Source organism: Rutidosis leptorrhynchoides, chromosome 11 (assembly GCF_046630445.1).
Source record: "Rutidosis leptorrhynchoides isolate AG116_Rl617_1_P2 chromosome 11, CSIRO_AGI_Rlap_v1, whole genome shotgun sequence".
In the NCBI taxonomy this organism is placed as follows: domain Eukaryota; kingdom Viridiplantae; phylum Streptophyta; class Magnoliopsida; order Asterales; family Asteraceae; genus Rutidosis; species Rutidosis leptorrhynchoides.
The window spans coordinates 644,950-717,038 of record NC_092343.1 but is presented as its reverse complement, the minus strand read 5'-3'; the positions used below and the strand labels follow the sequence as shown (position 1 = coordinate 717,038).

The 72,089-nt window shown below is 34.3% G+C and overlaps 2 protein-coding genes across 3 annotated transcripts; both read left to right on the top strand.

The window, feature by feature from the left end:
* Positions 1–40,219: 40,219 nt before the first annotated feature.
* LOC139877397 (reticulon-like protein B12) lies at positions 40,220–42,479 on the top strand. Of its 2 annotated transcripts, none has more exons than XM_071864817.1 (5): positions 40,220–40,343; positions 40,432–40,508; positions 41,223–41,400; positions 41,704–41,915; positions 42,307–42,479. In XM_071864817.1, exons 2-5 carry the CDS (start codon positions 40,439–40,441, stop codon positions 42,477–42,479), a joined length of 633 nt encoding a protein of 210 aa, XP_071720918.1. In that variant the 5' UTR covers positions 40,220–40,343; positions 40,432–40,438. The 2 variants fall into 2 exon arrangements, with proteins under 2 accessions (XP_071720918.1, XP_071720917.1); XM_071864816.1 differs by having other exon boundaries at positions 41,220–41,400.
* A 1,203-nt stretch (positions 42,480–43,682) lies between these two features.
* LOC139876752 (mitochondrial uncoupling protein 1) lies at positions 43,683–55,597 on the top strand. The gene is made up of 9 exons (XM_071864129.1): positions 43,683–43,862; positions 50,951–51,163; positions 51,341–51,419; positions 51,592–51,725; positions 51,831–51,929; positions 52,082–52,186; positions 52,572–52,646; positions 54,349–54,435; positions 55,208–55,597. Exons 1-9 carry the CDS (start codon positions 43,782–43,784, stop codon positions 55,241–55,243), a joined length of 909 nt encoding a protein of 302 aa, XP_071720230.1. The 5' UTR covers positions 43,683–43,781; the 3' UTR covers positions 55,244–55,597.
* The last annotated feature ends 16,492 nt before the right edge of the window (positions 55,598–72,089 follow it).

Here is a 72,089-nt window from a genome sequence, read left to right as displayed (position 1 = left end):
CTCGCGATGTAACCAACTATTGTGAATCATTTGTAATCGATGTGGACTTTGTCCGGATGGATTAGGACGGGTCTCTACACCATCCAAGGATCCTTTGAAGCTAGATCCATTTTTCTCGTTTCCAGTAGTTTTATCCAGAAAATTTGAGGTAGTGATGATGTTCATAACATCATTCGATTCATACATATAAAGCTATCTTATTCGATGGTTTAAACTTGTAATCACTAGAACATAGTTTAGTTAATTCTAAACTTGTTCGCAAACAAAAGTTAATCCTTTTAACTTGACTTTTAAAATCAACTAAGCACATGTTCTATATCTATATGATATGCTAACTTAATGATTTAAAACCTGGAAACACGATGAACACCATAAAATCGGAAATACGCCGTCGTAGTGAAACCTGGGCCTGTTTTGGTTTGGATAATTAAAAACTATGATAAACATTGATTTAAAAGTTGTTCTTCTGGAAAAATGATTTTTCATATGAACATGAAACTATATCCAAAACTCTTGGTTAAACTCAAAGTGAAAGTATGTTTTTCAAAATGGTCATCAAGATGTCGTTCTTTCTATGGAAATGACTACCTCTTTAGTAATTGACATGTAACTTAAATTTCCGACTATAAACCTATACTTTTTCTGTTTGGATTCTTAAATTAGAGTTCAATATGAAACCATAGCAATTTGATTCACTCAAAACGGATTTAAAATGAAGAAGTTATGGGTAAAACAAGATTGGATATTTTTGATCTTTTTAGCTACGGGAAATGTTTAACAAATCTATACAAATCATATCCTAGCTAACTTATATTGTATATACATGTATTCTAATATATTATGTAATCTTGGGATACCATAGACACGTATGCAAATGTTTTGACATATCATATCGACCCATGTATATATATTATTTGGAACAACCATAGACACTCTATATGCAGTAATGTTGGAGTTAGCTATACAGGGTTGAGGTTGATTCCAAAAATATATATACTTTGAGTTGTGATCTAGCCTAAGACGTGTATACACTGGGTCGTAGATTGATTCAAGATAATATATATCAATTCGTTTCTATACATCTAAATGTGGACAACTAGTTGTAGGTTATTAACGAGGACAGCTGACTTAATACACTCAAATCTTTAAAACATAATAAAAATGGTTGTAATTATATTTTGATAAAAATTTAACAAGATGCATATAAGAATATCCCCTATCATTCCGGGAAATCCTTCGGACATGATAAAAACAACATCGAAGTACTAAAGCATCCGGTACTTTGGATGGGGTTCTTTAGGCCCAATAGATCTATCTTTAGGATTCGCGTCAATTAGTAGATCGGTTTACTAATTCTTAGGCTACCAAGCAAAAGGGGCATATTCGGCTTCGATCATTCACCCATATAATGTAGTTTCAATTACTTATGTTTATTTCATAAAACATTTATAAAACTACATGTATTCTCATCCCAAAATATTAGATTTTAAAAGTGGGACTATAACTCACTTTCACAGATTTTTACTTCTTCGAGAAGTAAGACTTGGCCACTGATCGATTCACGAACCTATAACAAATATGTACATATATATCAAAGTATGTTCAAAATATATTTACAATATTTTTAATACGTTTTAATGTTTTAAGTTTATTAAGTCAGCTGTCCTCGTTAGTAACCTACAACTAGTTGTCCACAATTAGATGTACAAAATTAAATCGATATATATATTATCTTGAATCAATCTATGACCCAGTGTATACACGTCTCAGGCTAGATCACAACTCAAAGTATATATATTTTTGGAATCAACCTCAACCCTGTATAGCTAACTCCAACATTACTACATATAGAGTGTCTATGGTTGTTCCAAATAATATATATACATGGGTCGATATGATATGTCAAAACATTTGCATACGTGTCTATGGTATCCCAAGATTACATAATATATTAGAATACATGTATAATACAATATAAGTTAGCTAGGATATGATTTGTATAGAATTGTTACAATATTTCCCGTAGCTACAACAATAAAAAAATATCCAATCTTGTTTTACCCATAACTTCTTCGTTTTAGATCCGTTTTGAGTGAATCAAATTGCTATGGTTTCATATTGAACTCTATTTTATGAATCTAAAAATAAAAAGTATAGTTTTATAGTCAGAAATATAAGTTACAAGTCGTTTTTGTAAGAGGTAGTCATTTCTGTAACGACCCTGGTTTTTCCAACGTTATTTATTGATAATTATTATTATTAATACGCTTGATTAAACGAATGTATGTTATTACATTTACATGTTGCTTTAATTGCCCGTACTTGAACTTTAAATGCCCGAAACGTCTTTGTGACACCCGGAACTTACACGAATAATATTTTCAAGTATTATTTACATTCATGATTGATTTATTAATCATTTTAATTAACTATGGCGATTAGTTAGTTACTTGGGCTTTAATTGGACTTTTATTGGATTACTTGTTAATTACTTACAAACTTGGGCTTTATTTTTGTACATGGACTTGATTAGCCCACCCTACATTATTAATGGACTTATTAGCCCAACACTACTTGTAAGTATCAAGTTAAATGGAAACTAGTTAGTTTTGAGACTTGGAATCTTGTTACATGATACTTACAACACCTTCCCATGCATACACCCCTTATTAACCAACTTTTGAACTTTAACATGCATGTAACCATAAAACAAAGCTCTCCCCCCTTTTTTTTGCTGCAGAAGTCGTGGGGTTTGAGGGCTCAAAGGAGTCCACACTTCATCATTTCTTCATTACTTGTTCACTTGAAATCTCCCACTCAAACACACACACACATTACTTGCATACTTTTCTCTCTTTTCTCTCTCATTTTTCTCTAAAGATTGTAAGTATTATGAGCAACTTTTCTTCTCTTTTCTTTGTCCCAAAACTGAATTTAAACATCACATAAACATCATCATCAATTGTTGTTTGTTTACTTGTTCTTACTTAATGTTTGAATACATGTAGTTACTAGTTATATGTTACTTACTTTCTAACTTTCAAGAACAAACTTACTAGTTTGATTTCTTCATCTTTATCTTGTTATAACAAGAACATTCAAGAACATAATCTATCTAGTTATGTTCTACATATTTTGTTTCAAAAGATTAAACTTCATAGTTGTATAAACTCATTACTTGTAGTTCTTGAAGTAACTTTGAAGTTACTTCACTTAAAGATCAACTTGGTTGAATCTTTAAAAGTATGAGCAACTATGAATCATCTTCTTGTTTAGATTAGCTTTCTACTTTATTTATTTCAAAGATTCAAAGTTTATAATCTTTAATTTTTGTTACTTGTGTTCTTGTTGTTGTATGTTACTAGAATACCACCTTCATGGTTGGTTTAGGTTTATCATTCATTTTCTTTATTTCTCATTGTTAGTTGCTTACTACACATTTGAACAAGGACATGAAACCAACAAGAGCTTACACTTTGGTGCAAGTATCATGGATCCAACACTTGGTTGTGATCTTTCTTAGTGTTCATGAACTTGTTCATAAACTTACATGGAACCTTGGTTCATCAAACACTTACAACACTTGCACTTGGGTTATGATGGACAAACCTTGGTCAAAATGATGTTAACACATCAACGAGTTGTACACTTGAAGCTATACGCATCAAGGATGAGAACCGTGATGAACATCAAGCACCGAGACAACCGGAACTCTCCAAAACCCACTGTTCTGTCCAAGACCTACTGACCTGATGCTTCTGGAACAGACCAGTAGACCTGGGCTGTTCTAACCTTGATTTTTAGATAGAACTTTTCGAGTAGATAACTTTTCATATAGGACTCGTCTTAATCCGAGTTACGGTTTAGGATTTACGGCCCTCCGATCGTTACCATGTCCTTTAACGTTGTGCAGAAATTTCTGACCTACTCGCACTTAGACCGTCACCACGGTCAAACCAAGACGAGTTTGCTTCTGTAAATTTTACCACACTTAAGGGACTCATAGACGGAGCCATGACCACTGGTCTCACCTTAATTCAGTAAGGGTGGAGGCCGTGGTGACTGACCGAAGTCAGCCTTTGTTTTAAACGACTTTCATAAACGAGTCTTACTTGTTACCTTTTGTTTAATGATGATTGATGATGACCCTTATGACCTTAATTACGTACTTGTAAACCTTTTGAGACGACTTATTGACTTAGTGCTATTTGACTTAGGTTGAGGACGTTTGGACCGTTACTTGCACACCACTTTCCGACTACTACCTTACCATTACTACTAATCATTGTGAGTTATAGCATTCCCTTTTTACTTTAACTTATTTTGGGAACTGAGAATACATGCGGATTTTATGTTTTACATACTAGGCACGAGTACTTAAACTTTATATATGTGTGGGTTATATAACGGCAGAAACATTCCCTTTAGCTCGGTAACGTTTAATCATTGGTTTTTGAACCGTGAACGCGAATCTTAGATATGGATCCATAGGGTTTGACATCCCCACTCGGGCTAGTAGCGCTAGCATTTAACGAGTGTTTAATACTTCGAGGTTATACGCACTTGCCAAGTGCACTTTAAGGGGGTACTTTAAACGTTAAGTTAGTTACCGGGTGCCCACGGTTAAGCATATACTTTTACATACTTTTGAAACGCTCGTTGTAGCACTGAAATCTCGTGGCCTACTTACATTACTGTTATACTTAAACTATAGCTCACCAACCTTTGTGTTGACCTTTTTAAGCATGTATTTTCTCAGGTGCTTGAAGTCGCTTCCGCTATCTTACTAGTCGTGCTGTAGAACCCGCTGCCTAGAGTTGTTATCGCATGACTACTTATGTTGCATTCAAACTTTTTACTTATGAACTTATGTTATGTAACGACCATTATGGTCACGTACACTTAGTTAATGCTTCTACTTAGTGAAGCATACTTTGATTTGTAAAACAATTGACGTATGTTATGACGTCACTTTTATTTATAAATGTAAACTCTGTTTTGAAAACGCATATAGTACTTAACCTTGTAATGATCCTGTTGTTGATGGTCCGTACATGATGATTTAGTACGGGGCGTCACATTTGGTATCAGAGCATTGGTTGTAGGGAATTAGGATGCATTAGTGAGTCTAAGACCGACCCGAGTAGGATTCACTAATAGGGCTAATCTACAACTTGTTAGTTTACTTGTTTCCGCTGAACTTACTGCATGCTGCTGCTTACTGTTACTGCTATATGCCGTATGCTACTACGTGATTTCACTACTGCATGCTATTACTTGCCTTCGATTGCATGCTAGTTTCATACGATTACTGATATTGCCATGCTACTTATTGTTATACATGATATAAACTGTTGGCCTATTATTTGCTTGCTTTATGACATACTGACATGGAAAATTTATTTTTCCTTGTTCAGATGTCGGACGTTCCACCTACTGACATCCCGAGCGGCTCAGGCCCCGTTGTTCCTCCCACTGCTGCACCTGTTGCTGCTACTGCTGCTGCTGACATTCCGGCCCCGACACCCACTGGCGACCCCGGCGCCTCTAGTTCTGGAGCTAGCTCTAGTGTGCCTATCCCGGCGTCTTCTTCCAGACCCCTGAGGCAACTGGCTCGCATTGGTGGCATGGAGATCCCCGCGGAGTTCGGGGAAGGACCCTTCCGTAATCACTGGCGCACACCTTGCCGACGCACTGCCGACGGCCGCTTAGCCGTGATTACGCCAGGCCGACACCGACAGATGTTGGCCGCTTTCGGATATGTTGAGCCACCCGCGCCACCACCGCATGATTCAGACGACGGTTCTTCCACCGATGCTTCTTCAGACGACACCTCATCTGACGACTCCAGTGATGAGGAGGATCCCGCTGACCGACCGATTCAGGCACCTTCTACCCCGCCGAAGAAGCGGTATCGCTTCGCTGGCATAATTCCTGGTCGTACTGTCACTGACGCTTATGGTCGGCGTCGTAGGATCACTGCTCGTAAACGGCTGGTGCCGTACCCCGCCGACCCACTGATATTACCGTCTCCACCCAGAGCCGGACCATCCACTTCAGCACCACCGGCTCCACCTGCACCGCCAGCACCACCTGCCCCACCATCTTCCTCTAATGAGGAAATGAGGCGGGAGATTGAGATTCTCCAGACTCGAGTTACTGAGCTCGAGGAGCAGATGACTCATGTTTTGGACATCTTGTACCCACCATCGCCGTAGGACTTTGTACTAGATTCTGTATTGTAATCTCTTTTGTAATTTCATATTTCACTTATGTAATGTACGAACTTATTGTAATGTATGAACTTATTATCATTAATGAATGAAATTTGTGTTGCTTACTTCTTGCGCAAGTGTTCTATTTACATTATCATATCATGGTTTTGTGGTACTTATATATGCTTGCATTACTTAATCAACATGTGTTGTGCTGCTTTCATGTTGGTTGTTATATACTATATTATTATTATTATTTGCATAATGGATTTTGACTTGAGTCAAAATGTTTGTATAGAACATCATGGCCAACGGGAGATCTATCCCCACCGCGGCACAAATTGAGGAAATGATTAACGAGCGAGTCGCTGCTGCACTAGCTGAAAGACAACCCCAAGTTCCACCACCACCGCCTGTCAATCCACCTGTCGTCCGAGATGGGTGTACTTACAAGGAATTCCAAAACTGCAAGCCACACTACTTCAGTGGCACTGAGGGACCCGTCGGTCTCACCAGATGGTTCGAAAAGTTGGAATCGGTATTCAGGGTTAGCAATTGTTCAGAGGCTAACAAAACGAAATTTGCATCTTGCACACTTTCTGATGGCGCGCTCACATGGTGGAATACCATGGCCCAAGCGAAAGGAATTGATGAGGCGTATGCTACGCCTTGGGAAGAATTTAAATGTGCTATGATCGAGGAATACTGTCCGAGAACCGAGATTCAAAAGATGGAAATCGAATTTATGCAATTGAAAACCGTAGGGAACGACCTTAACAGCTACAACCGTAGGTTTTTGGAATTGGCTCTTATGTGTCCAACCATGGTCACCCCCGAATTTAAGCGTTTGGAGAAATACTTCTCGGGACTTCCTAAGTCCATCAAGGGTAATGTTACCTCATCCAAGCCGCCAAGCGTTCCCGAAGCAATGCGCATGGCGCATACTCTCTTGAATCAAATCATCCTTGACGAGCCGGAGAAGGCTAAGTTTGAAACTGTTAGTGGTGAAAAGAGGAAATGGGACAACAACCACAACAACAACAGGGGTAGGAACTATGATCAAAACCCGGCAAAACGACATGAAGGGTTCAGGCAAAACAACAACATGCACAACAACAACACCAACCCCAACAACAACAACCGCACCAATCCGAACTACAAAGGAACCTTACCACAATGCAATAGGTGCTACAAGCACCACACTGGGTATTGCAATGTTATCTGTGAGAAGTGCCAACGATCTGGACATGTTGGCAAGGATTGCAAGGTTACCACTTTGAATGTGAAGCCAAACCACAACAACAATGGGCCTAAGAAGTGTTATGAATGTGGAAAGACGGGCCATTTCAGAAACGAGTGCCCTAACAAGCGTAAGGATGGCGGACCACCGCGTGCTAGAGCCTTCAATGTTAATGCAAGGGACGCTCGCGACAACCCCGACTTGGTGACAGGTATATTCAAGATCAACAATCTTTTAGCTTCTGTCCTATTTGATACTGGTGCCGATAGGAGCTATGTGTGTAGACATTTTTGTGATAAGTTAGATTGGTCGTTAGTTCCTTTGAAGGAAAGTATGCTTGTCGAGGTCGCCAATGGAAAACTTGAAAAGGTTGACCATATTAGTCGTGGAGCTATTATCAACATAGCTGGTGCAGATTTCGAAATTGATTTGATACCTATCAAACTGGGAAGTTTTGACGCGATCGTCGGTATGGATTGGTTGAGCAAGATAAAGGCCGATGTTATCTGTGGAGATAAAGCACTTCGCATACCACAAGGAGATGGCGAACCACTGGTTATCTATGGAGAGAGATGTACCTCGAAGTTGAACCTCATTAGTTGCGTGAAAGCGCAAAAGATTATGAAGAAGGGACGCTTTGCTGTCCTAGCACATGTGAAAGCGGTAGAAACTGAGGTGAAGAACGTGAACGACGTACGAATTGTGAACGAATTTTCTGATGTCTTCCCAGAGGAATTGCCTGGATTACCGCCGCAGAGAGCAGTAGAGTTTCAGATTGACTTAGTGCCAGGAGCTGCACCTGTAGCTCGCGCACCTTATAGACTCGCACCTTCCGAGATGCAAGAATTACAGAGTCAACTACAAGAGCTATTAGATCGAGGGTTTATCCAACCAAGCTTCTCGCCTTGGGGCGCACCTGTGTTGTTTGTAAAGAAGAAGGATGGATCCTTCCGTATGTGTATCGACTACCGTGAACTCAACAAATTGACTATCAAGAATCGATATCCTCTTCCACGAATTGACGATCTTTTTGATCAACTACAAGGATCGAGCGTTTATTCAAAGATCGATTTGCGATCCGGATATCACCAGCTGAGGGTGAAGGAAAGTGACGTGATGAAAACTGCATTCAGGACCCGTTATGGTCATTATGAGTTCCTCGTGATGCCATTCGGTTTGACAAATGCACCTGCCGTGTTCATGGACCTCATGAATCGTGTCTGCAAGCCTTACTTGGATAAGTTTGTTATCGTCTTCATAGATGATATCCTCATCTACTCTAAGAGCGAAGAAGAACATGAGCAACACCTTCGACTAGTGCTTGAACTCTTAAGACAAGAGCAACTTTATGCCAAATTCTCCAAGTGCGAATTTTGGTTGAAGGAAGTACAGTTTTTGGGTCATGTTGTGAGCGACCAGGGCATCAAAGTTGATCCCGCCAAGATTGAAGCCATCAGCAAGTGGGAGACCCCCACTACTCCAACGCATATTCGCCAATTTCTAGGTCTCGCCGGTTATTATCGAAGGTTTATCGAAGGATTTTCTCTGATTGCGCGTCCTTTGACCGCACTGACTCACAAGGGCAAGAAGTTCATTTGGGAACCCACACACGAATCAGCATTCCAAACTTTGAAGAAGAAGTTAACCTCTGCACCTATCCTATCACTTCCTGAAGGCAGCGACGACTTTGTTGTTTATTGCGATGCATCGAAGAGTGGTTTTGGTTGTGTACTGATGCAACGATCAAAGGTTATTGCCTATGCCTCCCGCCAATTGAAGATTCACGAGCGGAACTACACTACACATGATCTTGAACTTGGAGCCGTTGTCTTTGCACTCAAATTGTGGAGACATTATTTGTATGGAACTAAGAGCACTATCTTCACCGATCACAAGAGTCTCCAGCACATCTTTGATCAGAAGCAATTGAATATGAGACAGCGTCGATGGATCGAGACGCTCAACGACTACGATTGTGAACTCCGTTATCACCCTGGCAAGGCCAATGTTGTAGCTGACGCTTTAAGCCGAAAGGAGAGGACGGCACCTCTCCGTGTTAGGGCTCTGAACATCACCATCCACTCGAACCTCAACAACCAGATCAGAGTAGCCCAAGTTGAGGCTCTCAAGGAGGAGAACATATCTCACGAGCATTTGAACATACTTGTCTCTCGATTCGAGGTTAGAGAGTCTGGACTCCGATGTTATGCCGGAAGAATTTGGGTACCTTACTATGGAGATCTACGAAGCCTGATACTTGATGAAGCACACAAATCGAGATATTCGATTCACCCCGGTGCAGGTAAGATGTACCACGACCTTAAGGAACAGTATTGGTGGCCGAATCTTAAGAAGGACGTTGCGACTTATGTTGGTAAGTGTTTGACTTGCTCGAAGGTTAAAGCCGAACATCAGAGACCTTCTGGATTACTTCAACAGCCGGAAATCCCACAATGGAAGTGGGAAAGGATCACAATGGATTTCATTACTAAGCTGCCGAAGACGGTGGGCGGATGCGATACTATTTGGGTTATTGTTGACCGCCTCACCAAATCTGCACACTTCCTAGCGATGAAGGAAACTGATACAATGGAAAGACTTGCTCAGCTGTACATCAAAGAGGTTGTATCTCGTCATGGTGTACCTTTATCAATCATCTCCGATCGCGATCCCCGTTTTGCTTCCAGATTTTGGCGTTCTTTGCAAGAAGCCATGGGGACTCGTCTTGACATGAGTACTGCTTATCATCCTCAGACTGACGGGCAAAGTGAACGAACGATTCAGACCTTGGAGGACATGCTGCGTGCATGTGTCATTGATTTTGGAAAGGCCTGGGAAAGGCATTTGCCACTCGCCGAATTCTCGTACAACAACAGTTACCACTCAAGCATTAATGCTGCACCTTTTGAAGCATTGTATGGTCGTAAGTGCCGATCTCCTATTTGTTGGGCCGAAGTAGGCGAAAAGCAAATCACCGGACCCGAGGTAGTTCACGAAACCACGGAGAAGATTGCTCAGATCCAAGCTAGACTTAAGACTGCCCGTGATCGCCAAAAGAGCTATGCCGATCTTAAACGGAAAGACTTTGAATTTAATGTTGGTGATCGTGTAATGTTGAAGGTTGCACCTTGGAAAGGTGTGATCCGTTTTGGAAAACGTGGAAAGTTGAACCCACGATACATTGGTCCTTTCGAGATCTTGGAACGTGTTGGACCAGTTGCATACCGTTTGGATCTACCAGCACAATTGAGCTCAGTTCATCCTACCTTCCATGTGTCAAACTTGAAGAAGTGTCTTGCTGCACCCGAACTCATCATACCATTGGAAGAACTTACTATTGATGACAAACTCCACTTTGTGGAGGAACCTGTTGAGATTATGGATCGTGAGATCAAAACTTTGAAACGCAACAAGATTCCGATTGTACGAGTACGATGGAATGCCAAACGAGGACCTGAGTTTACTTGGGAACGAGAGGATCAAATGATGCGGAAATATCCTCATCTTTTCCCGACTCCTCCACCTACTTCAGCTTAAATTTCGGGACGAAATTTTCTTTAACAGGTGGGTAATGTAACGACCCTGGTTTTTCCAACGTTATTTATTGATAATTATTATTATTAATACGCTTGATTAAACGAATGTATGTTATTACATTTACATGTTGCTTTAATTGCCCGTACTTGAACTTTAAATGCCCGAAACGTCTTTGTGACACCCGGAACTTACACGAATAATATTTTCAAGTATTATTTACATTCATGATTGATTTATTAATCATTTTAATTAACTATGGCGATTAGTTAGTTACTTGGGCTTTAATTGGACTTTTATTGGATTACTTGTTAATTACTTACAAACTTGGGCTTTATTTTTGTACATGGACTTGATTAGCCCACCCTACATTATTAATGGACTTATTAGCCCAACACTACTTGTAAGTATCAAGTTAAATGGAAACTAGTTAGTTTTGAGACTTGGAATCTTGTTACATGATACTTACAACACCTTCCCATGCATACACCCCTTATTAACCAACTTTTGAACTTTAACATGCATGTAACCATAAAACAAAGCTCTCCCCCCTTTTTTTTGCTGCAGAAGTCGTGGGGTTTGAGGGCTCAAAGGAGTCCACACTTCATCATTTCTTCATTACTTGTTCACTTGAAATCTCCCACTCAAACACACACACACATTACTTGCATACTTTTCTCTCTTTTCTCTCTCATTTTTCTCTAAAGATTGTAAGTATTATGAGCAACTTTTCTTCTCTTTTCTTTGTCCCAAAACTGAATTTAAACATCACATAAACATCATCATCAATTGTTGTTTGTTTACTTGTTCTTACTTAATGTTTGAGTACATGTAGTTACTAGTTATATGTTACTTACTTTCTAACTTTCAAGAACAAACTTACTAGTTTGATTTCTTCATCTTTATCTTGTTATAACAAGAACATTCAAGAACATAATCTATCTAGTTATGTTCTACATATTTTGTTTCAAAAGATTAAACTTCATAGTTGTATAAACTCATTACTTGTAGTTCTTGAAGTAACTTTGAAGTTACTTCACTTAAAGATCAACTTGGTTGAATCTTTAAAAGTATGAGCAACTATGAATCATCTTCTTGTTTAGATTAGCTTTCTACTTTATTTATTTCAAAGATTCAAAGTTTATAATCTTTAATTTTTGTTACTTGTGTTCTTGTTGTTGTATGTTACTAGAATACCACCTTCATGGTTGGTTTAGGTTTATCATTCATTTTCTTTATTTCTCATTGTTAGTTGCTTACTACACATTTGAACAAGGACATGAAACCAACAAGAGCTTACACTTTGGTGCAAGTATCATGGATCCAACACTTGGTTGTGATCTTTCTTAGTGTTCATGAACTTGTTCATAAACTTACATGGAACCTTGGTTCATCAAACACTTACAACACTTGCACTTGGGTTATGATGGACAAACCTTGGTCAAAATGATGTTAACACATCAACGAGTTGTACACTTGAAGCTATACGCATCAAGGATGAGAACCGTGATGAACATCAAGCACCGAGACAACCGGAACTCTCCAAAACCCACTGTTCTGTCCAAGACCTACTGACCTGATGCTTCTGGAACAGACCAGTAGACCTGGGCTGTTCTAACCTTGATTTTTAGATAGAACTTTTCGAGTAGATAACTTTTCATATAGGACTCGTCTTAATCCGAGTTACGGTTTAGGATTTACGGCCCTCCGATCGTTACCATGTCCTTTAACGTTGTGCAGAAATTTCTGACCTACTCGCACTTAGACCGTCACCACGGTCAAACCAAGACGAGTTTGCTTCTGTAAATTTTACCACACTTAAGGGACTCATAGACGGAGCCATGACCACTGGTCTCACCTTAATTCAGTAAGGGTGGAGGCCGTGGTGACTGACCGAAGTCAGCCTTTGTTTTAAACGACTTTCATAAACGAGTCTTACTTGTTACCTTTTGTTTAATGATGATTGATGATGACCCTTATGACCTTAATTACGTACTTGTAAACCTTTTGAGACGACTTATTGACTTAGTGCTATTTGACTTAGGTTGAGGACGTTTGGACCGTTACTTGCACACCACTTTCCGACTACTACCTTACCATTACTACTAATCATTGTGAGTTATAGCATTCCCTTTTTACTTTAACTTATTTTGGGAACTGAGAATACATGCGGATTTTATGTTTTACATACTAGGCACGAGTACTTAAACTTTATATATGTGTGGGTTATATAACGGCAGAAACATTCCCTTTAGCTCGGTAACGTTTAATCATTGGTTTTTGAACCGTGAACGCGAATCTTAGATATGGATCCATAGGGTTTGACATCCCCACTCGGGCTAGTAGCGCTAGCATTTAACGAGTGTTTAATACTTCGAGGTTATACGCACTTGCCAAGTGCACTTTAAGGGGGTACTTTAAACGTTAAGTTAGTTACCGGGTGCCCACGGTTAAGCATATACTTTTACATACTTTTGAAACGCTCGTTGTAGCACTGAAATCTCGTGGCCTACTTACATTACTGTTATACTTAAACTATAGCTCACCAACCTTTGTGTTGACCTTTTTAAGCATGTATTTTCTCAGGTGCTTGAAGTCGCTTCCGCTATCTTACTAGTCGTGCTGTAGAACCCGCTGCCTAGAGTTGTTATCGCATGACTACTTATGTTGCATTCAAACTTTTTACTTATGAACTTATGTTATGTAACGACCATTATGGTCACGTACACTTAGTTAATGCTTCTACTTAGTGAAGCATACTTTGATTTGTAAAACAATTGACGTATGTTATGACGTCACTTTTATTTATAAATGTAAACTCTGTTTTGAAAACGCATATAGTACTTAACCTTGTAATGATCCTGTTGTTGATGGTCCGTACATGATGATTTAGTACGGGGCGTCACAATTTCAGTCGAAAGAACGACGTCTTGATGACCATTTTGAAAAACATACTTCCACTTTGAGTTTAACCATGATTTTTGGATATAGTTTCATGTTCATAAGAAAAATCATTTTCCTAGAAGAACAACTTTTAAATCAAAGTTTATCATAGTTTTTAATTATCAAACCCAAAACAGCCAGCTGTGTTACTACGACGGCGTATGTCCGGTTTTACGGTGTTTTCCGTGTTTTCAGGTTTTAAATCATTAAGTTAGCATATCATATAGATATATAACATGTGTTTATTTGATTTTAAAATTCAATTTAGAAGGATTAACTTTTGTTTACGAAAAAGTTTAGAATTAACTAAACTTTGTTCTAGTGATTTCAAGTTTAAACCTTCGAATAAGATAGCTTTATATGTATGAATCGAATGATGTTATGAACATCATTACTACCTCAAGTTTTGTGGATAAACCTACTGGAAAAGAGACAAATGGATCTAGCTTCAAAGGATCCTTGGATGGCTTGAAAGTTCTTGAAGCAGAATCATGACACGAAAACAAGTTCAAGTAAGATCATCACTCGAAATAAGATTGTTATAGTTATAGAAATTGAACCAAAGTTTGAATATGAGTATTACCTTGTATTAGAAAGATATCTTACTGTAAATAAGAAAGATTTCTTGAGGTTGGATGATCACTTTATAAGATTGGAAGTAAGCTAGCAAACTTGGAAGTATTCTTGATTTTATGAAACTAGAACTTATAGAATTTATGAAGAACACTTAGAACTTGAAGATAGAACTTGAGAGAGATCAATTAGATGAAGAAAATTGAAGAATGAAAGTTTTTGTAGGTGTTTTTGGTCGTTGGTATATGGATTAGATATAAAGGATGTGTAATTTTGTTTACATGTAAATAAGTCATGAATGATTACTAATATTTTTGTAATTTTATGAGATATTTCATGCTAGTTGCCAAATGATGGTTCCCACATGTGTTAGGTGACTCACATGGGCTAATAAGAGCTGATCATTAGAGTGTATATACCAATAGTACATACATCTAAAAGCTGTGTATTGTACGAGTACGAATACGGGTGCATACGAGTAGAATTGTTGATGAAACTGAACGAGGATGTAATTGTAAGCATTTTTGTTAAGTAGAAGTATTTTGATAAGTGTATTAAAGTCTTTCAAAAGTGTATGAATACATATTAAAACACTACATGTATATACATTTTAACTGAGTCGTTAAGTCACGGTTAGTCGTTACATGTAAATGTTGTTTTGAAACCTTTAAGTTAATGATCATGTTAAATGTTGTTAACCCAATGTTTATTATATCTAATGAGATGTTAAATTATTACATTATCATGATATTATTATATATTAATATATCATAGTATGATATATATACAGTTAAATGTTGTTACAACGATAATCGCTACATATATGTCTCGTTTCGAAATCATTAAGTTAGTAGTCTTGTTTTTACATATGTAGTTCATTGTTAATACACTTAATGACATGTTTACTTATCATTTATCATGATTAAACATAGTGTATTAATATCTTAATATGATTCATATGTATTTAGTAAGACGTTGTTATAACGATAATCGTTATATATATCGTTTCGAGTTTCTTAATTCAATAAACTCAATTTTATGTATATAACTCATTGTTAAAATACCTAATGAGATACTTACTTATCATAATATCATGTTAACTATATATATAATCATATATATGTTATCATATTGTTTTTACAAGTTTTAACGTTCGTGAATCACCGGTCAACTTGGGTGGTCAATTGTCTATATGAAACCTATTTCAATTAATCAAGTCTTAACAAGTTTGATTGCTTAACATGTTGGAGACACTTAATCATGTAAATAACAATTTCATTTAATATATATAATCATGTAAAAGTTCGGGTCACTCCATTCCGCGGCCCTGCCCATTAGTATCCCTTGTTTCGGGCAATTTCTAATAATGTGGCCTGGATTTCCACATTTATAACAAACAGCGTTGGTATTACTTGCTCTGACACTATTCGTTCCGGCATTACTTGTTCCGAAACTATTTGTTCCTTTAGTTCTGTAAAATCTTGGTCCGTAAACCTCACACTTTGTCGCGCTATGACCATTTCTTTTACACCTGTTGCAAAATGTCGTGCAAAACCCCGGGTGATTTTCTTCACACCTATGACATGGATGATTTTGGTTTTTGTTGCCGTTGTTGTTATTGAGGTTGTTGTTGGGATTGTTATTGTTGTTGAAACGCTTGTTGTAGTTGTTGTTGTTGTTGGGACGTTTATTGTAGTTATTGTTAGGATTGCGGTTATTGTTGCGATTGTTGTTGCGGTTGTTGGGATAGTTGTTGCGATTGTGGTTGTAATTGTTATTGTTGTTGTACTGGTGACTCTTGTCACCGTTTTCCTCCCACTTCCTCTTGAGTTATTTTGTGTTGGCTTCTTCGGCCGCCTGCTCTTTAATTCTTCCCTCAATCTGATTTATGAGTTTATGAGCCATTCGACTTGCCTTTTGTATGGAAGCGAGCTCATGTGAACTCACATCTTCTTGAATCCTTACTGGTAACCTTTTATAAACGCATCGATCTTCTCTTCTTCATCTTCGAACATTCCCAAACATAATAGGCACAACTCTGTGAATCGTCGTTCATATGTGGTAATGTCTAACCCTTGTGTTCGTAACTCTCTAAGTTCTACCTTGAGCTTATTGACTTCGTTTCTAGGACGGTACTGTTCGTTCATCAATTGCTTGAATGTCGACCACGGTAGTGCGTAAGCAGCATTTTGTCCTACCTATTCAAGATAGGTGTTCCACCACGTTAACGCAGTACCTGTGAAGGTATGTGTAGCGTACTTAACTTTGTCCTCTTCAGTACACTTACTTATGACAAATACCGATTCGACCTTCTCGGTCTACCGTTTTAATCCAATTGGTCCTTCGGTTCCATCAAATTCCAAAGGTTTGCAGGCAGTGAATTCTTTGTAGGAGCATCCTACACGATTTCTTGTGGAATTTGTTCCACTGCTAGATCCAGAGTTATTGTTATTTTGCATCGTAGCCTGTACTGCGGCTATGTTTGCTGCAAGGAAAACACAGAGGTCTTCCTCGCTCATGTTCAAATTCTGACGAGTCGTCGGTGCCATTTCCTTCAAAAATAGCCCAAAAGAATTAAGTTAATCATATAGAATTTTAAGAGTAGTCAATAGTATTTCGTAGCATAGTATGAACTCATTTATAAAAGCTTTTTCTTCATATTAGCGTTTTATAGTTTTAATTCGGGTAGTACCTACCGGTTAAGTTCATACTTAGTAGCTAATATACAATTCAACTACTACAATTCTATATGAAAAAACTGATTATAATAATATTTCACGTTCAAATTTTATACAATATTTTACAAACTTACAGAGGAAGCAACAAAATTGTAGATGGTCTAAATGGCCAAAAGTTTGATAATAAAGAATGGAATGTTGGGAACGCTCGATATAAAAATTTAGTACTGAAAAACAGATTGAGCTAACCCTGAAGGAGATCAAGGACAACTACAAGGACCAATTGAGCTAACCCTGAAGGAGATCAAGGACAACTACAAGGACCAAACCCTATATTCAACGAATCCAGGTAATTCTAGATCCGATGAAATCTTTAGAAAATATCTTGTTCCGAAGTCATGCTAAAATCTTGCGGAAATTTTTTTTCTTCATCAACTTTCGTTCTTAGAAATTTCAAAATATCATCATAAATATCTTCGATATTTCTGAGGATATTTTCATAACTCTTCTTGTCCAAAATTAGTTATCTCTTTGTGCTATCCGTATTACATCACAAAAGAAACTGTTTTAGTTTCTCTATTCTGTAAAAAAAAAATTCAAGTTTTAAAATTATGAATGATTTGTGGAGAAGTGTCATAAATTTAAGCATAAGTTAGTATAATATAATGCGCTTGGCCAACGTGATTATAATACAGTAAGTCATGTTGAGTTTCTAATGAAACGTGATGATGATTCACAGTAGATCATACCATCATCATATGTCATGTTACATAATTCTTTCATTCTACTTAACCTCTGAACATATCAAGAAAATATATTCCTAATAGTTCTATCTTCCGTGATTCTGGTAATTTGAAAATCAAATCGTGCTATTACCTTTCCTTTCTGCTTAGAATCTTAGTTATGTTCTTTCGAACTTCATACCTAGAAACCAAAACGTCCTGATCGCTTTACTTAAGGTCAAGAACCAGAGTTGGATTAAGCATATTCACAATCATTGAAAGTATGGATCGAGAAAGAAAGTATTGGAGTGGTGAAAATAATGGAACGGAAGAAATTCATTTATAGTGAAAATACCAGACAAAGCAATCGAGATAGATAATCGCATTTAATTATAGAGATCTTAATTTCCATAAATCCCGTAGAATCAGATCTTATAGATTTCCAAGATTTTCTTTAAATTCCTTGAATTCCGGAAACCCACCGTGACTACATCAAAAGTTAAATCTCTATCTCAATCTTTTGTGACAGCTTCACTCGTACGCGTCACATCATCGAATCGTTTTATCTATATTAATCCATAATGATAAAACTCTAGTTATCAACTCATATTCGTCATGAAAATATTTTTATTGTTAGTCATGACGACCTCACTCAAATTTAGGGACGAAATTTCTTTAACGGGTAGGTAATGTGACGACCCGGGAATTTTAGACTAATTTTAAACCAAACTTTCGATACGATTTAATATATTTTTGACACGATAAACAAAGTCTGTTAAACCGAGTCTTAAAATTTTTGAACTATTTTCACATACGCAATTACCATTCGACTGTTTCCAACGATTCACGAACAATTATTTGTAAATATGTATATATATATATACGTAAACGTAAAGATATATGATAATTGGAAATAATAAAATATAATTTAAAATAAATATTTAAAACAAGAATACAAAATAATTATGTTGTGATCTATATATCAATAGATATAATTTCTATGTATAATTATTATTAAATGAATATTGTAATATATATAAAGTAAAATGTATAGATAATAAACATTCAATAAAAATTATTATATAATATATTATATGATTATTAACATATTTAATTATTATTATTATTTATTAGAAAATAATACATTTTATTAATATAAACATTAATAATATTATAATCATCTTTATTATTAATAGTATCATTATTATTTATTATTATTAATATAATTATTATTATTACTAATATATTTAATAATTATTAGTATTAAATATATAAACCATAAAATTAATAAATTCGTACGATCTTGTTACAAGTATCAATCAAACTGTATTAAATTGTTAATTATGTCTCTAATTTGATTTACCTAACAAGAAGTAATTCAACAAGCAAACAAAATCAGTTGCACTAACTATCTGTTTTATATTTTATATACATAATGCATGTACTTCCTATATGCTAGTATCTGAGTCCATCTAATGCATTAAACAGAACAATCCAAGAATCCGTTAGCTATCAGTTTCATCCTTCTATTTCTTTCCTGTTCTTGATTGAATTGAATCTGACAGCATCAATCAACCCTTGTTAACTGAATTCATTGTATACTCATTTTATATAAGTTAACCACTGCAATTCAAGAAAGAGAAACCAAAAGAATCAGAAAAAGGATCAATTCTGTTTCACGTTCCAATCAAGCTTTATATATTTTGTCTCAATTTTGTTACACGTCCAAATCAATTTACAATGCAAACAATCAAGTTTACTGTATCAAATATTCGATTACTATCATTGAAATTAAGAACAGAAAAGCACATAAACGACTCACCACCCTTGCACCCTTTTAAATTATTCTCTGCTTCTTTTTTTTATTGTCCGAGAACCACTCATTGACACCATAAAACCATCACCCAAAATAAACGACATCGATCACCTTGGCTAATACAGTTTCTTTCTTCAACAAGAGACCACCACCCTTTTCTTGTTCCTTTCTCTTCGTTGATCACATCATCCTTCATTCCATTGCCATCGAACAAACCCGCATAAAATCACAATTGAACATAATCGCTTACATGTTTATCATACAAACCGAGATCACCTAAAATCCACCCCACAGCCACCCACTTTGAGTTACTACAGCTGCAAGGCTTTTCCTTCTGTTAACCAAGACACGACACCACCATCTTCCCATGTATTTTATCTCCAACGAAAACTGCTGCTCGTTTGAGGGATTGGTATTACTATATATATATTTATTTTTTTTACGATCACCAACCCACTCACACACTTGATTAGTTTAAAGAACTAGATAATGATAGATGATAATGCAATGCTATGGTAAGCATGCATACAAATATAATGGAGAATGTGGGTCAAGGGACCATTCAAATCTTCACGTACATCTTTTTCTTGATTGACTAACATTTGCAATTGTCTACACCAAGTAATGGAACGGTTTGTTTTCCTTTATTCATGTATCCAATGAAAATTAAGATTTGAGATAGTGAGATATAGAGTAGGTCCAAGGAGAGGCCCATATGGATTAAATAAAACAAGGAGAGAGTGGAATGATCATGTTGTCACGATGGAAAGGAAAAGTATACGCATTCATTTTTTTTACTGCTACGGGACCCTCATATTTGTGGATTTTTTTTTGTGATTAGTCACAAAAAATGATATTAATACTAGGTGACATCACGATATTAGTTTTTGTTGATGTATGATAATGATGTTTCACGAAGTAGTGATGGTGGTAAGTTGTTAAGATAAACACGATACTTGATGATGATTAGATGTTAAATATGGTGGGGTCTTTATGAAGAAAACGATTGATTAGTGATGATTAATATATCGTGATTTTATGTTAAAATTAGATGAAGAAAAGATGAATCATGATTAGGCGATGATGATTATGGTATTAAGATGAATCACGGTGATGATTATTAAATGGGGTTTTAGTTTTGATGAAGGCATCATATAGTCAGGGTTTAAAACAATTTGAGGTGTTAATCAAATAAGAAATTCTAGTTGATAGTTCAATGGTTGCGTGTGTGGTTTGACAAATGAGTGGTCCTGAGTTCGAATCTTGGTGTCCACGGTTTAAATTTTTTTTTTTTATCAACAAGTAACTGCACAAGATATTGGGTCACTTAAACCTTCAATGGTTGTAACTTGGGTTTCATGACAACATAAATGGGTTTCATGAGCAGAGCAGTGGTTAGGGACATGTGTGTTTAATGGGAGGTCGCGGGTTCGAACCCGGGCTGGGGCATTTCTTTTTGGAAACTTGTTACTTTAAGGTAGCATTCATATCTTTATTATTATTGTTATCATTGTTATTATTATTATAATTGTTATTACTCCAAATATTTAAAAGTATCATTATCATTAATCAAATTTTATCATAAAACAAATTAAGAGTATTATTATTAATATTATCATCAGTATTATTATAAGTATTACTAAAAACATAATTTTTACCATTTTAGTATTTTTATCAAAATTATGATTATGATAATTATCAATATGAAAATAATGCATATAATTATTATTTTCGTAAATATTATTATTAGTACTTTTTTATAAATAATAGAATTGTTAATATTAACATAAGTATTACTATTATTATTATCACGAGTATTATTATTATGTAATTACTAAAATCAATATCATAAATATCATTAACAGTAAAATTAATATTTTTACAAGTATTATTATTAATATCATTGTTATTATCATTAATAGAGTTATTATTAACATAAATATATATTATTAATGTTATTATCATTATTTTTACTAATATTAACTTAGTATAATTTGAACTACTGTTTTGATAAACGAATGAAATACATAAATATATATATTTAACACATATAACATAACACAATATTTTATTATATAAAAGGAATATATGAAATATAAATATATTATTAATATAAAAATAATATCATTAATAGGTTATATATATACACTTATTCGACTACGATTATGTGTATTAATATATATAGACAAATGATATAGGTTCGTGAATCCAAGGTCAACCCTACACTTGTTCTATGTCGTCATATGTATTTTTACTACAAAATACAGTATGGTAAGTTTCATTTGCCTTTTTACCCTTTATATTTTTGGGCTGAGAATACATGCGCAATTTTTATAATTGTTTTACGAAATAGACACAAGTAATCGAAACTACATTATATGGTTGAATGATCGAAGCCGAATATGCCCCTTTTTGCTTGGTAGCCTAAGAATTAGGGAACATCACTAATTTTGAGAATTAGTGCACGCCTAATTGACGCGAATCCTAAAGATAGATCTATTGGGCCTAATGAACCCCATTCAAAGTACCGGATGCTTTAGTACTTCGATGTTGTTTTTATCATGTCCAAAGGATTTTCCGGAATGATAGGGGATATTCTTATATGCATCTTGTTAATGTCGGTTACCAGGTGTTCAATCCATATGAATGATTATTTTTGTCTCTATGCATGGAACGTATATTTATGAGAAATGAAAATCTTGTGGTCTATTAAAATGATGGAAATGATTATATATGTTAAACTAATGAACTCACCAACCTTTTGGTTGACACTTGAAAGCATGTTTATTCTCAGGTACGAAAGAAATCTTCCGCTGTGCATTGCTCATTTTAGAGATATTACTTGGAGTCATTCATGGCATATTTCAAAAGACGTTGCATTCGAGTCATAGAGTTCATCAAGATTATTATTAAGTCAATTATAGTTGGATATATATTTGAAATGGTATGCATGCCGTCGACTTTCGATGTAAAGAAAGGTTGTCTTTTAAAAACGAATGCAATGTTTGTAAAATGTATCATATAGAGGTCAAGTACCTCGCGATGAAATCAACTATTGTGAATCGTTTATAATCGGTATGAACGGGTCCTTTCACATAACATGCTTCTTTATGTTGCATGTTAGAAGCTCTTTCTAACTCACGAAATCCTATGTTGGGATATGTTGAGTCAAAATAGGTTCTTAACCCGTAGCGTAAAATTGCATTTGGGTTCCCCGTATTTAACGCTTTAAAGAAAACACGGCGTAACTTACGGTCTCCCCAATGTGATATACCCCACCTATCAAAGGAAAGCCTTTTATAAACTAAGGCATTTCTGGAAAGTCTTTCAAATGTTTGACAAGTTAATTTCGCCATAACTAATTTGTGCTGATGAATTCTGAACGACTCTAGACAAGATTTCATCAATCATATCCTCTGGTAGGTCTTCTAAAATATTCGGTTGTCTACCCTTAACGTCCATTTTGTGTTTTTATATTGTAAAATAGACAAGGATTTGATTAGTAAAAGATAATTAACAAACAATACAAGCAATTTTTACATAGAACATAAAAGTACAAGCACACTACAATACATATAATACACAACATGATTACAACTCTCTAATCTAAATCACTGGTTTCTTCTTCTTCGGACTTGGTTCGTTTTCCTAATTTTCTAGGGATATATGGTGTTCCTATAATACGAGCCGTCGTTTTCCACAATGGTTTAGAAAAACCTGGTGGTTTAGAGGTTCCCGGGTTATTGTTACATTTTAGGAAATACGGATGTTGCCGATACATATAAAGTTCATCGGGGTTGGAATCATGTTTCTCTATTTTTATACCTTTTCCCTTATTATTTTCCTTTGCTTTATTAAATTGGGTCGAGGTAATTTCTATAACATCATCGAAATCCTCATCGGGATCCGATTCATCGGAAAATTGGTAATCTTCCCAATATTTTGCTTCCTCGGCGGAAACACCATTGACCATTATTGACTTTGGTCCGTTGGATGAGGATTTTCTTTTATTTAATCAATTTACTGTAGGTATCAATATTTCTTCCTCCGGAACCTCTTCTTCTTCCGGTTCCTCTTCTTCCGGTTCCTCCTCTTCCGGTTCTTCTTCGGAAATTTGTGAATCTTCCCAAAATATATTCGACTCTTCATTATTATTAGGTGAGTCAATGGAATTTGTACTAGTGGTAGACATCTATCACACAATATCAAACACATTAAGAGGTTAATATATCACATAATATTTACATGTTAATAATATATAGTTTCCAACAAAAGTGTTAAGCAATCGTTTTTAAAGAAAACACGGTCGAAGTCCAGACTCACTAATGTATCCTAACAAACTCGATAAGACACACTAATGCAAATTTATGGTTCTCTAAGATCAACGCTCGGATACCAACTGAAATGTCCCGTTCATATCGATTATAAACGTTTCATATTAATTGATCTCTTTGTGAGGTTTTGACCTCTATATGAGACATTTTTCAAAGACTGCATTCGTTTTTAAAACAAACCATAACCTTTATTTTATCGACAAGGTTAAAAAGACACCACCTAGATTATCAAGAAATGATAATCTAAAAATATCACACTTACACACTACCAATACATATTGGTTTACAATAATAATATGTTACAACAAAGTAAATCTCGAATGCAGTTTTAAACAATATTATACAATCATGCTGACACCGAATCTTGTCCATATTTTAGCATGCAACAACGGAAGCTCTTAATAATCACCTGAGAATAAACATGCTTTAAACGTCAACAAAAATGTTGGTGAGTTATAGGTTTAACCTATATATTTATCAAATCGTAATAATAGACCACAAGATTTCATATTTCAATATACATCCCATACATAGAGATAAAAATCATTCATATGGTGAACACCTGGTAACCGACATTAACAAAATGCATATAAGAATATCCCCTATCATTCCGAGAAATCCTTCGGACATGATAAAAACGAATTCGAAGTACTAAAGCATCCGGTACTTTGGATGGGGTTCGTTAGGCCCAATAGATCTATCTTTAGGATTCTCGTCAATTAGTAGACCGGTTTACTAATTCTTAGGCTACCAAGCAAAAGGGGCATATTCGGCTTCGATCATTCACTCATATAATGTAGTTTCAATTACTTGTGTCTATTTCGTAAAATATTTATAAAACTGCATGTATTCTCATCCCAAAAATATTAGATTTTAAAAGTGGGACTATAACTCACTTTCACAGATTTTTACTTCATCGGGAAGTAAGACTTGACCACTGGTCGATTCACGAACCTATAACAAATATGTACATATATATCAAAGTATGTTCAAAATATATTTACAACATTTTTATTACGTTTTAATGATTTGAGTTTATTAAGTCAGCTGTCCTCGTTAGTAACCTACAACTAGTTGTCCACAGTTAGATGTACAGAAATAAATCGATATATATTATCTTGAATCAATCCACAACCCAGTGTATACACGTCTCAGGCTAGATCACAACTCAAAGTATATATATTTTTGGAATCAACCTCAACCATGTATAGCTAACTCAAACATTACTGCATATAGAGTGTCTATGGTTGTTCCAAATAATATATATACATGGGTCGATATGATATGTCAAAACATTTGTATACGTGTCTATGGTATCCCAAGATTACATAATATATTAGAATATATGTATTATACAATATAAGTTAGCTAGGATATGATTAATATAGATTTGTTACCAATTTTCACGTAGCTACAACAAGCAAAATTATCCAATCTTGTTTTACCCATAACTTCTTCGTTTTAAATCCGTTTTGAGTGATTCAAGTTGCTATGGTTTCATATTGAACTTAAGTTTATGAATCTAAATAGAAAAAGTATAAGTTTATAGTCAAAAATACAGATTACAAGTTATTTTTGTAAAGGTAGTCATTTCAGTCGAAAGAATGACGTCTAGATGACCATTTTGGAAAACATACTTCCACTTTGAGTTTAACCATGATTTTTGGATATAGTTTCATGTTCATAATAAAAATCATTTTCCCAGAAGAACAACTTTTAAATCAAAGTTTATCATAGTTTTTAATTAACTAACCCAAAACAGCCCGCGGTGTTACTACGAGTACATACATTTAGAAGCTGTGTTACTACCAATAGTAAATACATTTAGAAGCTGTGTATTGTACGAGTACAAATACGAGTGCATACGAGTAGAATTGTTGATGAAAATGAATGAGGATGTAATTGTAAGCATTTTTGTTAAGTAGAAGTACTTTGATAAGTGTCTTGAAGTCTTTCAAAAGTGTATGAGTACATATTAAAACACTACATGTATATACATTTTAACTGAGTCGTTAAGTCATCGTTAGTCGTTACATGTAAGTGTTGTTTTGAAACCTTTAGGTTTACGATCTTGTTAAATATTGTTAACCCATTGTTTATTATATCTAAAGAGATGTTAAATTATTACATTATCATGATATTATGATATATTAATATATCTTAGTATGATATATATATAGTTAAATGTTGTTACAACGATAATCGTTACATATATGTCTCGTTTCGAAATCATTAAGTTAGTAGTCTTGTTTTTACATATGTAGTTCATTGTTAATACACTTAATAACATGTTTACTTATCATTTATCATGATTAAATATAGTGTATTAATATCTTAATATGATTCATATGTATTTAGTAAGACGTTGTTATAACGATAATCGTTATATATATCGTTTTCGAGTTTCTTAATTCAATAGTCTCATTTTTATGTATATAACTCATTGTTAAAATACCTAATGAGATACTTAATTATCATAATATCATGTTAACTATATATATATATATATATATATATATATATATATATATATATATATATATATATCCATATATATGTCATCATATAGTTTTTACAAGTTTTAACGTTCGTGAATCACCGGTCAACTTGGGTGGTCAATTGTCTATATGAAACCTATTTCATTTAAACAAGTCTTTACAAGTTTGATTGCTTAACATGTTGGAAACACTTAATCATGTAAATAACAATTTCATTTAATATATATAAACATGGAAAAGTTCGGGTCACTACAGTTTCCATATGAAGGTCACATTTGGACGTAAGAACATCAGTCATTAAATCAATACCCGAATATTGGTCATGATAAACAGCCGGTCACTGCCCCTGAATCGCCGGTTGTTGTTTTTATCAATTGAAAAAGTGGAGGAAGATATGTGCCTGAAGTTAAAGCTAGGTTGCAAGATTTAATGGGTGAAGAACAGGTTATAAAGATTCCCCTTTTTTATTACTTTTTAGAAATTATTAAACAGTTTCTTCAGTTCTTAGGAATATACTGTAGTGACCCGAACTTTTCCATGTTTATATATATTAATTGAGATTGATATTTACATGATTAAATATTTCCAACATGTTAAGCAATCAAACTTTTTAAGACTTGATTAATTGAAATATGTTTCATATAGACAATTGACCACCCAAGTTGACTGGTGATTCACGAACGTTAAAACTTGTAAAAACTATATGATGACATATATATGGATATATATATAGTTAACATGATACTATGATAAGTAAACATATCATTAAGTATATTAACAATTAACTACATATGTAAAAACAAGACTACTAACTTAATGATTTTTAAACGAGACATATATGTAACGATTATCGTTGTAAAGACATTTAATGTATATATATATCATATTAAGAGATATTCATACATGATAATATCATGATAATATAATAATTTAAAATCTCATTTGATATTATAAACATTGGGTTAACAACATTTAACAAGATCGTTAACCTAAAGGTTTCAAAACAACACTTACATGTAACGGCTAACGATGACTTAACGACTCAGTTAAAATGTATATACATGTAGTGTTTTAATATGTATTTATACACTTTTGAAAGACTTCAATACACTTATAAAAATACTTCTACTTAACAAAAATACTTACAATTACATCATCGTTCAGTTTCATCAACAATTCTACTCGTATGCACCCGTATTCGTACTCGTACAATACACAGCTTTTAGATGTATGTACTATTGGTATATACACTCCAATGATAAGCTCTTAGCAGCCCATGTGAGTCACCTAACACATGTAGGAACCATCATTTGGCAACTAGCATGAAATATCTCATAAAATTACAAAAATATGAGTAATCATTCATGACTTATTTACATGAAAACAAAATTACATATCCTTTATATCTAATCCACACACCAACGACCAAAAACACCTACAAACACTTTCATTCTTCAATTTTCTTCATCTAATTGATCTCTCTCAAGTTCTATCTTCAAGTTCTAAGTGTTCTTCGTATATTCTACAAGTTCTAGTTACATAAAATCAAGAATACTTTCAAGTTTGCTAGCTCACTTCCAATCTTGTAAGGTGATCATCCAACCTCAAGAAATCTTTGTTTATTACAGTAGGTTATCATTCTAATACAAGGTAATAATCATATTCAAACTTTGGTTCAATTTCTATAACTATAACAATCTTATTTCACGTGATGATCTTACTTGAACTTGTTTTCGTGTCATGATTCTGCTTCAAGAACTTCAAGCCATCCAAGGATCCGTTAAAGCTAGATCCATTTTTATCTTTTCCAGTAGGTTTATCCAAGGAACTTAAGGTAGTAATGATGTTCATAACATCATTCGATTCATACATATAAAGCTATCTTATTCGAAGGTTTAAACTTGTAATCACTAGAACATAGTTTAGTTAATTCTAAACTTGTTCGCAAACAAAAGTTAATCCTTCTAACTTGAATTTTAAAATCAACTAAACACATTTTCTATATCTATATGATATGCTAACTTAATATTTAAAACCTGGAAACACGAAAAACACCGTAAAACCGGATTTACGCCGTCGTAGTAACACCGCGGGCTGTTTTGGGTTAGTTAATTAAAAACTATGATAAACTTTGATTTAAAAGTTGTTATTCTGATAAAATGATTTTTATTATGAACATGAAACTATAAAAAATTATGGTTAAACTCAAAGTGGAAGTATGTTTTCTAAAATGGTCATCTAGACGTCGTTCTTTCGACTGAAATGACTACCTTTACAAAAACGACTTGTAACTTATTTTTCCGACTATAAACCTATACTTTTTCTGTTTAGATTCATAAAATAGAGTTCAATATGAAACCATAGCAATTTGATTCACTCAAAACGGATTTAAAATGAAGAAGTTATGGGTAAAACAAGATTGGATAATTTTTCTCATTTTAGCTACGTGAAAATTGGTAACAAATCTATTCCAACCATAACTTAATCAACTTGTATTGTATATTATGTAATCTTGAGATACCATAGACACATATACAATGTTTTGACCTATCTTGTCGACACATCTATATATATTTCGGAACAACCATAGACACTCTATATGTGAATGTTGGAGTTAGCTATACAGGGTTGAGGTTGATTCCAAAATATATATAGTTTGAGTTGTGATCAATACTGAGATACGTATACACTGGGTCGTGGATTGATTTAAGATAATATTTATCGATTTATTTCTGTATATCTAACTGTGGACAACTAGTTGTAGGTTACTAACGAGGACAACAGACTTAATAAACTTAAAACATCAAAATATATTAAAAGTGTTGTAAATATATTTTGAACATACTTTGATATATATGTATATATTGTTATAGGTTCGTGAATTAACCAGTGGCCAAGTATTACTTCCCGACGAAGTAAAAATCTGTAAAAGTGAGTTATAGTCCCACTTTTAAAATCTAATATTTTTGGGATGAGAATACATGCAGGTTTTATAAATGATTTACAAAATAGGCACAAGTACGTGAAACTACATTCTATGGTTGAATTATCGAAATTGAATATGCCCCTTTTTATTAAGTCTGGTAATCTAAGAATTAGGGAACAGACACCCTAATTGACACGAATCCTAAAGATAGATCTATTGGGCCTAACAAACCCCATCCAAAGTACCGGATGCTTTAGTACTTCGAAATTTATATCATATCCGAAGGGTGTCCCGGAATGATGGGGATATTCTTATATATGCATCTTGTTAATGTCGGTTACCAGGTGTTCACCATATGAATGATTTTTATCTCTATGTATGGGATGTGTATTGAAATATGAAATCTTGTGGTCTATTATTATGATTTGATATATATAGGTTAAACCTATAACTCACCAACATTTTTGTTGATGTTTTAAGCATGTTTATTCTCAGGTGATTATTAAGAGCTTTCGCTGTCGCATACTTAAATAAGGACGAGATTTGGAGTCCATGCTTGTATGATATTGTGTAAAAACTGCATTCAAGAAACTTATTTTGTTGTAACATATTTGTATTGTAAACCATTATGTAATGGTCGTGTGTAAACATGATATTTTAGATTATCATTATTTGATAATCTACGTAAAGCGTTTTAAACCTTTATTGATGAAATAAAGGTTATGGTTTGTTTTAAAATGAATGCAGTCTTTGAAAAACGTCTCATATAGAGGTCAAAACCTCGCAACGAAATCAATTAATATGGAACGTTTTTAATCAATAAGAACGGGACATTTCAGTTGGTATCCGAGCGTTGGTCTTAGAGAACCAGAATTTTGCATTAGTGTATCTTATCGAGTTTGTTAGGATGCATTAGTGAGTCTGGACTTCGACCGTGTTTACTTGAAAAATGATTGCTTAACAAATTTTGTTGAAAACTATATATTTTTAACATGTGAATATTATGTGATATATTAATCTCTTAACGCGTTTGATATTATGTGATAGATGTCTACCTCTAGAACAAGTCCCATTGACTCACCTAATAATAATGAAGAGTCAAATGTAAATTGGAATAATTCGTGGACTGATTCACAAGTTCCCGAAGAGGAACCGGAAGAAGAGTCGGAACCGGAAGAAGAATCGGAACCGGAAGAAGAATCGGAACCGGACGAAGAAATAGAACCGGTGGGAGAAATAATAAAACGGTTAAGTAAAAGAAAATCCTCAACCAACCGACCAAGGTTAATTATGGTCAATGGTGTTTCCGCCAAGGAAGCAAAATATTGGGAGGATTACCAATTCTCCGATGAATCGGATTCCGACGAGAATTCCGATGATGTTATAGAAATTACCCCAACTGAATTTAAAAAGGCAAAAGAAAATAATAAGGGAAACGGCATAAAAATAGAGAAATCTAATTCCAATCCCGATGAACTTTATATGTATCGTCAACCCCCGAAGTCCTTAAGTTGTAACAATGACCCGGGAACCTCTAAACCACCAGGTTTTTCTAAACCAATGTGGAAAACGACGGCTCGTATTAGGGGAGCATCATATATCCCTAGAAACTTGGCAAAACGAACCAAAACCGAAGAAGAAGAAACAAGCGAGTCGGAATAAGATAGTTGTATTCGTGTGGTGTAATATATGTAATATAGTGTGCTTATGCTTTATGATATATGTAAAAATTGCTTGTATTAATAAGTATTTTTTTATGAATCTAACTCTTGTCTATTTTACAGTATAAAAACACAAAATGGATAGACAACCCAATATTTTAAGAGACCTACCCGGAGACATGATTGATGAAATCTTGTCTAGAGTCGGTCAGAATTCTTCGGCACAAATATTTAAGGCGAGATCAGTTTGTAAGACATTCGAAGAACGTTCCAAAAATGCCTTGGTTTATAAAAGGCTTTCGTTCGAAAGATGGGGGATATCACATTGGGAAATCCATAAGTTACGATGTGTTTACTTTGACGCATATATTGCGGGGAACCCAAATGCTATTTTACCCAATGGGTTAAGAAATTATTTTGACTCAATATATCCAAATATTGGACTTCGTGATTTAGAAAAAGCGGCTAACATGCAACATAAAGAAGCATGTTATGCTTACGGATTAGTAATGTTCGCTTCTCACCAAAGTGAGAACAAGAACATCGGGCTACAACTATTAAACAAAACGTTCCCACAAGTGACGGAGTCGGTAATTGGGGTAAGAAATGAGGTTTTTAGATTGTTACGGGACTGTTGGACATTACGTAACCCTCGTCCCTTTGACGACGTTACAACACGCTGTCTTATCAACGGCCATAACGGTTATGTTCTACAAGACCAAGGATGGGAAGTAATCCTAGTAAAACCAGAATGCATGACTTGTTTCTGGACGTATGAATTACGTGTCTTTATTGCCTTTGCTGAACGACTTGTGTACTAGCTAGAATTATCTTCACAACCATCTTGTATCAAATTTATTGTGTGCTATATTTCATGCTATATGTAAAATAAGCTGTATTGTAAGTTTGTAAAATATTGTGTAAAAGTTTGAACGCAAAATATTATTATAATCAGTTTTTCATATAGAATTGTAGTAGTTGAATTGTATATTAGCTACTAAGTATGAACTTAACGGGTAGGTACTACCCGAATTTAAACTTATAAAACGCTAATATGAAGAAAAAGCTTTTATAAATGAGTTCATATTATGCTACGAAATACTATTAACTACTCTTAATATTCTGTATGATTAACTTGTTCCATTTGACTATTTTGCAGGAAATGGCACCGACTATTCGACACACTGTGAATATGAATGAAGAGGAATTCCGTACTTTTCTAGCGTCAAACATAGCCACAGTACAGGCTGCGCTACATACCAACAATAACCTTGGATCTAGCAGTACAGGAAATCGTGTAGGATGCACCTACAAAGAATTCACTGCCTGCAAACCTTTGGAATTTGATGGAACCGAAGGACCGATCGGATTGAAACGGTGGACCGAGAAGGTCGAATCGGTGTTTGCCATAAGTAAGTGTACTGAAGAGGACAAAGTGAAGTACGCTACGCATACCTTCACAGGTTCTGCGTTAACATGGTGGAATACCTATCTAGAGCAAGTGGGACAAGACGATGCGTACGCACTACTGTGGTCAGCATTCAAGCACTTGATGAACGAGAAGTACCGTCCCAGAACCGAGGTCAATAAGCTCAAGACAGAACTTAGAGGGTTACGAACCCAAGGATTTAATATTACCACGTACGAAAGACGATTCACAGAATTGTGCCTATTGTGTCCGGGAGCATTCGAAGATGAGGAAGAGAAGATCGACGCGTTTGTGAAAGGATTACCGGAAAGAATCCAAGAAGATATAAGTTCACACGAGCCCGCCTCCATACAACAGGCATGTAGAATGGCTCACAAACTAGTGAACCATATTGAAGAAAGAATTAAAGAACAGACTGCTGAAGAGGCCAATGTGAAGCAAGTCAAAAGAAAGTGGGAGGAAAACGGTGATAAGAATCACCAATACAACAACAACAGCAATTACAACAATAATCGCAACAATTATCCCAACAATCGCAACATCAATCGCAACTACAACAAACGGCCCAACAACAACAACAACAACAACAACAGCAACAGCAACTACAACAATCATCCCAATAACAATAATAACCGCAACAACAACAACAATCAGAAGCAGTTATGCCAAAGGTGTGAAAAGTATCACTCGGGATTCTGCACCAAATTTTGCAACAAGTGTAAAAGAAATGGTCATAGCGCAGTGAAGTGTGAGGTCTACGGACCAGGGGTTAATAGAACGAAAGGAATAAATGGTGTCGGAACGAGTAATGGCGGAGCAAGTAGTGTCGGAGCAAGTTATGCCAATGTAGTTTGTTATAAATGTGGAAAACCGGGCCACATTATTAGAAATTGCCCGAACCAGGAGAACACGAATGGACAAGGCCGCGGAAGAGTTTTCAATATTAATGCGGCAGAGGCACAGGAAGACCCGGAGCTTGTTACGGGTACGTTTCTTATTGACAATAAATCTGCTTACGTTTTATTTGATTCGGGTGCGGATAGAAGCTATATGAGTAGAGATTTTTGTGCCAAATTAAGTTGTCCATTGACGCCTTTGGATAGTAAATTTTTACTCGAATTAGCAAATGGTAAATTAATTTCAGCAGATAATATATGTCGGAATCGAGAAATTAAACTGGTTAGCGAAACATTTAAGATTGATTTGATACCAGTAGAGTTAGGGAGTTTTGATGTGATAATCGGTATGGACTGGTTGAAAGAAGTGAAAGCAGAGATCGTTTGTTACAAAAATGCAATTCGCATTATACGAGAAAAAGGAAAACCCTTAATGGTGTACGGAGAAAAGGGCAACACGAAGCTACATCTTATTAGTAATTTGAAGGCACAAAAACTAATAAGAAAAGGTTGCTATGCTGTTCTAGCACACGTCGAGAAAGTACAAACTGAAGAAAAGAGCATCAATGATGTTCCCATTGCAAAAGATTTTCCCGATGTATTTCCGAAAGAATTACTGGGATTACCCCCACATCGATCCGTTGAATTTCAAATAGATCTTGTACCAGGAGCTGCACCAATAGCTCGTGCTCCTTACAGACTCGCACCCAGCGAGATGAAAGAACTGCAAAGCCAATTACAAGAACTTTTAGAACGTGGTTTCATTCGACCAAGCACATCACCGTGGGGAGCTCCTGTTTTGTTTGTCAAGAAGAAAGATGGTATATTCAGGTTGTATATCGACTACCGAGAGTTGAACAAACTTACCATCAAGAACCGCTACCCACTACCGAGAATCAACGACTTATTTGATCAACTACAAGGCTCGTCTGTTTATTCAAAGATTGACTTACGTTCCGGGTATCATCAAATGCGGGTGAAAGAAGATGATATTCCAAAGACTGCTTTCAGAACACGTTACGGTCATTACGAGTTTATGGTCATGCCGTTTGGTTTAACTAATGCACCAGCTGTGTTCATGGACCTTATGAACCGAGTGTGTGGACCATACCTTGACAAGTTTGTCATTGTTTTCATTGATGACATACTTATTTACTCAAAGAATGACCAAGAACACGGTGAACATTTGAGAAAGGTGTTAGAAGTATTGAGGAAGGAAGAATTGTACGCTAAGTTTTCAAAGTGTGCATTTTGGTTGGAAGAAGTTCAATTCCTCGGTCACATAGTGAACAAAGAAGGTATTAAGGTGGATCCGGCAAAGATAGAAACTGTTGAAAAGTGGGAAACCCCGAAAACTCCGAAACACATACGCCAGTTTTTAGGACTAGCTGGTTACTACAGAAGGTTCATCCAAGACTTTTCCAGAATAGCAAAACCCTTGACTGCATTAACGCATAAAGGGAAGAAATTTGAATGGAATGATGAACAAGAGAAAGCGTTTCAGTTATTGAAGAAAAAGCTAACTACGGCACCTATATTGTCATTGCCTGAAGGGAATGATGATTTTGTGATTTATTGTGACGCATCAAAGCAAGGTCTCGGTTGTGTATTAATTCAACGAACGAAGGTGATTGCTTATGCGTCTAGACAATTGAAGATTCACGAACAAAATTATACGACGCATGATTTGGAATTAGGCGCGGTTGTTTTTGCATTAAAGACTTGGAGGCACTACTTATATGGGGTCAAAAGTATTATATATACCGACCACAAAAGTCTTCAACACATATTTAATCAGAAACAACTGAATATGAGGCAGCGTAGGTGGATTGAATTATTGAATGATTACGACTTTGAGATTCGTTACCACCCGGGGAAGGCAAATGTGGTAGCCGATGCCTTGAGCAGGAAGGACAGAGAACCCATTCGAGTAAAATCTATGAATATAATGATTCATAATAACCTTACTACTCAAATAAAGGAGACGCAACAAGGAGCTTTAAAAGAGGGAAATTTAAAGGATGAAATACCCAAAGGATCGGAGAAGCATCTTAATATTCGGGAAGACGGAACCCGGTACAGGGCTGAAAGGATTTGGGTACCAAAATTTAGAGATATGAGAGAAATGGTACTTAAAGAAGCTCATAAAACCAGATACTCAATACATCCTGGAACGGGGAAGATGTACAAGGATCTCAAGAAACATTTTTGGTGGCCGGGTATGAAAGCCGATGTTGCTAAATACGTAGGAGAATGTTTGACGTGTTCTAAGGTCAAAGCTGAGCATCAGAAACCATCAGGTCTACTTCAACAACCCGAAATCCCGGAATAAAAATGGCAAAATATTACCATGGATTTCATCACTAAATTGCCAAGGACTGCAAGTGGTTTTGATACTATTTGGGTAATAGTTGATCGTCTCACCAAATCAGCACATTTCCTGCCAATAAGAGAAGATGACAAGATGGAGAAGTTAGCACGACTGTATTTGAAGGAAGTCGTCTCCAGACATGGAATACCAATCTCTATTATCTCTGATAGGGATGGCAGATTTATTTCAAGATTCTGGCAGACATTACAGCAAGCATTAGGAACTCTTCTAGACATGAGTACTGCCTATCATCCACAAACTGATGGGCAGAGCGAAAGTACGATACAAACGCTTGAAGACATGCTACGAGCATGTGTTATTGATTTCGGAAACAGTTGGGATCGACATCTACCGTTAGCAGAATTTTCCTACAACAACAGCTACCATTCAAGCATTGAGATGGCACCGTTTGAAGCACTTTATGGTAGAAAGTGCAGGTCTCCGATTTGTTGGAGTGAAGTGGGGGATAGACAGATTACGGGTCCGGAGATTATACAAGAAACTACCGAGAAGATCATCCAAATTCAACAACGGTTGAAAACCGCCCAAAGTCGACAAAAGAGCTACGCTGACATTAAAAGAAAAGATATAGAATTTGAAATTGGAGAGATGGTCAAGCTTAAAGTTGCACCTTGGAAAGGCGTTGTTCGATTTGGTAAACGAGGGAAATTAAATCCAAGGTATATTGGACCATTCAAGATTATTGATCGTGTCGGACCAGTAGCTTACCGACTTGAGTTACCTCAACAACTCGCGGCTGTACATAACACTTTCCACGTCTCGAATTTCAAGAAATGTTTTGCTAAAGAAGATCTCACTATTCCGTTAGATGAAATCCAAATCAACGAAAAACTTCAATTCATCGAAGAACCCGTCGAAATAATGGATCGTGAGGTTAAAAGACTTAAGCAAAACAAGATACCAATTGTTAAGGTTCGATGGAATGATCGTAGAGGACCCGAGTTCACCTGGGAGCGTGAAGATCAGATGAAGAAGAAATAACCGCATCTATTTCCAGAAGATTAGTCAACACCTTCAACAGCTTAAAATTTCGGGACGAAATTTATTTAACGGGTAGGTACTGTAGTGACCCGAACTTTTCCATGTTTATATATATTAATTGAGATTGATATTTACATGATTAAATGTTTCCAACATGTTAAGTAATCAAACTTATTAAGACTTGATTAATTGAAATATGTTTCATATAGACAATTGACCACCCAAGTTTACCGGTGATTCACGAACGTTAAAACTTGTAAAAACTATATGATGACATATATATGGATATATATATAGTTAACATGATACTATGATAAGTAAACATATCATTAAGTATATTAACAATGAACTACATATGTAAAAACAAGACTACTAACTTAATGATTTTTAAACGAGACATATATGTAAAGATTATCGTTGTAAAGACATTTAATGTATATATATCATATTAAGAGATATTCATACATGATAATATCATGATAATATAATAATTTAAAATCTCATTTGATATTATAAACATTGGGTTAACAACATTTAACAAGATCGTTAACCTAAAGGTTTCAAAACAACACTTACATGTAACGACTAACGATGACTTAACGACTCAGTTAAAATGTATATACATGTAGTGTTTTAATATGTATTTATACACTTTTGAAAGACTTCAATACACTTATCAAAATACTTCTACTTAACAAAAATACTTACAATTACATTCTCATTCAGTTTCATCAACAATTCTACTCGTATGCACCCGTATTCGTACTCGTACAATACACAGCTTTTAGATGTATGTACTATTGGTATATACACTCCAATGATCAGCTCTTAGCAGCCCATGTGAGTCACCTAACACATGTGGGAACCATCATTTGGCAACTAGCATGAAATATCTCATAAAATTACAAAAATATGAGTAATCATTCATGACTTATTTACATGAAAACAAAATTACATATCCTTTATATCTAATCCATACACCAACGACCAAAAACACCTACAAACACTTTCATTCTTCAATTTTCTTCATCTAATTGATCTCTCTCAAGTTCTATCTTCAAGTTCTAAGTGTTCTTCATATATTCTACAAGTTCTAGTTACATAAAATCAAGAATACTTTCAAGTTTGCTAGCTCACTTCCAATCTTGTAAGGTGATCATCCAACCTCAAGAAATCTTTGTTTCTTATAGTAGGTTATCATTCTAATACAAGGTAATAATCATATTCAAACTTTGGTTCAATTTCTATAACTATATCAATCTTATTTCAAGTGATGATCTTACTTGAACTTGTTTTCGTGTCATGATTCTGCTTCAAGAACTTCGAGCCATCCAAGGATCCGTTGAAGCTAGATCCATTTTTCTCTTTTCCAGTAGGTTTATCCAAGGAACTTGAGGTAGTAATGATGTTCATAACATCATTCGATTCATACATATAAAGCTATCTTATTCGAAGGTTTAAACTTGTAATCACTAGAACATAGTTTAGTTAATTCTAAACTTGTTCGCAAATAAAAGTTAATCCTTCTAACTTGACTTTTAAAATCAACTAAACACATGTTCTATATCTATATGATATGCTAACTTAATCTGTGAAAGTGAGTTATAGTCCCACTTTTAAAATCTAATATTTTTGGGATGAGAATACATGCAGGTTTTATAAATGATTTATAAAATAGACACAAGTACGTGAAACTACATTCTATGGTTGAATTATCGAAATCGAATATGCCCCTTTTTATTAAGTATGGTAATCTAAGAATTAGGGAACAGACACCCTAATTGACGCGAATCCTAAAGATAGATCTATTGGGCCTAACAAACCCCATCCAAAGTACCGGATGCTTTAGTACTTCGAAATTTATATCATATCCGAAGGGTGTCCCGGAATGATGGGGATATTCTTATATATGCATCTTGTTAATGTCGGTTACCAGGTGTTCACCATATGAATAATTTTTATCTCTATGTATGGGATGTGTATTGAAATATGAAATCTTGTGGTCTATTATTATGATTTGATATATATAGGTTAAACCTATAACTCACCAACATTTTTGTTGACGTTTTAAGCATGTTTATTCTCAGGTGATTATTAAGAGCTTCCGCTGTCGCATACTTAAATAAGGACGAGATTTGGAGTCCATGCTTGTATGATATTGTGTAAAAACTGCATTCAAGAAACTTATTTTGTTGTAACATATTTGCATTGTAAACCATTATATAATGGTCGTGTGTAAACAAGATATTTTAGATTATCATTATTTGATAATCTACGTAAAGCTTTTTAAACCTTTATTGATGAAATAAAGGTTATGGTTTGTTTTAAAATGAATGCAGTCTTTGAAAAACGTCTCATATAGAGGTCAAAACCTCGCAACGAAATCAATTAATATGGAACGTTTTTAATCAATAAGAACGGGACATTTCATATACTTAGTAATATTTATGAAAACATATAAAAGTTTGTTAATTGATAATTTATTATGCTGCAAAAATTATAAATGGTTCCGTTCGGGTTAAAAGTTTTTGATTATTGGATCAAAATGGTAAAATCTATAATTTAATACACCTTGAGGATATTGTCATATGTTCAAAGTTTTTGATTTTAGTTCTATATCCTGTTAATTTGGCCTATTAGTTTGATTTTCTTTTAGTATATGAGTTGGATTTGATTTGTTACTAAATGTTGCCGGAAACAAAAACCAGGGTGATATTTATATTCATGTGATGGTATTGGTTGCTTATACAATTCAACTTCGTAATAATTTTTTTTAATTTTGTTTATGTTTATGTTTATGTTTAATGTTAATTTTTATTTTATTTTGTTTATGTTTAATTTAATGTTTGTAATTAATTTGAGTTTGATTATTAATTGATTAAGAAAGAGATGAAGATGAAAAATCAACAAGTGGTCCCTGTACTTTTGAAGGATGAGAAAATGATAAAAGTATGAAACTGCCCACATGTGCAGATCATGTGATGAAATTTCAAGGAAAACGACATTCCTGTGGTGAGAGAGTATTAAGTAATCCAATGTAAAAAGGTCAAGTCTTTCATTCACACAATTTGACGTCCGTTAGAGGCAGGGACCACCCACTCTCGTTTTGTAAACCACAGGGACCACGAACCTCGAAAATGAATATCAGGGACCATTTATCCCATTTCATGTAAACTACAGGTACCATTTATCCAATTTTCTAAAAAAAACTAGTGATTGTATTAAGAAAGAGGATGTGTCATGTGTGTATGAAAGACTTGACCTTTTTACATTGGATTACTTAATACTCTCTCACCACACGAATGTCGTTTTCCTTGAAATTTCATCATTTATTTATTTATTTATTTATTTATTTAGATTTAGAAAAAGGCCAAAACACACCATTGTTTCTTTTTAATCTTTTAGGCTGTAATCTAAGAAACTAAACCCCACAGGTTTCAACCATCACTATTCTATATTTCTATTTGCAGTACAGTATTATTATCATCATCGTCATAAAATAAAGGTGAATACAGTAGTACCTTTACAGTTACAACTTTATATTTTTGTGAATTGTGATAGGATCCAGTTTCAGATCTTTGTTTGCTTTGCAGAATCTGAATGAGTTCATCAGATGTATTGTTGCTCAACAATCACTCAAGTATTCATCAGAATCTTGGAGGTGGACTTTGTAAGTACTGTCTTTCTAAATTTACATACATTTTTCAAATTTTTTTTTTTTTTTTTTTTTTTTTTTTTTTAATTCATGGATGATGGATCAAGATTCATTTTGATCTTCAATTTTGGTTCTAGAAAAAAGAAAATGTACAATTGAACTTCTCACTTGTTTTCAACTTCAATTTTGGCATAAACTCTTTAATGTTGGATTAAAAAAATGCAATTTAGGTTGATAGTGTGTTATATAGAAAAAATGCATGCCATATTAGTGTTTGGGAAGTAAACAGGTTGACATCAATATTTAGATGCCTTAATCTCAATTGCTCTACATCAACAAGCTTGATTTAATAAATTCCCAAAAAAATTCTAATATCATGGGGCCAAAAATTCATGTTGATCATAACTTTAGATATGAATCATGATCATCTTTGTGTTCTCCGATTACCGCTTCGATCATGAAGAATGTTGGACTTGTTGTGTGATCTTAAAACAGAACATATAATTTCAAAGTTGATAAGAAACTGATAGTGGTGTTTTGGTAGTGTTTTAGAAACGATTATTATGTGAAAATTAAATAATCAGAAGAATAAGATAATCACTGTAACTAAATTTATATTGTGCCAGTGGTAAATTTATAACAAGATATATAGGTCAATCTTATCCTGTAAAACTCATATATATGTATTGATTTATTTTGAAACTTATATATAAAACTTTCATACAGTAGCAGACGTGATTCTGTGGAGGCATAAAAATGTTACCACATCACTACTAGTAATAACGTGTGCTTCTTGGTTGATGTTTGAACGATCTGATTACACATTGTTATCATACATCTCCAATGTCCTCCTGCTTCTTCTTATAATTCTTTTCCTTTGGGCGAAATCAGCACAAATTCTCAACAGGTAATATAACTCATACCCACCCCCTATCTCAAAGATCATACAGTTTGACTTTTCAGGTCAAATGGACCAACTTTCTATTATAGATAGAGTCGATATGATTCTTCCTTTCTCTCAAGAAATGATACAAAGGAAAAACAAAATTTTATATGGAAATCCATAGCTATAATATTTGTATCATTACTTAAGTTGGATATTTCTCTGTTTGACCTTGACTTTGTGGGATTATAGTGCACTGTGCACTACACACATTTTGTATTTTGGGATTCATTTCATATGATATTTGTAAACGTTATAACTCAACAGACCCACACCGCCAATACCAGACTTACAAATTTCAGAAGAAACTATAAACGAGGCTGCAGCTCTGATTCGTGACCAAATAAACACGGTGCTGTCTATATCCCATGATGTTGCACTTGCTAAAGATCCAAAAATGTTTGCAAAAGTGGCTGCATATCTGGTTTTGATTTCTGTTATTGGAAGTTTAACCGATTTCCGTACATTATGCTACACAAGTAAGTTTTTCCACCTAATTTCAACCCATTTACTTGTGAATGGGTCAGTAACTCAGTAAGGGTTATGTTTTTGCATAACAAGTCAAATGCTCAAATTTGAATGATTAAGTAAACAGTTAAACAACATATCAAATGGGCCAAGATCTTCCTTCCAATATTTGGTTTTATTCATATAATCTTCTAAACTTTTCTTCCCCAATAAGTCAAGTTCTTCAACTGTATAATACTAATAAAGAAGAAGTTATAATTTGCATTAAAAGTGTACGTTATTCATATCAATCTAACCCAACTGGCCAACCCATAGAAATGGAGCCGTTACTAGTTTTCCACCTCAACTTGTCTGCAAAGATAGTGCGGGTATTGAATTAACTTTGAACCATCTTTTGAACAGGTACTTTTGTCATTCTGACGGTTCCGGTAGCATATGAGAGATATGAAAAACATGTTAATTCAAGTTTAACCAAGGTAATTATGAAGTTGAGGCAGTTGTATATAAATTTTGATGAGGAATGTATAAAGAAAGTAAGGAAGTGGATTCTTGTGAAGAAGAATAAACTGAGTTAGACTAATTCTTTAGCTTATTTTTGGTGGTGTTGTTCTATTTGTAAGTAAAGTAATTGTCTTCTTATATGAAGATTGAGGTTTTGGAGGTCATATATTTTTAATGTAACATGTTATATAAGTCGAGGAATGAATGATTATAATATATAATATATTTGATTTGAGAAAAACAAAATTGTTCAGAAAGGCAAAGTTGCAATATACATCCTTTCAGATCATTTATTTATTTATTTATTTATATTTATATAATAATAAAGCATAAAGAAAAACTGAATGGAAATAAGTAAATAAAGATTTTGGTTTATGTGATTGTTTTATTTACTTTCTAAACATTGAAGAATACGGAGTATTGTGATTATCTGTATTATATTCCATGTCGTCTAAAGTGTTTGTTGCAGTTAATTTTGATAGCTTAAATAGTTTAGGAAAAGCCGAACACCCAAAGGGTTATCCATATCTCTGCTATATGAATAACCGGTGCAGTATATAAATAAATAAATACATGAGGGTATTAGTGTTTCAATTGTGTATTAGTTTGTGCTATTATTATAATAGCTATATATGTGTGTGTGATACACCTAGTGTTTTGAGCATGTACTACATAAGTGTTGCAGAACTAGGGCAGAATTCAATTACTAGATGAGTACTTGATTTTTGCACATCGGCAAGTACTCGGTGAATCTCGGTCAAACTTGGTCAAACACGGCCAAAGCTCTGGAATACTTAGAAAATCGGCTAAAACTCGGTCAAAATGGGATTACTCCGAAGAAAAATCAATCAAACCTCGATCAAAATCGATTAAAGTCAAACTTGATAAACATTCAAGTACGCCCCGAATTTTTAAGTACTATGGATAAACTCCCTAAGGGCTAAGTTGCGATTTTTGCCACAATTTACTACGTATACACTTAGTTTATGCATAGATTGGATACCATTGATAATGCCCACTTTAATAACTTCATTTGATTTTGAATGATTAATAAAATTTAAAATATTTGTATTTGTAAACGTTCGGTGCTCACTTTGTGTTATAAAAAAACGGGGATGATTCTCACACACTATTTTTTGATCCTCACACACCAATTTACTTGAACTCCTCCCTAATAATAGGGTAGGGTGTGTGAGGATAAAAAACAGTGTGCGAGAATCATCCCCTATAAAAAAGGAGCCTTCAAAGTTGAAAATAAAAAAAATATAAATATATATGCTCATTGGTAAGTGTACACTTCACCTGGCCATTTTTTTGGGGAGATTCCCTTTTGATAAACCCTAAATCGGATTTAATAAATAAAAAAATTGGTAAGAATGGTGGGCGGTGGTTCTAAATCGGACATCTCATTCGCCGGTACTTTTGCTAGCAGTGCCTTCGCTGCTTGTTTTGCTGAGGTATTCATTTCAATCAATTACATTTTTTTTTTTAATACTATTTTTGTTACTTTGATCGCTTATAGTTGTGCTTGATTTCTGCAATTATGGTTCTTTATGTTATTTTTCATTACACATTACATATAATTGATTAACGTTTGCTACTTTATCGCTGATTTTGTAAACCCGAATTTATTTAGAGTTAATTCTGAGTTGTGTTTAATATTTTTTTTCTTTTCTGATCTGTAAAATAATGTTCTTATCATTTCCATTGAATGATTGCATGCATTATACTATCAAGCCTTACAAACATTGGACAAAATAGGCTGTAAGCCAAATATAAAAATTAATAATACAAGCTCTGTACACTTGATAGAGGCCCGCTATTAATCCCTTGTTGCTCGAGCTCCTCAAACTGGGGCAAAAGTCAGCAAATAAAGTCTACGGGAGAGCCTTCGTGAAGATATCGACATATTGAAGTAGTGAAGGGTCGTGAAAATATAAGACATTCCCGGCAACCACTTAATAATTGCGAACAGAGTGTATGTTTAACTCTATGTGTGTTGTCTGTTGGGCAGGACAAGCAGACATATGTATACAACACTAACAATAACATAATCAAAATAAACCAAATTGGCTGTGTAAAGAGACCAAGAACCAACATACCAATTTTAGTTAAAGCATTAAATTTGGTTTGACATAACATTTTGCCAATCATAATGTTTAAGAGCTTGGAAATGAGATTTAGGAAGAGGAGAAGAGTGTTGGAAGCTTCGACGAGCCCAACCCACCCACTATAGAGGACCTAGACTATACTAGACTCACTACACCAACACTTTGACGTTGGTTAGCCTTTAATTTTATAAATCCTTAGTACACAATGTACTTAGGCGACAGTGTCGACCATATATCTTTAGGCGGTATAACCGACCATGTATTACTTAGACGGCAGAGCCGACCATATAATAAGAACAACAAAAGTGCACTAAGAACTTAAACACAAACTAAGGCTTTGATCGGGAAACTTAATAAAAACACTTATATTAAATTACAATTACAATATTACTTACAAGCTTTCTCTTCTCTACTTTCGCTAACTCACACTCTTCTTCTCTTCTTCACAACTCACTTCTTATTTCACTCTCACAACTTACAAATGAACTCCTCACTCCTATTTATACTACTCCATGGAAACTTCTACACACTAGATATTTCCATGGATAAATATCTAGATGTTTCTTCACTTATAAATATCTAAATTATCTAGAATTTTCTTTTATATTCTAATATCTAGATATTTTCTTATACATATTAATATCTAGATATTTTACATATATACATCTACTAATTCCATATTATTTTATAATATCAAAATTGCATTGCATTTTAACACTCCCCTCAATGCAAATTTTCTTCCAACGATGTCTTGCAGACCATTCCAAGTGCTTCTCTGAATTTTGTAAACTTCGATTTACTTAGGCTCTTGGTGAATATATGTGCAACCTGTTCATCTGTCTTTGTTGGCACCATCTTGATCTCCCCTTCAAGAACCTTTTCGCGAACATAGTAATAGTGCACTTCTATATGTTTTGTTCTCGCATGAAAGATTGGATTTTCTGCTAGACGTATAGCTGATAGGTTATCGCAGAAAAGCTTTACTTGATAATCTGCTGATTGATGTAGATCCTCCATTAGTTGCTTCAACCAAGTAATTTCTTGCGTTGCTGATGCTGCCGACCGATATTCTGCTTCAGTGCTTGATAAGGATACTGTTGGTTGTCTCTTGCTGCACCATGATATTACTCCTGATCCAAAACTAAACATGTATCCCGTTGTTGACCGTCGTGTATCATAGTCTCCAGCATAATCAGCGTCACAATATCCAGTCACCCGACATTCTTTTGTTCTCTTATATAAAATGCCAAAGTTAATAGTGCCTTTAACATACCTTAAGATGCGTCGTACAACATCAAGGTGAGGCTTCTTCGGATTGCTCATGTATCGACTAACCACTCCAACTGCATAAGATATGTCTGGCCGGCTTAGTGTGAGATAAATAAGACTTCCGACCATCTTTCGATACATGGTAACATCTTGAAGACTTTTTCCTTCATTTGCTCGTAGTTTTGTATTCGGATCCATCGGAGTTGAGATAGGTTTGCAATTAAGCATTCCGTACTTTTGTAAAAGATCTCGCGCATATTTTTGTTGTCCTAGAAATAATCCTTCTCTTTTCTGCTCTATTTCGAGTCCAAGAAAATGTTTGAGTTCTCCAAGCTCCTTTATATGAAATCTGATAGACAGATTCTCTCTTGTTCTTTGGATCTCCTCATAGTGATCTCTCGTGATGATTAAGTCATCCACATATACTAGCACTATGGCTAGTTTTCCTTGATCTTGTTTCACAAATAAACTAGAATCTGAAGGAGAAACTGTGAAAGCACTTTGTACTAAGAACTCGCCAGTCTTCCCGTACCAAGCTCTTGGAGCCTGCTTCAAGCCATATAGTGCTTTCTTTAATTTGCAGACATGGTCAGGATGAGACTTGTTCTCAAAGCCTCTTGGTTGCTCCATATAAATTTCTTTGTCAAGTTCTCCATGTAAGAAAGCGTTCTTGACATCCATCTGCCACAGCTTCCAAGATTTGCTAGCGGCTAAAGCTAGTAGAGCTCGAATTGTTGTGATCTTCGCCACTGGACTAAACGTTTCTTCATAATCCAGCCCATATTGTTGAGAAAAACCTCTAGCAACAAGTCGAGCTTTATACCTTTCAATGGAGCCATCTGATCGAGTCTTCACCTTGTAAACCCATTTACAAGATATTGGTTTTACATCTTTTGGCTTTGGAACTAAACTCCATGTCTGGTTTTCTTTTAGTGCATTAATTTCTTCTTCCATCGCTTTCTGCCATTCTTGACTTTGTGCTGCTTCTTCATAAGTGGAAGGCTCAATAGGTATTGATTCATCCACATGAGCAGCATTGGCATACCTCGGATTAGGTTGCCTCGGCCTTGTTGATCTCCGTAATTCTTGCACATGCTCCTCGGCATCCATTTGGCTTGGACGAACCTCTTCGGATGTAGATTGATGTACCCCAGTTTTCCATGGACTCGTTTCTTTAGAGTACGATCCATCTCCTTCTTTAATTGGATCCGTTATGTGCTCTTTATGTTCTTCTTTCTCTTTTGGAACTTCTTCTAATCCATGAGATTCTGGAAGCTCTATCTTTTGAGGTGACCACCATGAAGAAGCTTCATCAAATACCACACTTCTTGAAGTATGACACTTTCCGGTATTTGGATCACAACATCTCCATCCTTTTCTTGATTCATCATAACCGACAAAAATGCACCGAATTGCCTTCTTATCAAATTTGCTTCGTAGATGATCTGGTACGAAGACATAATACACATCCAAAAACCTTGAGATGATTGACGGTTGGCTTGATCTTCCATAATCTTTCATATGGTGAAATATATCCCAACTTTGTTTGTGGGAGTCTGTTAATCACGTATGAAGCCGTCCTCATACATTCGGCCCAAAATCTTCCTGGTACATTCTTACCATGAAGCATACTTCGATAAGTTTCAGCAAGATGACGATTCTTACGTTCTGCCACTCCATTCTGTTGTGGAGTATTAGGGCAAGTTAATTGCCTTCTGATCTTGTGCTTCTCAAGATACATATTGAACTCAGTCGATAAATATTCTCTTCCATTATCTGTGCGTAAGCACCTAATCTTATTATTGAGCTCACTTTCTATCTTCTTCTTGAACTCTTTAAACTTCTGAAAAGTCTCAGACTTTTCCTTCATGAAGTAAACCCACACATACCTTGAGAAGTCATCAATGAATGTCACCATATACTTCATTCCTCCAAGTGATGTTTGTTTCACTGGGCCGAAGACATCTGAGTGTATGAGCTCTACTGGTGTTTTGGACTGATGTTGTGACTCCTTGAATGGCAATTGGTGAGCTTTTCCAAATTGACATCCAGCACATATTGTATCTGTTCGGATATCAATTTGAGGAAGCCCATTTACTATGTGTTTCACCATCATCTCCTTTAACTTGTTGTAGCCCACATGCCCAAGACGTTCATGCCAAAGATCAGCCGTCTCATTCTTTCGAGTCTTATCCACATATGTTGTTTCAGCAGATAGTACATAGACCGACTCTATTCTTCTTCCTTGCATAATTGGATTGCCAACCACCTTCACTCTCTTGAATACGGACACATCTTCTGGTCCAAAGAGCACATAATTCCCTTCTGCTGTCAATTGTGGTACTGACAGTAAATTCTTCTTTAGACCAGGGACAAGATACACTTTCTCGAGTTGGAGCTTATGAGAGCTACCTTCATTTGGAATTATTGTCTTTCCAATGTGAGAAATAGACAACCTTGAATTGTCGGCTGTCAACACGACTCTCTTTCCTTTGTAATCATCCATTTCTTGCAGCTTCGTCTCATCATTGGTCATATGATTTGAGCACCCAGAATCGATGATCCAATCATCTTTGTAGTTTATTGTTGACTTTAAGGTTGCTGCAAGAGCTTGATCATCCATGCCAGCTTCAACAGAAAATCCAGCTTCTGCATCCCATGTTTCCTCATTAATGGTTGCTTCAAATGTGACCTCTTTCTTCTCATCTCTTGCGGTGGCCACATTTCCTTCAAAAGTTCGCCTTTTGGGGAATTTACAATCTCGAGCAAAATGACCCTTCTTGCCACAATTGAAGCATTCACCATTCTTTCTCTTATCATTTTCTCCATATTGTTGGCGATGATCTCTTCTTCCTTGTTGAGCTCCCCGAGCTCCCCCTGAAGCGTTGCCTTTTGACTTTGGGTGACTCTTCCATCCATATGTCTGACTTTCTTTAATCGCCTCTTGTCTTCGAGATGTTGCTTTCTTCTTATTGGTGAAGAGTGCTTCTTCTTCACCTTTTATGCTCAATTCATTCATCTGCTTGGCTAATGCCTCTTGGTTAGCCAATAAATTCTCCAGCTCTATTAATGATGGTTGAGTAGGCCATCCTCTCACAGCGGCTATAAATCCATTATACTCGGATCTTAGGCCGTGGATGATAATTCTCTTCATCCTTGCTTCACTCACTTTCTCTTCAGGAGCAAGTTGAGATATCTCACGGCAGATAGATTTCACCTTGGTGAAATACTGAGAAATAGACAGACTTCCTTGTGAGATACCCGCGAGCTCATTTTCCAAGAGCTGGAGGCGTGCTTCATTCTTCTTTGAAAATAACTTGTCAAAAGTTTCCTAAGCGGCCTTTGGTGTTTTCTCGTCACGAATGTGCTCCAATAGATCCTCCTCGATTGTAGTCTTCAGTATAAATAAAGCCTTCCCAGCCTTGATGTTCCATTTTCTTAAGGCTTCGGCATTTTCTTTCGGTGGAGGCGTTGTGTCACTGCCAGCAACTATTTCCCATAAATCCTGTCCTTGTAAGTAGGATTCTATACAAGTCCGCCAATAACCATAGTTGTGGTTATTGAGACTCTTGATTCCACTGCTCGTACTTGCAAGATCTGTCATCATGACGTCCAACGTTCAATAAGTTTGGTCCCAGACCGATGAGCTTTCACAGTTCCTAACTGTGCTCCGACAGAATCTCCCTTAGAGCCTTGGTGAAAACAAGTCGATGTAAACGTCCAACATTTACCGATGAGTACCTCTACTAGCAATGGTCCCGAACGACCCGCTCTGATACCAATTGTTGGAAGCTTCGACGAGCCCAACACACCCACTATAGATGACCTAGACTATACTAGACTCACTACACCAACACTTTGACGTTGGTTAGCCTTTAATTTTATAAATCCTTAGTGCACAATGTACTTAGGCGACAGTGTCGACCATATATCTTTAGGCGGTATAACCGACCATGTATTACTTAGGCGGCAGAGCCGACCATATAATAAGAACAACAAAAGTGCACTAAGAACTTAAACACAAACTAAGGCTTGATCGGGAAATTTAATAAAAACACTTATATTAAATTACAATTACAATATTACTTTCTCTTCTCTACTTTCGCTAACTCACACTCTTCTTCTCTTCTTCACAACTCACTTCTTATTTCACTCTCACAACTTACAAATGAACTCCTCACCCCTATTTATACTACTCAATGAAAACTTATACACACTAGATATTTCCATGGATAAATATCTAGATATTTCTTCACTTATAAATATTTAAATTATCTAGAATTTTCTTTTATATTCTAATATCTAGATATTTTCTTATACATATTAATATCTAGATATTTTACATATATACATCTACTAATTCCATATTATTTTATAATATCAAATTTGCATTGCATTTTAACAAAGAGTAGTAACATCATATGGGTCATGGTGGGCTATAGGAGGCTGCTAGTCAGTTTGGGTTGGTGGAGTGATTGGAGGGTTGTCGGGCCTGCTGTTGGACAGAAGCAGAAAAAGAAAAAGTGTAATTAAGCCCATCTGTAGATTTGGGCTGAGAAGGTATTGGGCCCAAAGCGATGTTACAAGCGAGGAGTAGTTCTAAATTGTCAAAGGATTGGTCACATGTTCAAGGAAATGATAAGAAGGGGTGTGTTAGGTCTCATATAGTCAAGTAGGATTACAGATTCATCAAAGGTGACATTGCGAGATATAGTCATTTTGTTTGTAGCAATATCAAGACATCAATATTTTCGGTGATTGGTGAGATTATAACATGGTGATCTTTGTTGTATTGTTTAACCGAAGGTATTATGTATTAAATCTCAGTTTTTGGTTAGATATTTAGCAAGTGTGTTGCCATGAAAAGTGCTTCGGTCCAATATTGGGGAGGGAGATGTGCTTGAATTAAAAGAGCACGAATAAAGTTATTAATTGTTTGAGTTTTTCTTCAGTTTTCCGTTTTGTTGTGAGGTTTTAGGAAATGAGAAACGAAATCGAAAACCAATTATAATTAACGATATTTGTTTAGTGGGTATTGTCAAGTTGTGCCCCCATGATCACATTAAACTGCTCTAATTTCCGTGTTATTTTTTTTTTATTTTTATTTTTTAATTTCATAAGCACGGAAATGTATAAATTTATTGATAATTGATATGAATTAACAGATATGCACAATTCCATTGGACACTGCTAAAGTTAGGCTTCAGCTGCAAAAAAAAGGAATAGAGGGAATTGCATTACCCAAATATCGAGGAATGCTTGGTACAGTCGCAACCATTGCAAAGGAGGAAGGTCTTGCTTCTTTGTGGAAAGGGATTGTACCTGGCTTACATCGTCAATGCTTGTATGGAGGTTTAAGAATCGGTCTGTATGAACCCGTACGTTTACCTTTCTTCTATTCTTCTATTCTATTCTATTCTATTCATGCTGCCAAAAGAAACAATCTTTTACTTTCACTCTGAATGTTCTAAAGAGTAATGGTTACGACCCTTTTTAACTTAAATGATAAACGTACTTGTTTTTAATTCTCTTCTTGTTATATTATTATGTTACAGATTAAAAACTTGTATGTGGGTGATAACTTTGTTGGAGACGTTCCTTTGACTACTAAAATACTTGCAGGGCTTACAACTGGTAAGGAAGGAGATTACTTTCTTGTATTTATCTGATGAATTTTCAGAAAAAGATAATAATATCTTTTCGACCAAGTTTTGTCAATAACATATTGGTGATTACCGACCATGTTATAATTATAAACAAATAAATAAATGGTTAATTGCTAGTATTAATTTTTTCTTGTGGGTAGGTGGTCTTGCAATTGCAGTAGCAAATCCTACTGATCTCGTCAAGGTACGCCTACAAGCTGAAGGAAAACTACCAGCTGGCGTTCCAAGGCGTTACTCTGGAGCGTTAAATGCGTATTCGACTATAGTCAGACAGGTTGGTACCTACCTACATTTTTTTTTTATTATTGTTATTGACATTTTGTAGCTTATATTTCTGAACATTTTAATGTCTATTTATTTATTTATTTATTTATTTCAGGAAGGTGTTAAGGCTCTGTGGACCGGCCTTGGACCTAATGTTGCGCGCAATGCTATAATAAATGCTGCTGAGTTAGCCAGTTATGACCAAGTGAAGCAGGTAAATTTCTAACCCATACATACATTCATTGATTCACCTAAGTTACTTATGGTTATATATGCTGGTGTGTTGTGTAACTTGTGTAATATATGTTTAATATGTTGACACTCATTCATTGAATTGAATTGAATATTACAACAAAATGCATGCAGACAATTCTGAAGCTCCCTGGGTTCACTGACAACGTTCTCACCCATCTCCTATCTGGTTTAGGTGCTGGTTTTTTTGCAGTTTGCATTGGGTCTCCTGTTGATGTGGTACTACTTCAGATCTTATACCACCTCCCATTATTACATATCCTTAATATATTTAACTATTTACAACACTGCCTGAAACCCATTTTGTCCATAATTTTAAATTTGTCTGTATATAATTATTAGTATGTTTAGTTTAAGTTACGCAAGTGCACAATGCTATAACCTTTTCACGTGATTTTTATTTTTATTTTTATTTTTGTATTGGGAAAAAGATTTGGAATTGTGATTATTTGTTTCACATAAGGTTATCTAGATACGTATGTCAATGAAGCTGCTGCTACTATATGTCAATTCAAGTGAAACTGTATCTACAGTTGTTCTGGATTGAACCTTTTCTTCACGTACGTTCATTGATAAGAAATTTTGGTGTTAATAATTATTGCAGGTCAAGTCAAGAATGATGGGAGATTCAACTTACACAAGCACAATTGATTGTTTTGTGAAGACCTTGAAAAACGACGTAAGTTATCTCCAATTTGTAGAAATAATATAAAGTTTTAGTATTATAATATCATAATATATATAATTTAGATAACTCCTGCTCACCTAAAAGAAAAGTTATGATTAACCTGCAAGTTACACCGCCTGTTGATAGATTCTATAGTATGCAAGAAACTTCAAGTGTTTGAGGTTTGAATTTAGATTCCAGACAATTAAACATCATGAGGCGTGACTAAATAACCGAATGTAGTAATTTTTGTAGGTCTGAGTAATTATATATATATATATATATATATATATATATATATATATATATATATATATATATATATATATATATATATATATATATATATATATATATATATATATAGGGTGTGGATCCATGGAGAACCAAAGGTAGTAGAGAACCCATGGAACTAGTGCAGATTCAGCCAATCTGCTGCAGGTTGACATATATATATATATATATATATATTTTTTTTTTTTTACAGATCGACTTTTTTTCTGTTTTTTTTATGCAGATTGAGTCAATCTGCGTGCAGATTGAGTCAATCTGCGTTTTTTTTGCAGTTTTTTTTTTTTTGCAGATCGTCTTTTTTTCCTGTGCAAATTGACTTTTTTTTTTGTGCAGATTGAGTCAATCTGCGTTTTTTTTTGCTTTTTTTTTTTTTTTTTTTTTGCAGATCGTCTTTTTTTCCTGTGCAGTTTGAGTTTTTTTTTTTTACGCAGATTGACTTTTTTTGGCATTTTTTTTGCAGTTTTTTTTTTTTTTTTGCAGATTGATTTTTTTTTCTGTGCAGATTGATTTTTTTTTTCAGATTTTTTTTTCCATAGATTGAAGCTCAATCTCCACATAAATTGAAGTTCAATCTATGAGTTCTCTACATACTCTAGTTCTCTAGGGATCCTTTCACTATATATATATATATATATATATATATATATATATATATATATATATATATATATATATATATATATATATATATATATAGTGGACCAATCCATGGATAAACACTAAATGGGGCACAAACTGGATAAGTAAAATTTCAAATTTTTTTTAATAAAAAAAACGATCCTTTAATATGCAAATAGAAGAAAACGAAAAAATTTTAAAAAGTTTTTGAACAAAATCGTTCGAAAATCGATGATGAATGGTAAACATCGATGATGAATGGTAAAAATTGATGATGAATGGTAAAATTAACCATTCATCTGGTTAATTTATCATTCATTTTTGTTCGCGATGAATGATAAAATTAATCAATGCTAAAAAAAGCAGATGAATGGTTAATTTAACCATTCATCTGGTTTTTTTTAGCATTGATTAATTTTATCATTAATCGTAAACAAGATGAATGATAAATTAACCCGATGAATGGTTAATTTTACCATTCATCATCGATTTTTGAAAGATTTTGAACTTTTTTTTTTATTAAAAAAATTGATTAGAGGTGCATTTTAATGCAGATTTATGAATGTAAAAAAAAATTCAAAAAAAAAAAAAATTTTATTTTGCTTATCCGGTTTGTACTCCTTTTAAGCTTATCCATGGATCGTGCCCCTATATATATATATATATATATATATATATATATATATATATATATATATATATATATATATATATATATATATATATATGTCTCGTGTTTATTTTGATGACAACAGATAAAATAAATCCTTATGATGCTCGTGTAAAAAAAATTTGTTCACAGGGGCCTCTGGCATTCTACAAAGGCTTTATTCCAAACTTCGGACGGTTGGGTTCTTGGAATGTTATCATGTTTCTAACTCTTGAACAGGTTGGTATATATATTATTTTATTTTATTATACCTTTATATTTCCAGTTAGATATAAAAACATTTCCAAATAGTGAACACCATCATAGGTGATAGGTGATACTAATTATATTAAATATTCTTATTATTATTTCAACCAGCAAAAACATACCAAAAAGCATTTCCGACAGCATATATATTCTATTTGTTATAATTCAGTAGGCTTATAACTACCTTTAGTGGTTTGATTCTTGATCTTATAATTCAGTAGGCTTATAACTACCTTTAGTGATTTGATTCTTGATTAAGAATACTAATAATGAAGTGTAAGAACAAAGATGATAATGGAGAGAAAGAAAGAAACACTTTGTAAGTGTGAGAAATGGTGCAAGTTTAATGCTTGCATTCATGGCTATTTATAGCAAAAATATCACAAGTTTAGGTAATACAATAATATTACTTTTGTGTATCAATAATTGACTATCCATTTATATATATATATTTATATATTATAACACTATTATATTATATTATATTATTATGGCTGATGACCTGACTATATTATGTATTTAAAAGAGCACATTTCCAATCACCTCTTACTTGTCATGTCATACTTGTTTGTCAATACATACTACTTATATGGATGGATGCATGATTGATGCCTTGGCTATTATTATTATTATTCAATGAACAACATTTGGAAACCTTATTAGTTTTTGTTCTCCCTGTTCAATCAAACTCTAATAATATGTTGTATTTCCAACTAATTTTGTTACACTCACTTGTGGTGGACAGGCTAAGAAGTATGTTAAAAGCCTAGAGTCGGCTTGAATATAATAACAAGAAACACAAATTCACCGGTTAGAGTAGACAAGACCCATGGCTGCCCAGCCAGCTTTTCAATAAATTCCCGATGATGACTACCATTGTTAAAGACAGATTTTGTATCAGATTATTAAGTTGGAACTATTCAACAGGATCGATGGTTTAGGATTTTTTTTTTTTTATTTTTTTTTTATCTGGAAGTTTTATGATTTTGCTTGCTACGATAGGAGCATCTCTCCTAATAATCGTAGCTGATAGAATTATGTGATCGTTCCCAAAATGCTAAGCTGATGGTCATGACAAATTACAATCATTTATGTCGCGGTGCTAATAAGATGCAAGTGCAATTTTTGTCAAAAACTTGAGGCTGTACAATGAGCTGGCTAGGTTGATAGATAGTTTCAATGTATTGAACCAATGTAGCACCTATGAAGTTGAGACTCGCCATGTGGAAGCTTTGAATTTAAAATAGGTGCAGGTTCAATCCCTACTCGTGACAAGAATTCACAACTCTTGTGGTAGTGGAATGATGATTGCCCGTGTCACTTGTGTGTCGGTGCAAAAAAAAACCGGATCCGAAAAAAAATCGAAAAAAAAACGGAACCGGATTTGACAGGATCCGGATTTAGTCAGAACCGGATCCGGTTCCTGGTCCGATCCGGATCGACCGGATCTATACGTTGGAAGGGGACCGGATTTTTTCCGGATAAAAACCGGATAAAATCCGGATTTTTTTGAACCGGATAAAATCCGGATTTTGGAGCCGTTCGACTTTCAAAAAAAAATAGCCGTTTATATCCGTTTTTTTTTTTTGCAGTTTTTTTATTTTTTTGGGACCATTTTACCCCTTCAAGTGTAGTATAAATAGATGGTATTGGGTTTTGGTTGAAAGCACACCATCTAATTCTCTCTATTCTCTCTAAATCTCAAAATACTCTATTATTATACTATAATTACTCACTAAACTCTACTTACTAATCCTATAATGGATATTTCACAAGCATCCGACTCCGCTTCCGTTGCCCAATCTTCACAACGTTATACCAACAACGATGTTCGTATGATCAAAAATACGAGTCGAAAAGGGGACGTTTGTGTAACATCCCAATTATTTAAGGTATTATTTTATGAAATTTTATTATTTTATATATACATGGATGGAATGATTTTGTATAAATAAATGGACAAGAGTTAAGTTTGTTAGTTAAGTTAGAAGGGACTAAAGGTGCAAAATTAGAATTAAGGACCTCCCATAATAGAGTTTTGATGGGAAGGGTAGAAAGTGCAAATAAGGCAAAGTTATTTTAATAAAAGAAGTGAAAATGCTGGAAAATCATTTTATTTACAGAAAATTGATCAGTGTGTGTGTGTGTGTGTCGACATCTTCAAGAGGAGAAGGAGAATTCATCAATTGATGAAATTGTGTTCATGCAATCATAAATTAGTGAAATCTAAGGCATTCTAAGCATCCTAGCAAGTCTTAACTCTTCAAATTTCTCTTCTTTGTGCACAATTAGGGTTCTTGAACTCTTAAAGGTAAGGTATGAACTTTTGTATCTATGTATCACTAAGATTGGATGTTCTTGATGAATCTCTAGCTTAAAGGTTGTTGTTTGTTGAAATTGTGCACACTTGAATGATTTAGAACGAATTTGTTAATGATTTTGGAAGTTAGTTCATGTATGAACTTACATTTTGAGTGTATGGTATGAATGTGGTGAAATTGGTGATATTCTAGCTTAGAATCAAGTCATGCACACTAAGTGTTTGATGAAATGCCTCAATGAAATGTTTATGTGTTCTAGTTGATAATTATGAAGAAGAAAGTTCATGTATGAATTGTTGTTATTGTTGTAAGTTATGGAATTTGGATAATTGATGATTTAGGGTTGCTAGTAATGGAAATGGATTTATGCACATTTTGATGTTTAATGGAATATTTGAAAGAATTGCATGTTATGATTATAAGAGATGAACTAGAGATTTGTATGATTAAGGAAATGATGTTGGCTTGATAATGTTGTTATATTGGAAAAGGTAAGTTAAAATGCTATGTATGTAAGTGTTTATATGTATATAGTAGCAAATAGGGGGATTAAGTAAATGTATATGTGTATGAAGGTGTGAAAGTTTATGAATGTTGTAATTTTGATTGAGTTATGTTATTGATGAGATTAGCTCATGTATAGGTGCTAATCAAGGTAAAGGAGCCTCAAGTGATCAAGGAAATCCGTTTAATCAAGGTGAGTTTATAGGGGGTAAAATGGGCGGGTCAAGAGTGGCTTAGTGTTCTCGGATTGCATCCGTGCAAGAGAGTAACGACTAAGTGCACTAGTTGAGTAGCTTAGATAGAATTATTAGGTTCACCTAATAATTGTATCTATGGTTGATGTGTAGCTTAGGCAAGATTATTACTTTGCTAGTAATCTTGTCTATGGTATGATTTAGCTTAGACACTTTAAGTGTCTATGTATGTTTATGAGAATGAAATGAGATTATGGTAGCTTAGGCATAAGAGTATGCCTATGGTTAGCTTAGACATGATTACTAGGGTCGGCCTAGTAAGTTATGTCTATGGTAAGTAAGAGTCGGATCCGAAAGTAAGTAAGCAACCGTTAGGTTGAAAGACAAGTAATGTGATTGTTATGCCCAATGTATTATGCTATATTATAAACCTATAACTCACTAAGTGTAAAAGCTTACCCCCGTGTTGTTTATGTTTTTAGGAACAAAAGGTTATCGAGAAGGCAAGGAACCCGTTTGAGGCTAGAGGAGCATTGGCATTGTAGTGAGTGGTAATGCAAGTCTCTATTTTGAATCAAGCTCTAATGGTACCGCTTATCAACGCCAAGTCTTATGTATTTGATATTTATGCTTCCGTCAAGTTTTGGGACCAAATGATGTATTTGAAATGTGTAAACACGTTTTCTTGACTTAAACGATGTTCGTAATGTTGAATGATGTAAGAAACTGGTTTAATCAAGTTTAAATATGCTTTATGATGATATAATGCGTTTTGAGCTGATAAATTGGTCAAATTGTGGTTTTGAAATTGTGTTGCAGATCAGTCCCAGCTCACGTTATACGTCGCGCCGCGACAATGTGTGCCGCGCCCCGGCCTTGAACGTATTTTGGAAACAGAAAGGCTGCTAAACATGGGATAAAATCCCTTTATATGTCGCGCCGCGACAAAAGGAGCCGCGCCGCGGTAAATAACTGGGTCTGGGCAGACACCAATTTAAAAAAAAAATAAAAAAATTTATCGTTTAGAATGGCGTTAAAAGTTGGTATCAGAGCTATGGTTTAAGGGACTTGGATAACCCACGATAGGGATTATCTAGGCTTAAACCATTGTTGTTAAAGGGTAAGCGGTTTAGGACTTGCATGAATGTTAAGGTCGAATGATTGTGCCATGCTCCATAGGATAGAGTCGTTGACGAGACCTTTAGTGTAATGTTTAGGTTGTGGATGACTTGAACGAAGAGTCTAATACTCATTAGCCATGGGTCATGATAGATTAAATGCGTAATAAGATGGGGTAATGACGACCGGCCATTGCCATTACTTCATTTTAGTACGCATTGACGTCTACTATGGTCATCGTGAAATGAGTTAGGAATTCTTCCGGTTACCTTAGTTATGGTAAATGATAATGCTAAAAACGAACATATAATTCATAGCATTATTCCTCAAGAAAGACAAGCTTTTAGTTGCAATTGTTCTATTTACAAGTAATATTCGTTTAAATAATAAAAGGTGAAGACAAAAGACAGATTCGACGAATTGAAGACGCAAACGACCAAAAAGCTCAAAAGTACAAAATACAATCAACGAGGTTCCAATTATTGATAAGAAACGTCTCAAAATTACAAGAGTACAAGATTCAAAACAAAAAGTACAAGATATTAAATTGTACGCAAGGACGTTCGAAAATCTGGAACCGGGACCAGAGTCAACTCTCAACGCTCGACGCAACGGACTAAAAATTACAAGTCAACTATGCACATAAATATAATATAATATTTAAATAATTCTTATAATTATTTAATATATTATATTTATTTATAAAACCGTCGGCAGAAGAAAACAACCAAATGTGAGCCTCCCCAGCTGGCCATGCGATCGCATGGCCTTGAAGAGCAAAGCTCATGCGATCGCATGAGCTCCTTTTTCAGTTCACAGGCCTATAAATTCGCAGTTTGGTGAACGTAAAATCCATCCTATCTCTCTATCTTACAAACGTAATATATATATATATATATATATATATATATATATATATATATATATATATATATATATATATATATATATATATATATATATATATATATATATATTATAATTTTAATTTTAATTTTAATTCTAATAATAAGGGTATGTTAGCGAATGTTGTAAGGGTGTAAGTCGAAATTCTGTCCGTGTAACGCTACGCTATTTTTAATCATTGTAAGTTATGTTCAACCTTTTTAATTTAATGTCTCGTAGCTAAGTTATTATTATGCTTATTTAATCCGAAGTAATCATGATGTTGGGCTAATTACTAAAATTGGGTAATTGGGCTTTGTACCATAATTGGGGTTTGGATAAAAGAACGACACTTGTGGAAATTAGACTATGGGCTATTAATGGGCTTTATATTTGTTTAACTAAATGATAGTTTGTTAATGTCAATATAAAGATTTACAATTGGGCGTCCCTATAAATAACCATTTACACTCGATCGGACACGATGGGCAGGGTATTTATATGTACGAATAATCGTTCATTTAACCGGACACGGGAATGGATTAATAGCCACTAGAATAATTAAAACAGGGGTGAAATTATGTACAAGGACACTTGGTATAATTGATAACAAAATATTAAAACCTTGGGTTACACTCAGTCGACATCCTGGTGTAATTATTAAACAAAGTATTAAAATCTTGTTACAGTTTAAGTCCTCAATTAGTTGGAATATTTAACTTCGGGTATAAGAATAATTTGACGAGGACACTCGCACTTTATATTTATGACTGATGGACTGTTATGGACAAAAACCAGACGGACATATTAAATAATCCAGGACAAAGGACAATTAACCCATGGGCATAAAACTAAAATCAACACGTCAAACATCATGATTACGGAAGTTTAAATAAGCATAATTCTTTTATTTCATATTTAATTTCCTTTATTTTATATTTAATTGCACTTCTAATTATCGCATTTTTATTTATTGTTATTGTATTTAATTGCACTTTTAATTATCGTACTTTTTAATTATCGCAAGTTTATTTTATCGCACTTTTATTATTCGCAATTTCATTATCGTTATTTACTTTACGCTTTAATTTAAGTCTTGTATTTATTTTTAATATTTTACATTTGGTTTTAACTGCGACTAAAGTTTTAAAATCGACAAACCGGTCATTAAACGGTAAAAACCCCCCTTTATAATAATAATATTACTTGTATATATATTTGTATTTTTATAAAAGTAAACTAATATAGCGTTAAACTTCGTTTAAAGATTTTCCCTGTGGAACGAACCGGACTTACTAAAAACTACACTACTGTACGATTAGGTACACTGCCTATAAGTGTTGTAGCAAGGTTTAAGTATATCCATTCTATAAATAAATAAATATCTTGTGTAAAATTGTATCGTATTTAATAGTATTTCCTTGTAAAATTTAATAGTATTTTATATACACCTCGCGAAACATCAAGTTATTTTTGGCGCCGCTGCCGGGGAATCAATCTAGCTTAAAAGCCGGAAGCGCAACGCTAATATATATAGAAAAAAAAAAGATTTTTATTTTTAGTACGCTTTTGTAAAAACACGTTTTAAATATTCAAAAATATTAAAAGAAAAAAAAAATATAAATATTTTTTTTAGAGTTTGGTAAATATTTAAGTTTTATAAAGTTTCTTTATTTCTATTTTTTTTTTAGTTTGTAAAAATATAAGTTTTATTTAATTAATAAATATATTTTATATTTTACAGCAAAAACAGAAAAAAAAAAATTAAAACTCGAGTCCGGTACTGTAGCAGCCCACTCTGTGGCCCGAAACCCTAGCCCATGCGATCGCATGGCCGGATTTTTTAGGACTCATGCGATCGCATGAGCCCATCTGACACGCCAGACTGCAACTCATTAATTACGGAGTATATTTTAATTATTATTATTATTAAAACCCTAATTAGGGTTTATTAGTTAATTAATATATTAATTTAGTTTTATTTATTATTTGTATTATTTAGTTTAATTAGTTTAATTAAATTGTAAAATTAATAGTTTTATAAAATAAATAATGTAAAAATAATATTTTTATAAAAATTGTAATTTTTACAACTTTTTGTATATTTTTATATTTTGTCCCTTTTTAATCGTTTTAGCGTAATATTTGTATTTTTAGCTCATATTTAGTTTTAAACTTAGTTTTTGCCATAGTTATTTTTACTTCTAGATTTTTAGGCTTTGCCGTAAAATCCCTTAAGTGTTTTTCTTTAGACTAAGATTTAGGTACTTTAGAATTTTGCGACGCCTTTTTAAGTTTTAGTTTCTTTTTAAGTTATTTCCATTTGGGATATAGTTTTTCCTGTAAGCTTTAATATTTTTAGACACCTTTTACCTATGTATCAATTATCATTCCAATTAGTAATCTCAATTTGCGATTATAATTTTAAGTTAGTTGTAGTGATAAGGTTGGGTTAGTCAAGTGTTTTTAAGTTTTATAAGTTTCTTTTATTTTTCCGTAGCCTTTTATCTTTCTTTCTTATTTTTCTTTTTTGATCTTTTTCCGACGAACTCTTTTTCTTTCTTATTTCTCGCTATTCTAGTTTTTAGGACATAGATTTTTATTCTACTTCTTATCTAAATTTCTTAAAATTACGAAAATTTATTTTAAGTGGTTAAATTGATAGACATCAAAATTTTCTGGTTCGTAGTAATAGTTGGATTTGTACGTGGACCGGGTTATTGGAGCCAAACAGTCCTCAATTATATTGAGACCAAACGAATCCTGCCCCTCTGCTGCATCTTTTGGCTATTCAAAACGTGGGCAAAATCAAAAAAGTCTATTGATTGGATAACTTATTATAATTTTTCTTTCCTTTTAAAAACTAATAGGATATTCAGTGAATGCACCGAGCAAGACGTTCACCACCTTTTGTACGTTCACCACCTGTAACTAGATCAAGACATTTAGCAAATATTACTGCCGTTGATTTTTCTTTAGAATCGTTATCCAGTCGACCAAGTACTCCAGTTCAAATTTCCGATAATCCATTTTTTGAACCCGACCTCACAATTGAGAATCCGGAGAATATTCAGGAACGATTCATAGATCCTGAACCACTAAATTTTCATCCGGAACCACCAATCATTCAAACAGAGATTGTTGAGGAACGAACCATTAAATCAGAATCCTCTAGTGATTCCGATTCAACAAATTCAATTATGGAGAATCTGGAACCTTTATGTATGGAAGACCGAATGAGAGCTAAACGCACTGGCCAAGGTCACGCAATTACTCATCCAGACATTAATGCGCCAGATTATGAAATCAAAGGACAAATTCTACACATGGTGACTAATCAATGCCAATTTAGTGGTGCGCCGAAGGAAGATCCAAATGAACATCTACGTACCTTTAATAGGATCTGCACACTATTTAAAATAAGAGAAGTTGAGGATGAACAGATATATCTCATGTTATTTTTCTGGACTTTAAAGGGAGAAGCCAAAGATTGGTTGGAATCGTTACCTGAAGGGGCGATTGATACATGGGATGTTTTAGTTGAAAAATTTCTTAAACAATTCTTTCCCGCATCTAAAGCCGTAAGACTTCAAGCAGAAATTGTTACGTTTACACAGAAGCCAAATGAAACTCTATATGAGGCGTGGACTAGATTTGGAAAGTTATTAAGAGGATGTCCGCAACATGGTTTAGATACCTGTCAAATAGTACAAATATTCTACCAAGGATGCGACATCACTACAAGAAAAGACATAGATATAGCAGCTGGTGGTTCTATTATGAAGAAAACTGAAACTGATGCTTACAAAATTATTGATAACACTGCTTCCCACTCACACGAGTGGCACCAAGAAAAAGATATCGTTAGATCATCTAAAGCAGCTAGAGCCGATTCTAGCCATGACTTAGATTCCATTTTCGCAAAGATAGATGCTGTCGAGAGACGAATGGAAAAGATGACTAAGGATATTCACTCAATACGAATTAGTTGTGAGCAGTGTGGAGGACCACATTTGACAAAAGATTGTCTCAGTATTGAACTAACAATGGAACAAAGAGAGAATATTTCATACATAAACCAAAGGCCTGAAAATAATTATCAGAATAATTATCAACCGCCAAGACCTATTTACAATCAAAATCAGAACTATAACCGAAATATTCCATACAACAACCAACAAGGTCCTAGCAATCAACAAGTATCCAATAATAATTACAATCAGCAAAGACCTAATTTTCAAAACAAACCACCACAACAAACCGATGATAAAAAGCCGAATTTAGAAGATATGATGACAAAACTAGTTGAAACTCAAACGCAGTTTTTCACATCTCAAAAACAAACTAATGAACAAAATGCTCAAGCATTTAGAAATCAACAAGCTTCTATTCAAAATCTGGAACAAGAAGTAAGTAACCTAGCAAGGTTAATAGGTGAAAGAAAACCGGGAAGTCTACCTAGTGATACAAATGCTAACCCCCGGAATGAAACAGCTAAAGCCATTACCACAAGAAGTGGTACAACACTTAAACCACCTGAAATACCTGTAACTTCTGATGAAGCTATTCCTACTCCACAAGAACCACAACCTAATCAAGATAAGGAAAAAGAACCGGTAGTTGAAAAGGTTAATGAAGATAACACAATTAAGGATAAACCTTATGTTAAACCATACCAACCACCACTTCCTTACCCGAGTAAAATGAAGAAAGAGAAACTTGAAGCCGAGCAATCCAAATTCTTGGATATGTTTAAACAGATAAATGTAAATCTTCCTTTCATTGATGTGATTTCAGGAATGCCTAGATATGCTAAATTCTTGAAAGATCTAATCTCAAATAGAAAGAAAATGGAAGAACTCTCGGCTGTTACTATGAATGCTAATTGTTCAGCAGTGCTGTTGAATAAGATACCAGAAAAACTATCTGATCCAGAAAGTTTCACAATTCCATGTTTTCTGGGTAGTCTTAGTTCAATAGAAGCATTGGCAGACTTAGGTGCTAGTATAAATCTAATGCCATATTCACTATACGCTAAACTAGACCTTGGAGAATTGAAACCAACCAGAATAAGCATACAACTAGCCGATAGATCAATAAAATATCCTAGAGGGATAATGGAGAACATACTAGTTAAAGTTGGTACTTTAGTATTTCCAGTAGATTTTGTTGTTCTGGACATGGAAGAAGATTCTCAAGTTCCTCTCATATTAGGAAGACCATTCTTAAACACGGCTAAAGCAATGATAGACGTGTTCGGTAAGAAATTGACCCTAAGTATAGAGGATGAGAGTGTTACCTTTTCAGTTGATAGAGCAATGCAACAACCGCAATCTGCAGATGATACATGTTATTATATTCAAACTATAGATGCACATGCAGAATTATTAGAAGAATTTCCAGAATTACAAGGAACAGGAGAATATTCTTTAGGAGAAGGTAATGAACCAATTGATGAAGCTGAAATGTTAGCTACACTTATAGCTAATGGATATGAACTAACAACAGAAGAAATTCAAATGCTAAAAGAAGAAGACAGATATCGATATAAATCATCGATAGAAGAACCTCCGAAATTAGAGTTAAAGCCACTTCCAAACCATTTGGAATACGCTTATTTACATGGTGAATCTGAATTACCTGTAATAATATCGTCTTCTCTTACTGAAAATGAGAAATCACAACTCATTTCTGTGTTGAAAGCTCATAAACCAGCCATTGCATGGAAGATTCATGATATTAAAGGAATAAGTCCTTCGTATTGCACACATAAAATCCTTATGGAAGAAGGTCATAAAACGTATGTGCAACGCCAACGAAGACTAAATCCTAATATGCAAGATGTAGTTAAGAAAGAGATTATTAAACTGCTAGATGCAGGTTTAATTTATCCAATTTCTGATAGTCCATGGGTAAGCCCAGTGCAATGCGTGCCTAAGAAGGGTGGCATGACTGTCATTACAAATGAAAAAAATGAGCTTATTCCTACTAGGACTGTAACATGATGGCGTGTGTGTATTGATTATAGAAAATTAAATGACGCCACCAGAAAAGATCACTTTCCCTTACCTTTCATTGATCAAATGTTGGAAAGATTAGCCGGAAATAGTTACTATTGTTTTCTAGATGGATTTTCCGGATATTTTTAAATTCCAATAGCACCCGAGGACCAAGAGAAAACCACGTTCACGTGCCCTTATAGTACTTTTGCTTACAAACGCATGCCATTTGGACTTTGCAACGCCCCTGCAACCTTTCAAAGGTGCATGATGGCGATTTTTCACGACATGATAGAAGAATGCATGGAAGTTTTCATGGATGACTTTTCAGTCTTCGGTGATACATTTGAAACATGTCTAGTTAATCTAGAACGAATGCTTATTAGATGCGAACAATCAAATCTAGTACTTAATTGGGAGAAATGCCATTTCATGGTTAAAGAAGGCATCGTTCTTGGACATAAAATTTCAAAAGAAGGAATTGAAGTGGATAGAGCTAAAGTAGATGTAATTGCTAAACTTCCACATCCCACCAATGTTAGAGGAGTTAGGAGTTTTCTAGGGCATGCCGGTTTTTATCGACGTTTCATAAAAGATTTTTCTAAAATTGCCACTCCTATGAATAAACTCCTAGAAAAGGATGCTCCATTCATCTTTTCAGATGAGTGTATCAAATCTTTTAATATTCTTAAAGAGAAACTCACTAATGCGCCGATCATGATAACACCAAATTGGAATCTACCATTTGAACTAATGTGCGATGCAAGTGATTTTGCAATGGGAGCCGTTTTAGGACAAAGGATTGAAAAAAGATTTCAACCTATATATTATGCTAGTAAGACGTTACAAGGAGCACAAACGAACTATACAACTACTGAAAAAGAACTCCTTGCTATTGTCTTTGCTTTTGACAAATTTCGTTCATATCTCGTTCTAGCAAAAACGGTGGTCTATACCGACCATTCTGCTCTTAGATACCTATTTTCAAAACAAGATGCTAAACCAAGATTAATCCGTTAGATCTTACTCTTACAAGAGTTTGATATTGAAATCCGAGATAAAAGAGGAGCAGAAAATCTCGCCGCTGATCATCTTTCTCGTCTTAAAAATCCCGAATTAGAAGTTCTATATGAATCGGCCATACAAGACAACTTTCCTGATGAATATCTATTGAAGATTGATTATAATGAAATCCCATGGTTTGCAGACTATGCAAACTACTTAGTTTGTGAATTCCTTGAAAAAGGATTATCGTACCAAAAACGAAAGAAATTCTTCAGTGATATAAAACACTATTTTTGAGAAGATCCACACCTGTTTAAAAGTTGTCCAGATGGAATAATATGCCGATGTGTATTTGGAGATGAAGCTAGTAAAATTTTAAACCATTGTCACACAGGACCAACAGGAGGGCATTATGGGCCTCAACTAACAGCAAGAAAAGTTTATGATGCTGGATTCTATTGGCCTACAATTTACAAAGACGCACACCTTCTTTGCAAATCCTGTGATGCATGTCAAAGGGCCGGAAAAATAAGTCAACGTGATGAAATGCCACAAAATGTCATCCAAGTATGTGAAGTATTTGACATTTGGGGTATTGACTTTATGGGTCCATTTCCAAAATCTCATAATAATCTCTATATTCCCGTAGCCATTGATTATGTATCTAAATGGGCGGAAGCACAAGCTCTCCCAACTAACGATGCACGAGTTGTAGTCAATTTTTTAAAACGTCTTTTTGCAAGGTTTGGAACACCGAAAGCTTTAATAAGTGATCGGGGAACTCATTTATGTAATAATCAACTAGAGAAAGTTCTTAAAAGATATGGAGTAACTCATAAAATCTCAACCGCATATCATCCACAAACAAGTGGACAAGTTGAAAATACCAACCGAGCTTTAAAACGTATTCTAGAGAAAACCGTAGGATCAAATCCGAAGGAATGGTCCATTAAATTGGAGGATGCACTCTGGGCTTTTAGAACAGCCTACAAAACTCCAATTGGAACCACACCTTTTAGACTTGTTTATGGAAAAGCATGTCATCTTCCAGTAGAAATTGAACACAAAGCATTTTGGGCTTTGAAGACATGTAATCTTGATTTACATGAAGCTGGACGTCTACGGTTAAGTCAACTAAACGAATTAGAAGAATTAAGACATGAAGCATACGATAATTCGTTAATCTATAAGGAAAGAACGAAGAAATGGCATGATAAAAGAATCAGAAGTTTAAAAGAATTTAAAGAAGGAGACAGAGTTCTTCTTTTCAATTCACGATTCAAGCTATTTCCTGGAAAATTGAAATCAAGATGGTCTGGACCATTCATAGTTAAAAGAGTTTTCCCATACGGAACGATAGAATTAATAAATTCAAATGGAATTGAATTTAAAGTTAATGGTCACAGAATTAAACATTACATACATGGTCCGATGGAAGTTGACAATGAAGTTAATCACAATTTCGATACCACAGCTAACTAAGTGTGGGGAGAATCAAGTCTTTAAAGGGGTTTATGTATTTCTGTTAGAGGTAGATTGTCTGTTTTTGTGTAGTTCTCGAAAATGGAACCCGAATGGTCTTTCCCTAGCAGACCCTAAAGAACTAGTCTTCTCCCCCCATTTTGAATTTTTATTTTTTTTAGGAAATGAAGACTGCCTGTGAACTAAACCATGGTCTAATGCTACACGCTTTGATCACTAAACGTAATAATGACACACTACCGAGTGAAATAGTATCAGTAATCAGAGAAAGATTGGACGGAGTAAGAAAAGAATCCAGATGCGAAGATAATAAGTTACAATTTGGTAAAGGAAAATCAAAATCCGCAGCGAAAAGAAGAGCACGACACCTAGAAAGATGTCACAAATGCGGAAAATGGTCATATGGAGGTAAATGTTCAAATAATCAAACATATTCAAATACCGAATTTGTTATTTTATGCAGAGACGGACCGTTCATATGTTTAGAAGAAAAAACACTGAATGCTCGAGGTTACGCCTATGTAGCTATGGAAAACCAATTAAACCGACTATCTTATGAATGAGATAGATCATATAACTAAGAATACTATCTCACAGGTAAGTCTGTACAGTTTTTTTTTTTTTTAACCTTTTGATAATAAACGCTAATTTGTTCGCTATAAAGTATTAAATTGGTATTGAATAAAATTAGGTTTGGCGACCGAAATTATTGATATCATACAAAAATTTATTACATCACTGCGAAATTTAACGTTTATTCTTAAGGTATAAATATCTTTAATCAATCAACACAAAATATTTCAAAAATTCGTCATGAGTTAAATTAGGTTTTGGAACCGAAATTACTTTACCGAAAAGAGGGGCGTATATTTTTGATAATATTTGATTGATTAAAGTGGGATAAAAAGTCAAAAAGATTTTTAATTTTATTTTTACCATGTTTTTAAAATTAATATATAAATCTTAAATTAATATTGTAAACTTTGTAAAATCAATATATTTAAAATTGTAAATATTTGAAAAATTAATATAAGTTTAGTGTGAATTTATAATATGAATTTTTAAATTAAGTTTGGTGTGAATTTTTAATTTTTAAAATATGAATTTTTAATTTTATGCATTTCAAATTTTAAGTTTGGTGTGAATTTTTAATATTAATTTTGAATTTTATATTTAAGTTGTGTGAATTTAAAACAAAAATTTACTTTATCTCATTAAGTTAAAAATATGATTTTTAAAATTCGTCGTAAGTTGAAGACTAGGTCTTTGAACCGAAATTGCTTTACCCGAGGGAGGGACGAGAACTTTTATTATCATTATTTTTAATCTTATTGAATTAAAGTATGCCAAAAACATTAAAAAACCCAAAAATCTTTACTTTTAAAAACCGCGCTTTGATTTGACAAATTTTAAAATTTTGTCGAGGGACAGACTAGGACAACGATCCGAAACGCCCTCGCTCTTAATGGAAAACAAAATTTTTAAAATTTAATTAATTATAAGTTTTATAAAGTATAAGGTTTTATAAAAAAAAAAAAAAAAAAAAATTGAAATCACTGTAGCCGGCACCCCATGCGATCGCATGGGGTTTGCACTTGGAACCCATGCGATCGCATGGGGACCAAATGCAGGCCTGATACATACAGCAGCTCGGTTCTGCCTCAACACAAACACACACATACATTCACGAAACTCACCCAAAAATTCACCAATTTTCGCCATTTTTCCACCGTAATTCATCAAAATTCTTGCTCTAATCATGCCTAGATTCTCATTCTTCAGCAAATTGGTAAAAATTACACCCCTAAACTCTATAAATTCCTAGTTTTTGTGATAATTACCAATTTTTTACCTAATGCAATTTTGTTAATTTCTAGTATAATTAGTGTTAAATTGTTAGTATTTTATGCATGTATAACCTAGATTGATGCTATTTAACATGATTTGAAGCCAAAAACTTCAAAAATTTTAGAAATCTAGGGTTTGTGTTCTTGAGCAATTTGGGGCTTTTTGATATAAACAGGTTATGGCCGATTTTTGTCATGAATTATTGCTAAATTGAGTAGTGTAACATGTTTAGATAGTTAAATGATCCAAACAATGATCCTAAACATGATTTTTGAAGATTAAAGTGGACTTTTTAAGTCCAAAATTCATGAACTTGATTAATTTGATATATTTGCCATTTGAGACTTGTTTAATTATTAGTAATGAATATTTTGACATGTTATTTGAGTTAAATGCTTATGAATTTTGTATACATTTTCATATGTGCTTATTTGAAAAGTGTAGAATGGTGAAAAATTGTGAAAATGTGTATAAGTTTAATTTTAATTTAACATGTTATAGTGATTGTTTTAAGTTGTTATTTTGCTAACACTAATGCATATTTTGATGCACAAATTTTGTGTTTAATGTGTTTTGCAGAAAGCCGATACTGGAGGTTCAGGAGCATCATCATCTAGACGACCAGCACCAGCACCAGAACCAGAACCAGAAATGTAACACGAACAAGAACCACAACAGGAACAACAACAACAGCCTGATCAGCATATACCTTATTATGATCCGGTACAGTTTGTTGATGAATTCATAGTATTCCCAATAAGGCCGCCAGTAGAATTCCCAACGATTCCTGAGCACACTCTACATCCTAATCTGAGATTTGATAGAAGATGGAGAGATTACGAGACATATCAAAGGAACAAATTCAAATTGGTAACAAAAAATGTAGAGGTACCAAGGGTAATCGATTGGGCCCCTTTGGAAACGGTCCATCTAGCTGACCGTGTTAGACAGCTTTTAGTTCAAAGGTATGGCAGTTCTTCTTTTACAGATTGGGAACGTCTTTTCACCATTCGTAGACCTGTATATAAGGAATGGTGTGTTGAGTTGATGAGTACTGTATCACTTGATACAAATATAGTTAGAATAGATGATAGAAGATTTCTTAGGTTTATCCTTGGCGGTAGGATGTACAGAATGTCCATGCTGGACATGGCCAGGGCCTTACAGATATATACTCCTGGTGAGTTGCTATTACCCGATTGTACAAACTTGATTCATTATGGTGAACGGGTAGATAGTAACTTTGACGCCGACGCCATTTGTGTAGTGACCCGAACTTTTCCATGTTTATATATATTAATTGAGATTGATATTTACATGATTAAATGTTTCCAACATGTTAAGCAATCAAACTTGTTAAGACTTGATTAATTGAAATATGTTTCATATAGACAATTGACCACCCAAGTTGATCGGTGATTCACGAACGTTAAAACTTGTAAAAACTATATGATGACATATATATGGATATATATATATATATATAGTTAACATGATACTATGATAAGAAAACATATCATAAAGTATATTAACAATGAACTACATATGTAAAAACAAGACTACTAACTTAATGATTTTTAAACGAGACATATATGTAACGATTATCGTTGTAAAGACATTTAATGTATATATATCATATTAAGAGATATTCATACATGATAATATCATGATAATATCATGATAATATAATAATTTAAAATCTCATTTGATATTATAAACATTGGGTTAACAACATTTAACAAGATCGTTAACCTAAAGGTTTCAAAACAACACTTACATGTAACGACTAACGATGACTTAACGACTCAGTTAAAATGTATATACATGTAGTGTTTTAATATGTATTTATACACTTTTGAAAGACTTCAATACACTTATCAAAATACTTCTACTTAACAAAAATGCTTACAATTACATCCTCGTTCAGTTTCATCAACAATTCTACTCGTATGCACCCGTATTCGTACTCGTACAATACACAGCTTTTAGATGTATGTACTATTGGTATATACACTCCAATGATCAGCTCTTAGCAGCCCATGTGAGTCACCTAACACATGTGGGAACCATCATTTGGCAACTAGCATGAAATATCTCATAAAATTACAAAAATATGAGTAATCATTCATGACTTATTTACATGAAAACAAAATTACATATCCTTTATATCTAATCCATACACCAACGACCAAAAACACCTACAAACACTTTCATTCTTCAATTTTCTTCATCTAATTGATCTCTCTCAAGTTCTATCTTCAAGTTCTAAG

Bases quoted from the DNA above. Each gene is read 5' to 3' on its own strand.
- LOC139877397 (XM_071864816.1), top strand. From the start codon at position 40,439: ATGAGTTCATCAGATGTATTGTTGCTCAACAATCACTCAAGTATTCAT. The intron at 41,401-41,703 runs GTAATATAACTC...ATAACTCAACAG, and splicing joins TCAGCACAAATTCTCAACAG to ACCCACACCGCCAATACCAG. The intron at 41,916-42,306 runs GTAAGTTTTTCC...TCTTTTGAACAG, and splicing joins CCGTACATTATGCTACACAA to GTACTTTTGTCATTCTGACG.
- LOC139876752 (XM_071864129.1), top strand. From the start codon at position 43,782: ATGGTGGGCGGTGGTTCTAAATCGGACATCTCATTCGCCGGTACTTTT. The intron at 51,726-51,830 runs GTTGGTACCTAC...TATTTATTTCAG, and splicing joins ATTCGACTATAGTCAGACAG to GAAGGTGTTAAGGCTCTGTG. The intron at 54,436-55,207 runs GTTGGTATATAT...TGTGGTGGACAG, and splicing joins TGTTTCTAACTCTTGAACAG to GCTAAGAAGTATGTTAAAAG.